General features: G+C 39.8%; 1 protein-coding gene across 2 annotated transcripts; it reads left to right on the plus strand.

Annotated features, from left to right (window-relative positions):
• Positions 1–13,149: 13,149 nt before the first annotated feature.
• PBDC1 (polysaccharide biosynthesis domain containing 1) lies at positions 13,150–17,674 on the plus strand. 2 transcript variants are annotated; one of them, XM_032620983.1, is made up of 6 exons: positions 13,150–13,291; positions 13,385–13,450; positions 15,049–15,108; positions 15,610–15,750; positions 16,704–16,815; positions 17,139–17,674. In XM_032620983.1, the coding sequence occupies exons 1-6, from the start codon at positions 13,265–13,267 to the stop codon at positions 17,390–17,392; spliced, it is 660 nt and encodes a 219-aa protein (XP_032476874.1). In that variant the 5' UTR covers positions 13,150–13,264; the 3' UTR covers positions 17,393–17,674. The 2 variants fall into 2 exon arrangements, with proteins under 2 accessions (XP_032476874.1, XP_032476873.1); XM_032620982.1 differs by having other exon boundaries at positions 13,186–13,294.
• Positions 17,675–72,089: the final 54,415 nt, after the last annotated feature.

The raw sequence follows: 72,089 nt of genomic DNA on the forward strand, positions 1-72,089 counted from the left end.
AAATGCAAGTCCTCAGGCCCTACCCTTCACCTACTGAATCAGAAACTCTGGGGTCAGGGCCCAGTCACCTGTGGTTTAAAACACTTTCCAGGTGACTCTGATGTACACTCAAGTTGGAGAACCACTGCGCTAGTCGGTGCCCCAGCTCTTAACCAATCACTAGAGCTGAACTTTACAAACTTCAGTGCGCTCACAAATCACATGCAGAGTTTGATTCATGGGCTGGTCCGTGGACCATACTTTGAGTACCAAGGCTCCATGCTATACTGCACTTTCATGTGCCTTAGGTGAGCAGAGCTATTGGTTAGATGAAGTTTTAGCTCCTTTAAAGTCCCGATTTCTGAGAGCTGACAGGCTATAGAATTCTAAATTGCCCTGACTCTGCTTATCTTTTTCAAATGCTTGCCTGAACATAATGGTGATGAAGAGAGAAATCAAGTGTCAGGCTCCATCCCCTCCTCCTGAATACCTTTCCAGAAATGCTGAGTCTTGACAGATTTAACTTGGAAGCTCTCTTTCTTGAGTGAAAGGAGAGCCAAGGGACAATTTCACAGTATTCTTTGCCTGAATGAGATGTAGTAAATGACCAAGGGCAGCAGCATATGATCACCTTTAATAACTTAAAACAATTTTCTGAAATATTGGACGAGATTGCTTTGTTCTGAATGACTTACCTGGGTGATCGTATTACCCAACTACGAATTAATGTCAATGTGTTTCTCCAAATGTGGTGTGTGGGTGGGTGGGGGGGTGGCCTAAAAATTTGTATTTGTAAAATACCATATGTGCTGAATGGCTAAACTACTATTAAAGAGCACACATTGCTGGTTTCTTTGACATATAGGACTCTTTGCCAGGAAGCTATCTGTTCACTATATAAGATGTTTGGAGTGTGTTCCTTATATTTATGGCAAATGAGGATAAGGAGAAAACAGATTGTATCTGACCGTTGACTGGGGTAGGGGTAGGGGGCTTTGTTGAATGGAGAGGGTGCCCAGGCACCTCCATGGCCCTTTTAATCTTGCTGAACTTCATGGAGAAGGCAACGAGTTAACATGTACACCTAGAGGAGGTATTATGTCTGCAGCACATCCTTATTTGGGGCCTGACGGTCCAGAAGTGTGATATGCTGCTCTTTAAATCCCCAGCCCTCCTGGCCAAAGTGTTTCTAAAATTTTCATTTTGTAGGTTTCAGCACTGTAAGGCCTCTGTGGAATATGTGGGGCAACCAGTACCCCAAAAGATAACTCCTGATGCACCCCCACCAGGATGCATCCCACTAATTATCGGGTATTCAGATTGTCCTTGTTGAGCTTCAGCGGCTGCATGGAGCTTCTTCGGGGAGTGCTGATGGGAATGGTGATTAGGAAGCATGGTGCTGTATGGAGCTCAAGGAAGAGGGAAACTACAGGAAACTCAGGTTGGCCACCGCTGTAGCTCACAGCAGTGCAGACAAACTGAAGCATCTGTGTAATTCTCTGTATGACGCCAGGAGCTCTCAGGGGAGGCTCAGAACTGTTGTAGAATGTCCAGCCTTCCTGGCAAATGGAACTCAGGTAAAAGGGAGGCAGAGTATCTCCATCTGGGGGTAAAATGAAGGAAGACATTGCCTGGTGTACATTGGTGTACATTGGTGTACATTGAGGTGTACATTGAGGTGTACATTGAGGCAGAGGGTAGACTGAACAGTAGTAATGTGATCCTAGATATAACCTCCTACCCACTGGGGAGCTGGTAGGTAAGCTGCCCCTCCACCAGTGGACTCAGGTACCTGGATCATAGAGAAAGAACAATGTCAGATCTCAGAACACCCAGTGTCTCTATTTAAACTAAGACATCTTTCCACCAGATTTTTAGTCCAAATCCTCAAACTACTCATTTCTCTCATGCCCTGCTCCCTGCCCACCCTTCTATTTCACAACCTATTTTCTCTCTTCAAACCTCCAACACTGCCTCTTCCATTCTCAACTCTTAGCTGATGACCTATTCTCAATTTTTCACGGAGAACATTGCATAGGAGTCAACCCAAATTAACAAGTCCAAAATTGAACTCCCTCATCTTCCCCTGTAAACTTTCTCCACCTTCAGTATTTCCCATCCCAAGGTAATGGTAGCTCTGCCCTCCCACTTTTTTGTGCCATAGACTCTGCTCTTTCATGCACCCTTCATTTTCAACCTGTCAGGCAGTCTCATCTTTTGTAAAAAGATGAGCTCTTTTTACAAAATATATCCAGAATCTGACCACTTCTCACAACCTCCACTGCCACCATCCTGTTCCAGGCCACCATCAGTTTTTCCCCTAGGTTATTGGAATTGTTTCCTGACTTCTTTCCCTGCTTCACCCTCCACCCTCCCCACCAAACCTCCCCACTGATAATCAATCCAGCAGCCAGAATAATGCTATTAAAACATATGATCAGATCATATAATGCCTCTGCTCAAAACCAACAGCTTTCATTTCATTCAGGGTAAATTAAGAGCCCTTACAGTTGCTTACAGTGTGGCCACTAGTTACCTGTCTTACCTTATCTCCTAGTACTCTCCTCACTCTCCTCCTCTCTCATTCCCCTTTGGTTACAGTGACATCCTCACTGCTCCTAAAGTAAGGGCTTTGGCACCATCTGTTTTTGCAGCCTGGAACATTCTTTCCCCACATTCTTTCCTGCATGGCTACCTCCCTCATCTCTTTTGTGTCTTTGATTAAATGTCACCTTTCAATGTGGCTTACCCCTAAACATCTTACTTCAAACACACACACACACAATTTCTATTTACCCTCTTATTTTATTCTTTCTCGAATGCATTTTGTTCTTTCAACACATTATGTGATTTATTTCCTTATTACGATTGTTTGCTTGTCTCTGCCCACTAGAAGGCAAGCTCTTCAAACCCTCTGTTTTGGTTGTTGTTGTTTTTAGTATGTGTGTCCAATTGTTCACTAATTTATCCCAGTAGTGACTGGCTAGTAGTAGGTGCTCAATGAATGTTTGTTGAATGAATAAATATACATTACCAACATCCTCCATCTTTACTTGAATTTTTTTGGATCCAGTGAAGAACGAGAGGGAGATGTTAATGTCCCCCACAAAATTGTGTGTTTCCTCAATTTCCCCCATATGGTTGTACCATCATTGACAAAATCCCAAGACAAAGAAAAATATCTCTAACACACATAACAGGCAAAGGGTAAAAACCCTAAGGAACAAAAGCAGGCAATAAATAGCACACCAAACAGCAAAACAAACAAAACACCGGAAGACACCCATAAATAAATGAACATTGTTCAAAAACAATTTGGTGGTGGGGGTGGGGGTGGTGAAGTTTAAGGAAACAAACTACTTTTGCCTAACTGTGCTCACTCTGAGGGTGTTGTAAAAAATAGCTCCATGAATGTACCTGTTGTGTCTGGTGTTAGGACAATGTTGAAGACGAAGTTCACTCGATATACAGTAACCTCCCTAGGATGACTCATGGGAGAAACTCATCTCAGGGAAAAGCATTGTTGTTCCTCCCGCACAGATAGTTCAGGTTTGAGCTCAGGGTTACTGTGGCTCCTGCTGACGATCACCTTTCCCTCTTTCCATCTGGGCAGCTAGAAAACTTAGATCCACATCTGTGGCCAAGTGGCAGTAAATGTACAGAGCCTTATGGCATGCAGTTTGCGTTCAAATCAGTCATCTGATTAGACCTCCCTCCTCATTTTAATTTGGCCTTGATTTCCTCATCCAATGTATTTTTTTTTAACTTTGATTTTCTTTTGTGTTGATGTATTTCATAAGCTGTGTAATTCCTCAGCTCAAAGCCCTCCAACGGCTTCTGATCTCACCCAGAGTAAAAGCCCAGTCCTTAGCCTGTAAAGGACTATCTATCGGATTTAATTCCTGGTTAACTCTCTGCCTTCCTCTCCCACAGTCTCCTCGCTCTCGCTGCACTTCACTCTCTCTGCCCCTAGTCGAACAGGAATCAGATTATACTTTTAATACAGGCTTCTGCTTCTGGTGGTGATCGAGCCACATGTTACATGACCATGGCCACAGATTTTTTTTTTTCCTTAACCCAGCTTTTGATGGCAAGAGATGATGTCTCTCTAAGTCAGCTTACCCCTTGTACATGCCAACATTTGAATAAAGCATATCTGTCAGTCATATCCACAAATACTCTGTATATTGTTACACTTTCTACCAACAGCATGGCAGGTGTATCTGTCTGGTCAATGCTAAATTCTTGTTCTACAGCCCACCCACTGAGAAGAAATACAATCACCAGCCACCACTGAGACTATTAGACTTGTGATGACAACTACTTCTATCCTAGCACATCCATATTGCCCGCCAGAAAAAGAAGCTGTGAGCCAACTTACTGGGGCCTTTCTAGATAACAACAATCATCACCCTTGTATCCATGCATCTATGATTTTCTCTGTCCAGGTGAATCCATGGCACTTCCAAGGTTCCCTCCTCCAGCCTATTCAGTATGACTGTCCCCTCCCTACTTGGATTAGCTCCCCCAGCCTGCACTGCTAACCCAGGATGGGGAAGTGGAGTATGAAATACAGGAGAGGCTATACCTTCAGTGGCACTGTGGCATCTCCGAGCCTTCTCCACCTAAGAGGATGCTGCCTAGAGGACCAATCCCCAGAACCACCTGGAAAATGCCTTGGTCAGGTCGAAACATTCTAACAAGTGAATCCTTGGAAATCCGGGCCCCTGGTATCTGTGGCATGGGATTTCATCAATTTGGAGGTGCACAGGGAAGCCAATGGGGGCACAAATAGTTTGAGGGTCGTGAATTATTACCTGACGGTTCAGGGTCAAGGCCCAAAAGGTTTCTCTCTCTAACTTCTTTTTTACCTCAGGGAATGGCCTCAGGCAATGCTTCCTGAGCCAGTTCACTCAGTCTTCTCTGACCTGCACTGCCAGCCCTTCATTCCAGATCTTGTTTTTGCATTTAACCCACCATATGGACTTGACATCCTCACCGAAGAAAACATTGAAAGTAGGGGAAGGTTACCAGAATGAATAAAAAATCACCCATAATTCCATGACCAATGTATAATCACACTTAGTACTTAATTTGCTTCCCAGTATTCTCTTTTCTAGGGAGGTAAGATAATGTAGCAGGTATCCTACTACCATGAGATTAAATTGTGTCCCTTGCTGCATTCCAGGCATTGCTGAGCGTGTGTGGTGACTGGTAGAAATGGCCTCCTTGCCCCCCTCCCACACACCCCACCCTTCATGGAAAAAGATGCTTAGCCTCAAAGTGAGTCAGGCAATAAAAAATTTGGGTCACAGTGAGATACCGTTTCTTTCCGTTCAGAGGACTATTTGATTTAGGGACTGTAAAGGATACTAGGCAATGACATCCTAAGGAAGAAAGAGCCAGGAAGCCCAGCTTGGCCCACTAAGAGCAAGTGGTGATTCTGAAGAGAGGACTCTATCCCTTACTCAGGTTTGCCTCCTGGCCCAGCCCCCGCAGGACCAAATAGGAATCCAATGAGGGGCTGAGAGTAAACACTGAAAGAGCTGTTTCCATAGGAGTGATGAAGCAGTGCAAGTCGCTCATCACATCCCAAATGGTTCCCTCTCATGGCAGTGATTAGGGCAGCTGGTGGGCCTGTGGTCAGAACAAAGGGTGCCCCGTGTCACCAAGCACCACAGGAGCCACTCTCAGAGAAATCTACTGGTGATACTTGTGTCCAGAACCCTGAAATCTCCTGTAGATGTGGCTGAGTCAGAACAGGGTCAGCACCAGGTCAGCAGGACAGGATCATCACCAGTCTCATCCCTGCCTCTTCTCTGGCTGCTCCAGAACTCCTAGTGAGTTCTGCATCAACATACTCAGCAGCCCCAACCAGGGTGTGACGAAAGAGTAAATAAAGACAAAGGAAGGAAACAATGGAAAGAGAGAACAGTGACTATACAGAGAGACCAGCCATGGGCTCAGTTCATTTTTCTTCTTGACACCCATGGCTGCTGCCTCTAAAGCCCAAAGTCTTGGCTATAACACCCTGGTACTGTGCTTGCTTAATGGAGCTTTCAGAGCTTCCCTGGAGGAAAAGTTGTGACACACTGCAGCAAGACAGGCATGACTTGGGGTCTATACCCAGCCACAGCCCTAGCTCACCACAGCACCAGGAAGTTGCAGCTGGACCCACAAGTATCAGGGCTAACTTATGCCTACTTCTCCCCTTCACTCATCCCAGGCCTCCTTCTCCCTCAGCAGATGTGGAACAAAGGAACCGCTGCAGAAAATAATCTCAGAGCCTCAGTCTGAGCTATGTCTGCAAAGTCCATGGCTATCTGAATAATCTAGAATTTACTGAGCGTTCACTAGCTTCCAGGTCCTGTGCTAAGAGCTCGTATGTTCACTGATTACATAATTCCTAATGATAGAAACAACTAAGTGAGACAAGTGTGACTATAGCCTCCACTTTTGAAGTAAGGAAACCAAGGCTCAGTGAGCTTCAGAAACCTGCCTAAGGTCACCCAGATAGTAAAACTCAGGTGCCTCTGAAATAAAAGATGACATAGTTTAACCATAAACCATCACGGCCCCGAGGCTGAGCAGAAGAGTAGGGTTGATAATTTCCAAGGAGGAGGTGATTTAAAATCTGGCCCGATTTCAGATCACTTGAACTGCCCCTGGTGTGTCTGGGGAGGCATTCTCTCTTGAACATGTACTCACAGGCAGGCACGCATGCACCACCCCCACCCCCACCCCCACACAGCCCAACTGGTATGGGACAGATTAAGTCCCATATGATCCAGACTCAGCAGTTAACAGAATGATTATTTCCCTACCCTTACCCGTGAACAATATTAAATCAAAATTCCCAGGATTTTCCTGGGAACTCAATGCATCAGAAGCTTCCAACCTTCGTCCAAGGTGTGTTCACTTCAGGAGTTGTGCAGATCCCACCATGCCCCAAGGACAGCTTAGAACCGTTCTCTGTCTTCCCGTAATACCCTGGATATATTGTCATCGATCCATTCATCCAACAAGTAATCATGGAACTCCTCTAATAGACGTCAGCCACAGAGATTCCTTGGAACCCCTGTCATTCCAGTTACTACTGTCTTTTGTTAAAAATGATTAGTTTTAACGTAACAATATCTCCCACTAGGATGAGTGCCTTGTGAGAAGGTTACCGTGCATTATTCATTATCATATACCTAGGGCTTATCATATACCTATGGGCACACCTCTGAGCAGGCTACCAAAAATATTGGAGACTGAATGAAAAATTTCATGAGGTATATACTGCATCTAAGAAATGAGAAACACCAAGAGGAGATAAAATATACATTTAGTGGAATGTAAATCCCACTAAGGGTAAAGAGATGGTGCTGCGTTGAAGGTGGGATACCAAAAAGGGAAGCTCTTGTAACACCTCAAAACATCCTTTGCAAAGTAAGCTAGGGTCTCTGCACTCAGGTAAGGATACATCTTAGGCAGGATGGCAAAATAACATCCAGCCCTGTAATGGGAGCGCTCTCTTCTCAGTCTCAGGTCTGCTTTAGGGGGCCCAGTCTGCCTATCATACTGTATGCAACACAATAATGGCACACCAGGGACAGCACACCAGGGACAGCAGAAGTGAAAAGTGAAAGAGCATGAATATGAAAGCCCTTTCTTTTAGGAATAGATACCTTCTTCTCTGACTCACTGGACTGCATTGCTTGTTTCTCAAAATACTAGAATTTCTGAGTCCCCAAAGGCTACACAGGAGAAGGGTTGCTACTTCCATACCTCTACATGCTTCTTAACTATGCATAAGGTTGAAGGGCCAAACTTGCCTGCCAGTTCCCCTAGAGATAGCAGATTTTATCTGTGAATTCTGTTGATAGGGTCCATCCCATATTTTGCAGATTCCATTCTTTATAAGACATTGCTGCTTTCAATTTTTCACTTTTTTTTTTTTTTTTTTTCCTGGACAAGGAACCTGAATCGTCTCATGGTCCCTGGCACGGTATTCAGAAATCATGCAAGGCTTCTGACTTTCAGTTGTGCTGCAGGGGGCAGCAGGGAGCAGCCCATCATTTCTTTATACAGCTGCTTAATAATGATATAAAACAATACAAAAAACATAGGTTCCATAAATTGAACAGGTCTCCTAAGTTAGGTTAGGTTCCACACTACATCATTAATCTCAGAATAACTCTACAACTTAGGTAGTTTTCTTCCCATTTAATACTAAAAAAAGAAAGAAAGGAAAGAATAAGACCCTGGGCAAAAACACTAAATAGAGGTATTAAAATTCAAGGTCTAAGTTTATCAGTAGCTGGTGTTATGGATACTGAATGGTGTTTCTTGAGTTTTCCTTCCTGAAAAGCAAATCTGTCTATCGGGTACGAAAGAGCAGTAGCTGGAGTCCGTGGCCAGCCTGGCAGCTGGCCAGGACTTATGTCAGCACCCCTGGGAACACTAAAGCTACTTTTGATGGTAAAGGGGTAGGAAGGAGGTGGGATTGTGGACATGACACAAAGCTTAGAGGGCCTTATGGAGACTAGGGAATGGCTGTACCTTTCCATAAGGGAGAGGTATTGGTGGTGTCGGTGTCATGATATGAACCCCTGCTGGCCAATGCACCCCAAGACAGAGCAAGATTCAGGGATCTGTGAGCCCCCCGCCCCCATCATGTCAAAAGGGACACAGTGCATTGTGTCACCTCCTGTAACAACTGTGTCAGGTTGGCCAGGATGGTATCCTAGGGGCCCATTGTACTTTCTCTTGGCCACAAAACAGTCCTAGAATATGATCACCACTCTCATAGGCAACAACTTCAGCAAGATGGCACCAGCCATCTCTTTTACCTGTCCCCTGTTACGTTTGGTAAATCAGGTTTTCTGCTTTCACAGAATACTCTCTCACATGATTTCTGACCACAGTCCCATTTCTTTTCCTCCAAGAGTTTGGTCACAAGTTTCAAGGCCAACCGAGTTTGGTTTCCTGTCTGTAGTCCAATAGACAAAGAACCCATAAGAACCATGCCCCTGAAGATGATCTGACTATGTTGCTAGTCAATTCATGTTTAATATCTCGCTGAACTCATTGTCCTAGGACACCCTACTTCCTATCGATTGTGGCTTCTAGACTGTCTGCATGAGCTGGACTCTGTTTTTTTTTTTGAGATGTACCTTGTCTGATATTACATTTATTATACATGTTGCAGATATGCTTGACCGTAATGTGTATTATATAATTATTGGTTTCAGGGTTCAGGATTTATCCATTAAATCAAGTTTGTTCACACGTTGCTCAAAACTTCTAAATTCTTATTAAGCTGTTGGCTGTTTGAGCTGTCAGTTGCTGAGAGACATGTTAAAATGTACCACTCTTTTAACGGATGTGTCTATTTCTGCTTGTAATTCTTTCAATTTTTGCTTTATGTATTTTGAAGCTATGTCACTCCAAGGTTTCTGGGACAAGCTCGAATCTGGGAAGGCATCCTAAGGTCACTGTTGCACTCCCTCCTAACCATAGAACACACCCTGTGGGTATGATCACTTGAGAGGTCATCTCTAATATCCTGTTTTCACATGAAACAGCCTCATAAGATGACAGGGGTCAACTCCTGTAGGTATCATGAACCACACCTGTCACAGCAAACACTTTTATTATCCAGATTTTATATATTCATAGTAGACGAACTTACATGGTTTCTGACCATAGCCCTATTTTCGCTCCCAGGTTTTAATGGCCAGTTTCAAGGCCCTTCAAGTTTGCTTTCCCCGTATAGTCTGACAGCCACCAAGACCATGTGATCCATATTTTTAGGGAGTGTCTACATGGCTTCACCACCTGCAAATAGCAGCACTCACCCAACTGCCTTGCCACTGACAAACTTATATTCAATAACGTGAGATGCCTTCCTCTACCCCATGACACCCTAGCTCCAGCAATTATAGCTTTCATCTTCTCCACACCCCTGTTATCCCTGGCATTACAGACACCTCAGCACCTTAGTCAGGATTGGTGATGCCTTTGGCTCCACACATGGCATGTCTACATCACCTGCCTTAGAAGGAAGCTGAAGGTCAACTCAGTGGTGCCCTTCCAGAAAAGAGAGGGAATCATCCCAGTGGACTTCCATCTCCAGTTTTCTTACCCCACACCAAAAGGTCTGTCTTTCTTCGATATAGTTCTTGAAGTCCACCACCTCTCCCCTTTTATGTACCACCTTTTGTTCCTGGCACATTCCTCTTTCTCTTATTTTAACATCCAGCTACTTTGAGTCCATCTGAAACAATAGGTATGGGCACAAAGGCCAGTGCTTTTTCTTATACCTCTGCCTGGGCTGGTTCCTTTGCCTGGCAGTGGGAAAGGCTCTGGGTGACAGTTTTATCTCCTGCTCTTTGGGGGTACAGAAGCAGTTGGCTTTTCCAGTCTTGTGAGGACCCAATTCTTGGTCTCTGCAAGTATCTAAGGCTGTGAGTACTTGACTGGTGAGAAGTTCCCTTATTTAAAAAAAAAAAAAGTCCTAACAAACAAACCATGCACATACTATACATCTTAATAGATTTCTTTTTAATTTAGAGGCAATGATTCTGCCCAAAATATTAGATAAAGAAAATTACCTAAGTGCTTCCTCAGGTAAAAGGTTACTTGTGTTTTTTGGTATTCTATCCATATGCACTTGTTATGCATTGATTTGGCCATCATTTGGGGCTACCCCTCCGTTTTCCTGTTGTCTATTGACCTCCTGGTCAGGCCTCCACATTCACTAACGTTTAGCATCCATCTGGATGACCCATCTTACATTCAGACCGCTGGGTTACATACAGAGTGCTATCCCTGAAGAATCATGTCCTCTAGTTTGACCTGGTCCCTGAAAACTTCCATTCATCTCCTTGTCAGACTGCTTCTCCCTCTCCTCCGAGCTGCTATGCAGGACTTCTCAAGTCATTCTTCTCAAGACAAGACTTCAACACATTCCCTCTTGCTCTCAGCTGCCCTCTCGTGCTTCATAGAGAAAACAGAAAGCATCTGGTGGGAACACCTCAATTTCCTGCTTATGCTGCCTCTCTTCATTCCATTTCTCTGGAGATACACCTAGCTCACCCTGCAGGACCGTCTTTTGTATAAGGCCAAGTCCCCAGTACACTTAAGCCTCTCTAAACCTAACATCATAATTTTAAAAGTCCCTGAGGTTCCTCAAAAAATTAAGGATATAATTACCACATAATCCAGCAATCCCACTTCTGGGTATAACTCCAAAAGTATTGAAAGCATGGTCTTGAAGTGATATTTGCACAGCCATATCCATAGCGACATTATTCACAAGAGCCATAAGGTGGAGGCAACCCACGTGTTCGTTGACGGATGAATGGATAAATCAAATGTGTTGTATACATACAATGGAATATTATTCAGCCTTAAAAAGGAGGGAAATACTGTCACATGGCAACACCATGGATGAGCCTTGAGGACATTATACTAAGTGAAATAAGCCAGTCACAAAAAGACAAATAGTATATGATTCCACTTATATGAGGTACCCAAAGTAGTCAAAGCCATAAAAACAGAAAGTAGTACGGTGGTGGCCAGGGGCTAGGGGATGGGGAAAATGGGGAGTTGTTGTTTAATGGGTGTAGAGTCTCAGTTTTGCAAGACGAAAAAGTGCTGGAGATCCGTTGCCCAGCAACGTGGATATACTTAACACTATTGAACTGTACACTTAAAAATGGTTAAGATGGTACATTTTCATGTTCTGTGTTTTTTAACCAGAATTTTAGGAAGTCCCTGGACCTCGTGTCTCTTTCTAGCTGCAACTCTTTGGAAGAATGCTGTATGGTCATTGTCATCTCTTCTTTAACTCCCACTCCCTTCTCAACCCACTGCCCTCTGACTTCTGCCTTCACCACTCCACTGAAACTGCTCTTGCTAAGGTTTTCAAGGACCTCTCCAAGTTTCTGGGCTGAGGGTACTCAACCCAGGGTATTGGACATGGTTCACCATTTCTTTCTGGAAGTTCTCTTATCGTTGGCTTCTGTGAGACTCTCCCTTGGTCCTTTGCTGATGTCTCAATGATAACTCCTTTTTTTTTTTTAAGTCTTCTTTTCTTTCTTGCTATCCTCTCTTCTTCCTAAATAGTTCTGTCCTTGGCCTGCTGCTCTTTGTGTCTTTATAGTTCTTCATGGTTTCACTGGGACAGCTCAATTAAACCTGGAGTATCCACTATCAGATTTATATCTCTGATTGGATCTCCCTCTGACTAGTCAACTCCATCTGAATGTCCCATAGGCTCTTCAAACTCAACTCCTGAATTAAACTCATCATCCCTCCTCCTGTGTTCTCTAGCTCAATGGCATTTATCCCCCAAACCTATTCTGAAACCTGGGAGTCATATTGGAATCCTAATTCTTCTTTATCCTCCATATCCAATTAGTCAAAAAGCCCTATTGATTCTATTTCCCTTATTAATTCTTAACGTCCATCTCAACTGTCAGTGCCTCAGCTGAGGTTTTTAATTACCCAGTGCCTCCAAGTTAGTCTCTCTGCCTCCAATTTTGCCTTCCTCAAATTTTTCTTCCAGAGGGTGCTTCAGTGACCTTCTTAAAACTTGAGTTTGATCATGAGGCTGGTCTACTTAAAGGCCTTCAGTAGCTTCCCATTGCTTTTAGGGTAAAGTCCCAACTCTCTAATATTCAGCATACAAAGCCCGTCTGCTCCCCCAAAATTATGATTGATGACAGGCCCATGATCCAAGGTGACTAATTCTTGGGGAAGTTAGACGCCAGTGGAAGAAGACGAAATCTTCACGGTAAACATATCACCTTAACAGAATAATTCTTCCTTGACCTACTAACCACTCCATTGCCTAGCTGCATGCCTGCTTGTAACTTAATCCGTGCCTGGGGTTTTGGGAACTGTGAGTTGTGTCCCCGTCTGAATGCGCGTCCAAGCACAAGTGGAGAATGTAAATTCGAATCTCTGCAGGGCACTCCGCGCAGTGGGGATAGGAAAGTTGCATTATTTTAACTCAGTCTTTTCCCATGTTCATCGCAGATATTACTGACTGTTTAACCACCTCCTGGCCGTCAAGCAGCCCAGAGTATACAACAAAGCCACACCTTTGCGCAAGGCGTAAGAGGAGGGGCAAGGAAGTACTGCCTCCAGGCGAGGGAGACGGCACGCAGGCGCAGCCGCAGTCGGATGAAAGCCACTCTTTCCGGCCGTCCCTTTTCAATGAACTGGGAACTGCGGAAGGAGCACGCAAAACGTCATTTCCGAACTGGAGCCACGCCTTGTAGGCTGCAACATGGAGGCGACCAGTGGAATTGATGAGGTGGTGAGACGCAGCTCTGGGGTCGGGTGAATGGGGAAGCCGGGCTGGGTCGAAACTCGAACTCTCCTTCCCCGTTTCTGTTTCCTTTCCCAGGTTTCCGGGGAACTGACGTCCGTGGCGCACGCTGTTTCTCTCCCAGCAGAGTCTTATGGCAACGATGTGAGTATGACTCACCCACGGTTTTACACGCACGCAGCTATCCTGGGATGTCTGCAGGGCCTGCCACGAAATTGTAACCCTCCTACCCAGATGGCTTCCGTAGACTCTCTCCACGTCTGCCAGAAAATGCGGCTTTCAATTAATTCTAATCCTTTTGGTTCGCAAACGCAGGACTAACGTTAATGGGAGTAGTTCCCAAACTGTGCTGTACTTTAGAGTTACCTGGGAAGCTTTTAAATATCTCGAAGTTCGGGTCGCAATCCATCCCAGCTAAATCACCGTATCTGGGTGGTTAGAGTCAGGAATCAGTATTTTTAAAGGTCCCCGGGTGACTCCATTGTGCAGTAAGTTGCACTGGCTTATGGTGTATCTGGTTTAGATCCTTAAGGAGAAAGCACATGATGTATTTTGAGTTATAAGACACACGGACATGAAAATAGTAATAACACTCAAATAATAATGTGATGTATGGTAGATTAGTGAATCAGGGCATAAGATCCAAAGGAGGTTAGCCAAAGAAGAAACCCCTAAGGACCCAGACAGTAAAGGAAGACTTTGCTGAGGAAGTGGATGTGGAACTGGATCCTCAAAGTGTAAGTGGACAAAAGATATGGATTGGCAGTCAGGAAAAGGGCATGGAGGTAAAAATGCAAATTTTTTTCTGGGGTCAGTGAAATAGATCCATCCAGTTGGAGTGGGAGATTCCAGTGGAACAGGTACTTGGTAAGGCTTATTATAACCTAGCCTGCTTCACGATATTGATTCATTTCTAAGTGTTGTAGGATAGGGAATTGGCTATCTGATGAACACACATGATGATTATGACATTGTACACTCTTAAAAGTGAAGAGTAATATTACTTCTGTTAATCTTACTCTGTCCTCTCAACAACTCAGTGGTGTATGTGGGTATTTCAGTTTTACAGTAATTTAACTCAGTCCTGAGAAGGTGATTTATCTACTGCTTTATGTAGTCTTCTACACTTTCACTAGCTGCTGGGAAAAGACAGCCAGTGGCTCATTTTGTTTATTAGACTGTGTAGGTAGCTTCTTTTGGTTGTCATAAAGACAAAAGAATTATTATATTGTCCAAACTTATTAGTCCAGTTTTTTTTAACATCCAGAATCTTTTATTGGTCACTTGTATGCCAGGTACCAGCATCAACAAGAAAAAAAAAGGTGTTTCCACCTAAAAGAGCCCCTTATCTCTTCTTTTTCTTCTTCCTGTAGTGTTTCTCTCCCAACTCTGTAGATCTACAATCACAGATGAAGACAGCTACAACAAACACTCGATCAGTAGGCAAGAAAGCTATGGATAAATCCTTCCCAAGTACAGAAATATTAGTCAGCAATCACTATACCAATTGCCCAGAGCTTCACATACAGCCTCCCTTTAAGCCTAAGATTATCCCATTTTACAGGGGAGGAGGCAACAAGTTCCAAGAGAATTCAACCTTAGTCCAGTTTTTAACCTTTGACAGTAACACCAAGCTTGGTAGCCCTCTTGAGCATTAACTAGACATCCACAGACTTCCTTAATTTGTTCTCTAGTAGCAAGATTGGGTGATTTCTGACCTGGCATTCTTCACTCCTTTGCAGCCTGATATTGAGATGGCTTGGGCCATGAGAGCAATGCAGCATGCTGAAGTCTACTACAAAGTGAGTTGACTGTCTTCATTGTTAAGCAGAATTAAACATGTAATTTCAGCATATTGTGCTCTGCTAATCACCATTCTCAGCAAGTTAAACAGTTGTGTTTTGGAGATAATTTTTATTACTCTAAGGAGAACTGGGGCATGGAAGTCAGTTTTGCTTTGACAGTGAGGAGTTGTGCTTCTCTGCGCAGTGTTGTGTTGCTAACCCACAAAAGGATGCCTGGCCCATAGTAGGCACTAAATAAATGTTTGTTGACTGAATGAATAATCCACAGAGGGTAACAGCCAGACATAAATAGGGCCAAAGGGGTTTGAATTGGTGGAAGGGACTGTAGTATATTATGGCCCTTTAAAATTATGTCATGATTTCATCTGGGACCTAGGCTGTCTATATTTTCTAATAAACTCTTCTGCCCTGAGAACCATGAGGATCTTCTGGGGAAGAGGGGACAGAAATATAGTAAATTAGAGACTAGCATCTTTACCTTGTCTTATTGTCTGGCAGCTGATTTCATCAGTTGACCCACAGTTCCTGAAACTCACCAAAGTGGATGACCAAATCTATTCTGAGTTTCGGGAGAATTTTAAGAAACTCAGGATAGATGTATTGGACCCAGAAGAGCTCAAATCAGAAGGAGCTAAAGAGGTAAGAATTCTCTCTTTTAAATATTGCCTAGCATCTGACCAACAATTATTGACTGTGAATACATTTTTATACATTTAAACTTTTGGGGGGTTTGTTTTAAGGCAAATACCTAAAGCACCAGGGCTTTTATGCAGTTGTAATTAATGTGTTACTAAATGAATGTTTTTCTGGTTTATGGATTTTTCATTTTCATTGAATCTATTTCTTTTTCCCCTTTGATTTGGACCTTTCATCCTCACCCACCTAGCTCTTTCAAGGGAGAAGGAATAAATTTATTTATGTGAGTACTTTAGCCAGAAGGCTTAGATAGAGGGTTGGCAAATAGAGTACTGAGAGGTGTTTGGATTCTCTGGATTTAAGATCATATTATCACAGGCCGTGGATAATTGGAAAACTTGTGTTTTGCATTGCTTGCTTGATTATGTTATACTTTTACAGAGCACTAAAACTCTTATAGTTAGGAAATTTTTTTCCTTGAGGGTAGACTCTTGGCTTATGAGGAATGTAAACTTTTAACTCTAAGCAGGCTGTTACTGATCTTTGGAAAATTGCCTCTATTGGATGGACTTCTTTCTTAAAATTTAACTTTGTGACTTTGGGCCAAATTCCTGCCTTCTTTGTCTCATTTGCTTCAGTGGGGATGAATAACCATTTTGGACTGAACTAGCCAATAACTTAAAACAGAGAATATACTTAAGAAATTAAAATTTAATTCTCTAGTCAAGGATCTAAGTATTTTATCAGATTAAACTATTGTTCATGTTGGGAAATACCAGCCTAAAGATACCAAAGATAACACAGAAACTCATTGCTAGTGAAACTGGTAATCAGCTCAATTCTAGTCTCTTTCACTGTGGTTACTTTCCTTACCGGGGAAATGGAAGCCCCTCTCCTGGCCTGACTTCACCAGCCTCCTGCATTTTTTAGCTAAGATACCTTTTTTGCCTTTACAGAAGTGGAGACCATTCTGTTTGAAGTTTGATGGGATTGTAGAAGACTTCAACTATGGTACTTTGCTGCGACTGAACTGTTCTCAGGGCTACACTGAGGAAAACACCATCTTTGGTGAGTTTCTTGCCTCTGGGATTGTTTCTGTATAAGGAGAGTGAGGGATCTGGTTTTACTGATGAATCAATGACATGAATAGTTAGTTTGGGAATCATTTTATTTGTTATATCTGTAAAGATCATGTTACTGTATCTTGAGTAACTGTGAGGTAAGATAAGTATTTTCAGCATCATTTAGTATAGGATTAGAATTTACATCTCTGAATCTTATGACTATATTTGAATGCTTTGCATGTTAGTACAGCTTTGTCAATAGATTTCCAGTAGGTTTAGAGAAGTAACTGTGACTAGGACAAATAATCAATTCTATTCACCTTTCAGCACACAGGATACAATTTTTTGCCATTGAAATTGCTCGGAACCGGGAAGGTTATAACAAAGCAGTTTACACTAGTGTTCAGGACAAAGAAGAAGAGAAAGGAGCCAACAATGGAGGAGACGAAGGAGCCAACAGTGGAGGAGAAGAAGAGAAAGGAGCCAACAGAGAAGGAGAAAAGGAGAAAATCAACAAAGGAGGAGAAAAAGAGAAAGACACCTACAAAGAAATCAACAAAAGTGGTGAAATAGCTATGTAAGGTAGACAGGGAACAGCACTCTAGAAGCTGTGATTCAGCTGAGCCTACAAGTACCATGATGCTACTTGCACAGGCCCCTATGGTGAAATGTATCTCCTTGTTCACTGGAAGGACATGCAGAAGGACATCTTTCTGGCCTAATCATCAGGAGCTGCAATGGTTGTTCTCTTGTATGAACTGGCTTGAACACTATTAGTGGGGTCTTAGTTGATGGTTTCTTGCTTCTCATCACCAGTCAAGTAAGAAATTTTGTAAATAAATTTCTTTTGGTTCTTATGACTATATGTCTGTGATTGACTTTTAAAATGTATTGAAAATTATTTGACACTTGATTTTTTTTTTAGGTACATAATCTCTTTGTCATGTCTTATATAAAATGATTTATGCCTATTTCTTTTTTGTTGTTGTTGTTTTTTTTTGTTTTTTTTTTGTTTTTTTGCGGTATGCGGGCCTCTCACTGTTATGGCCTCTCCCACTGCGGAGCACAGGCTCCAGAAGCGCAGGCTCAGCGGCCACGGCTCACGGGCCCAGCCACTCCGTGGCATGTGGGATCCTCCTGGAGCAGGGCACGAACCCACGTCACCTGCATCGGCAGGTGGACTCTCAACCACTGCGCCACCAGGGAAGCCCTATGCCTATTTCTTAATGCTTCTCACTATTTCCTGTAGTGAAGTTCTCTCAAACCTGTAAAGTTGTATACGGTTTTGGATTAGAAGTCCTTACATAAGAATTGACTCTTGCCATTTGAGTGACTCTAGCTTTCTGATTTTATTTGATATATCTCTCAAAAGATTTGATAAATACTCTATGGGGATAACAGCAGCAGCCTGAACCTGTCACACTAGTGAACACAGCCCAGTTCACATTAAAGGAGCAGGAGACTGAACCTGCTCTCTCTTGTAACCTGCTTCTCTCTTGTAACCTGCTTCTCTCTTGTAACCAAGTTGTTACCTAAAATACAGCAGAAATTAATAAATATAAAGCCTGGTAGAGTGGCTTTCCTTTTATAATGCTGTGGACAATAGCACATATTTATACATTAATACAAAATGAACATATTTCTAAATGGGATTTTGTCAGACTCCAAAAATAGACCAGTTGATTTTATATGGATGGGGGGTTCCTTCTCATCTAATGACTTTTAAGAGTGCATGTTTTCAGTTATCTTTACAAATGTATAGATTTGTGCGTGTCCTCATAGACATACTGACTTTGTTTGCTAAAACTAGCTAGAGAAAGCTGCAATGTTCATAGTGCATACAGTAAATAGTCTAACCACAGCATGATCATGCAAGGAAAGATTTACCAGAGGAGAGGAGGGTGAATGAGACTTGTTTTTCTCAGTGGACACAGGAGGAGACAAAAATTAAACTTAATTGATCAGTTGTCCCCTAGGCAAGAGCTGCACTAGAGATGCACAGTCAGCAGCAACAATTGGGCACAAAGCGAATAGGTTTCTCCATGAATTCTCTTTGGCGAGTTCTTAGAAATATTTAAAACATCTGTTAAAGTTTTCATTTTATAAAAATATGTTTTTTAAAAGGTAAGAGAGTGTTAAATATATCATATTAGGCAGACTTTTTGAGATGAAGAACATGCTTTACTGTATTAACTTTCTCTTTGATTTTACAGAGAATATGAAACATACTGTTGATAGACTGCTTTAGAATAAGAGGCATCTGTCTAAGAACTAGGTTATAAAAACTGGGAAAAAGAGGGGGAATAAGAACACGGAACACTTCACACTAACCATTTGATTTGGAGTTGATCAAAAGGGACAATATCCTGGGTGGATCTGGCCTAATCAAGCGAGTACTTAAAGGAGACAAGCAGTAGCAGATGTTCTGTTGGCCTTGAAGAAGCAAACAGATGTATGAGAGAAGGGGGCCATGTGGCAAAGAGGTGAGGGTGGCAGTTGGGAGCTGATGGTGATCCCAGTTGCTGAGAGCCAGCAAGAAAATGGGGATTCTACTACAGTTGAAAGGAATTGAATTTTGCCAACAATTGGTGAGCTTGGGAGAGGAACTCAAGCCTCAGGTGAGATTGTAGTCCTGGTTGATACCATGATTTCAGCCCTGTGAGACTCTGAACAGAGGACCCAGTTAAGTCATACTTGGACTCCTAACCCACAGGACTGTGAGATAACAGGTATTGTCTTAAGCCACTAATTATGTGTTTATTTATAACAGAGTAGTAGTAACTACATAGACTTTGGTAATGAAAGTGGACTGCTGCTGTAACAAGTACCTAAAGTGTGGGAATGGCTTTGGAATCAGGCAGTGGGGGGAGGCCGGAGAATATTGAGGAGCATGAGAGAAAACCTAAATAGCCTTGTACAGACTGTCAGTGGAAATATGGACTTTAAGGATGCTGCTGGTGAGGGATCAGAAGGACATATTATTGTTATTGAAAACTGGAAGAAGGGGGATCCTATTAATAAGTGGTAACATTATAGCTAGAGGCCAGGAAGTTTGAGATTTGAGTCCTAGCTCTGAATTATTTGGAAGATGATATGAAGCCAGGCTTGACATAGTGTGTAAACATCTGTGATTTATTCAGAATGTGGTACCTATCCACTTATTTATCTCCATGACATCTTTTGGAGGCAGGGAAAGAGCACAGACTAATTTTTGCATTTACAGAAGGGAAAACTGCAGCCATTTAAAAATTTTAAGCCATTAAGTTTGTGGTGATTTGTTACAGCAGCAATATGAAACTAATAAAGAAAGCATACTGAACCCTGCTCCAAAAGTGGAGACATTCACTGCACTGTCATTATTTATTTTGAAACTATAGTTTAAACAAGGATATGTTGTACCGATGATTGGAGACATGAACTGCACCCAAAGTGAGCTTCAATAATTCTAAACCCTTTTGAACTTAGGAACTCCTGTAGCTGAGTCTGTGTGTCGTGTGTCAGGTGCCATTAGTATAACTGGAAGTTCTCTAACTTTGCTTCTATGTACAATACAATGCTTATTAATGCATATGTGCTCATTTGGAATATATGTATATATATATATATATATATATATATATATATACACACACACATACATAAAACTCAACAGTAACTTCATCAATTGTTTAGACCTTGGACCAAGAAAATGTGTTTCTGGGGAGGTGTGTTTTATCAATGACATTGTTTAAGATTGCCAGAGCATGGTGATAATTAAAGCTGACCAGGTTTTTGTTGGTTTTATTACTGTTTTTAAATTTTCTACAGGTAATACAGCTTTTTTTGCTTGCACCCAGTGTAGATGATTCTCACTACCTCACATTTGTACTCCACAGTTGCTTTCATATGTTGTTTATTCAGATAAGTTAATATCTTAACTGATTATTCAGAATTAAGGCCTGTATGTATGTTATGTTAATGCTCTTTTTCTTTGCCTACATTCTATCTCTAAAAATATGGAAACGTTATGAATGTCAACACGTTGTTGGTCTCCTGAATTGCACAGCTGTCACATGATAACCTTATATATGACTGGCTAGCTTTAAGTTTTCCCTGCTGTACTCAGGGTTTCTCTGAATTCCTTAGTATAAATTTTACTTTCTTGAAGTCAGTATTTATGTTTTCATTTTATAAATTGAAAAAGATTGAATCATAATTTGCTATCTGTCACATAAGTGGTGGTGTTGGGACTCAGATCTACATCTTTTGATTATGAATCTCATTGTTTCCCAAATTCCCATTCTAGAATAAGCTTCTTGCTAGAATAGACAGATAATTTGGATGAGGAATTGAAGTATTCGATAATCATAAGCATTCTGTTGTGGAGTGATGCACTAAACTAGTTTAAACTCCTCAAGACATTTTCAATATCTCTGTCTTTTTCCTTCTAAGAGATTCCTTTTTACATATACAACCAAGACATTTAAAAAGCATTATAGTATAATTACTATATCACTGTAATCTTTCTTCAGTTTCAAAATTATATTTTAATTTCTTAACCTTTCTTATGAACTGAATTTGGCTGACACATTTTCCTCAAGTGCTTTGTAGTTTTTTATTATTTTTTTCTTTTTGAGGCTTTATCTTCATGAAATCTTCCTGAAATAAGTTTTTTCAGGCTAAATCGTTGGAAGCTATAACATGTATTACTGGTTGGTTTTTACTTTGTAAAGGAAATTAAAAATGTCAACTTAGAGGATAAGCCTTTGCAACTGGAATATATCTCAGAAACCTAATTCAAAAATTTCATTTTTCTGTGAAAAAATAAAAAGACACAAAAGGATGTGCTTTACCCAGTTGGAAATCCTCTATGTATGTAAAGATTGTTTATTAACTTACTTATTGTCCTTCCTGTTACACCAAGTACACTGCACAAGACATCATTCCATAAGGTTTCCATTGTCTTAGATACATCCCTGCACAAGACACTTTCCTCTAGAAAACAGTTTTAAAATAGTCTCCATGATTTAGGATTTTTATGATGTCCTTTTTGTTTACACTAAACTATATCTGGCCAATCTTACACAATTCTGAGAATTTGGATTATATTTAAAATCAAAATCACAATAATTTGAAATTTACATGTTCTTGACTTTTTTTTTTTTGGCTGCGCTTGGTCTTCATTGCTGCGTGTGGGCTTTCTTTAGTTGCAGCGAGCGGGGGCTACTCTTCGTTGCGGTGCGCGGGCTTCTCACTGTGGTGGCTTCTTTTGTTGCGGAGCACGGGCTCTAGGAGTGTGGGCTTCAGTAGTTGTGGCATGCAGGCTCAGTAGTTGTGGCTCGCGGGCTCTAGAGCGCAGGCTCAGTAGTTGTGGCACACAGGCTTAGTCGCTCTGTGGCATGTGGGATCTTCCCTGACCAGGGCTCGAACCTATGTCCCCTGCATTGGCAGGCGGATTCTTAACCACTGCGCCACCAGGGAAGTCCCAGTTCTTGCCTTTTTATTAAAGAAAACAAGGCTTTTAAAATTTTTGTCACTCTTAAGGTCATTTTTCTCCCCCAAAATCACAACAGCTTACATGCTGTCCTTTGGTTTAGGGAAGATAAACGAAGGAATTCTCCCTTCTGCTCCCTGCAACCCCCTGCCATTGAATTAAGTTGATTGCCTCTTAATCCTGGATGAGATCATGAACTCTGACACTTGCTTATCTGGTAAGCTCAAATTCACCTATGGGACATTTATTTTAAATTATTTTTTTGTTATGAAAATTTTAAACATATACAATAGTAGAAATAATAGTATAATGAACCCCTATATATCTGTCATCCAGATTATATAGTTACCAAGATTTTGCCACATTTGCTTCATTTATCTTCCTTTTTGCTTTATTGAAGCGTGGAAAACAAGTCTCAGATATTATATCATTTTACCCCTATATATTTCAGTGTGCCTTTTTTTTAAAATTTTTAATTAATTAATTTATTTTTGGCTGTGTTAGGTCTTCGTTTCTGTGCGAGGGCTTTCTGCAGTTGTGGCGAGCGGGGGCGACTCTTCATCGCGATGTGTGGGCCTCTCACTGCCGTGGCCTCTCCTGTTGCGGAGCACAGGCTCCAGACGCGCAAGCTCAGTAGCTGTGGCTCACGGGCTTAGTTGCTCCGTGGCATGTGGGATCCTCCCAGACCAGGGCTCAAACCCATGTCCCCCGCATTGGCAGGCAGACTCCCAACCACTGCGCCACCAGGGAAGCCCTCAGTGTGCCTTTCTAAAAATGGATATTTTCTTATATAATCGCAGTGATAATCATAAAATTTTCAAATGATATTCAATTATAGCAAAAATTTGTGAATGCATATTCAAATGATGGAGATCCAGGAAACAATCCTTTAGTGTATATTTAAGGAACAGTGATTAGTGTAAGTTGACTAAAGTATAGGACATATGTATGTACAAAGGATTTAGTAGAAAAGGTTGAAAATGTGTATTTGATTCACACTGTGGGCACTAATAATAAGCCCTAGATACTGAGCTAGATGCCTTACATATATCTTATTCCTATCATATAGGCATTATCAACCCTATTTTACACATTAAGAAATTAATTCTTGGCTAGTGATATGATGAAAACTGCTTAAGGAAGATTAAACGATGTACTATATTGAGTAAATTAAATATTAAGCACTTATTCTGGATTGATTGTTTTGACCTGATTCATGCATTCATTCATTTACTTAAATATTTATGGAGTGGGTCTTACACACCATGGACGTTAACAATCTAATGGGGAAGACAGAACTTAAATATACATAAGATATAGATATGGTTTGCTAAGGAAATATATGGTAGAACTCTTAGTGTCTTTTTGTGATTAAAAAACAAACTTATGGTCTTTTTGTTAAATATGGAAATCAAAATCCACAAAGAAGGAAATTTTAATTACTCATTACTTACTGCCAATGACATTGCCAGGGAAGGGGAAAGTCCATGAAGGACTGTTTATTGACTTGCATTGGCCTGTCCTAGAACTGATACACATCTTCTACTCATATTCTGTTAAATAGAACTCAGTCTTCTGTCAATGACTTGAGGGTGGGAAATTTAGTTTAGATCTGTGCCTAGGAAGATGAGAAAGAAAAGGTTTTATTGACCACCTAGGCAGTCTCCCTCACATATTTATTAATTTCAGTTTATTCATTTTTCAAACTCTGGAAGGAGATTCCCAAACTATGACTCTGGTGCTCAGTCACTTAATTGTACAGTTAACTTCTTGAATCAATGTTCCTGGACACTGTGTCAATATGGTCTGAAATAACAAGCTTCTCCTTTGGACTCATTTCTTCTTTTTTTTTTTTTGTGGTACGTGGGCCTCTCACTGTTGTGGCCTCTCCCATTGCGGAGCACAGGCTCCGGACGCGCAGGCTCAGCGGCCATGGCTCACGGGCCTAGCTGCTCCGTGGCATGTGGGATCTTCCTGGACCGGGGCACGAACCCGTGTCCTCTGCATCGGCAGGTGGACTCTCAACCACTGCGCCACCAGGGAAGCCCTCATTTCTTCTTTCAAGTGATTAAAATGCACTGTGTTGGGATAAGTCACTCACTTTTGCGTTTTTCATCTAGACAATATAATCCATGCATTGTTTATTTTTGGTTAAAAAGAAATCCATCTGTTCTGGACACAGAGAGACTGTTCATTTCCTCATAATCTGCAATAGGTTTAGGACATTAAACCTGATAGGCTAGATGAGCAAATCATAGAAGTGGCAGGTTGGTTCAGCCTTTAGTTAAGGAAGTGTTACATGATACACAATAAACATTACAAATTCACACAGAATAGAGCTGGACCTCAGCTCTGAAACTTAGTACCCTTAAATTTAACTTATTCTAAATTAGTGCAGCACAGTGTAAGAGAGAATGGATTAACATGTGGAATCATTTTAGAATTATTTGTAGAAGTATTTGAATTATGTATATGATAAAAGGAAATGTATTCCTTTCTTCAAGGAAATGTTCTAGCAATGTCATTACCAACAAAGTTATAATTTATTCAAACAAGCTTGAAATATTTCATCTGATCCTGGAGTTCATTTTATCATTTATTCATTCATTTCTTCATTACATCATAATGAACACGTTTCCATATTGTCTTTACCCATTATTTAAAGGGTAATCATCTTCTTCAAGATCCCTGTCACCGGGCTTCCCTGGTGGCGCAGTGGTTGAGAGTCCGCCTGCCGATGCAGGGGACATGGGTTTGTGCCCCGATGCGAGAGGATCCCACATGCCGCGGAGCGACTGGGCCCGTGAGCCATGGCAGCTGAGCCTGTGTGTCCAGAGCCTGTGCTCTGCAACGGGAGAGGCCACAACAGTGAGAGGCCCGCATACCAAAAAATAAAATAAAAAAAATAAAACAAATACAAGATCCCTGTCACCTTCATCAGTGACTCATACTCTCCTGCTCTCACCTTCAGCCTCAGGTCCTTTACACGTGATATTCTGTCTGCCTGGAAAGCTATTCCCACAGATATCCATAGGATATTCATTCATTTCTCAAAGATCTCTACTCAAATATCACCATAATAGAGAGGTCTTTCCTGACCTCTTTATTTAACATAACAACTCTCTTGGTGCTCTCTATCCCCCTTACCTAGCTGTATTTTTAATTATAATTATAACTTATCACTCTCCTCTTTACCCCCACCCCAGAGGATGGAACATTGTTTTGCTTGTTTTTGTATGCTTAGCACCTAGAACAATGTCTGGCTGGCATATAGTAGGATCTTAATATAAGTATTGAGTAGGATCTTAATAATATATATATATACATATATAGTGTATAATATATATATACACTACATATACATAAATATATGTAGTGTATATCAGGCATAATTCCAATACACTAGGATCACAGCTGAGACACTGAACAATCAGAATGAAGGAAGATCTAAAATGTTTCCAATGTTGTTCTATCCATCCAGACAGTGATATATTAGAAAAGAAAAATAATGATCCAAATAACTGTACTTTTTTTTTTTTTGGTGGTACGCGGGCCTCTCGCTGTTGTGGCCTCTCCCGTTGTGGAGCACAGGCTCCGGACGTGCAGGCTCAGCGGCCATGGCTCACGGGGCCAGCCACTCCGCGGCATGTGAGATCTTCCCGGACCAGGGCATGAACCCGTGTCCCCTGCATCGGCAGGCGGACTCTCAAACACTGCGCCACCAGGGAAGCCCTAACTTTACATTTTGAAGGGTCTTTCCACGCATGAGAGCGTGGCATGGACATATATACACTACCAAATGTAAAATAGATAGCTAGTGGGAAGCAGCCACATAGCACAGCGAGATCAGCTCGGTGGTTTGTGACCACCTAGAGGGGTGGGATAGGGAGGGTGGGAGGGAGGGAGATGCAAGAGGGAGGGGATATGGGAATATATGTATACATATGGCTGATTCACTTTGTTATAAAGCAGAAACTAGCACAGCATTGTAAAGCAATTATACTCCAATAAAGATGTTAAAAAAAAGAAAGCATAGAGAATTCAGAAAAATATATCTACAGATGTAAAAGCCAAAATTTTGCATGGATTCTATTATGCTCTGTCTACAATCCTCACTTTTGTAGTATACAGTTAAGTGCAAGATAATTACAGAATAAAATACATAGCCACCTTTCATAATTAAAACTCAAAAAATTGACCCTATTTACCATAAAAGATTTCTCTCATTCAAGTAAAGATCATCCGAATTAAACATTTTTAATTCCCTAAAAAAAAAATTAAAAGAAGCTGAGATGGAGCCAAAATGGTAGAGTAGGAAGACCTTGAACTCACCTCCTCCCATAAGCACACCAAGATTACAACTATTTACAGAGCAATTATTGGTGAGAAAAAACTGGAAGACTAGCAGAACAGATCTTCTACAACTAAAGATATAAAGAAGGAATTACAAAGAGACAGGTAGGAGAGGCAGAGATGTGGTATAGTCATGACCCATAACCCTAGGTGGGCACCCCACAAACGGGAGGATAATTACATTGCAGAGGTTCTACTAAAGGAGCAAGCGATCTGAGCCCCACATAGGCTCCCCAGCCTGGGGGTCCTGCACTGAGAAGACAAGCTTCCAGAACATTTGGCTTGGAAGGCCAGTGGCGCTTACTTTCGTGAGACCAGAGGGCTGTGGAAAATAGAGACTCCACTCTTAAAGGGTGAACACAAAATCTCGCATGCACTGGGACCCAGGGAAGAAGCAGCAATTTGAAAGGAGCCGGGCTCAGACCCACCTGATGATCTCGGAGAGCCTCCTGGAGAAGCAGGGGACAACTGGAGCTCACCCCGGGGACAGAGATGTTGGTGGCAGCCATTTGGGGGAGCTCATTCTATCACGAGGACACTAGTGCTGGCAAGTGCCATTTTGGAATGCTCCCTCAAGCTTATTAGTGCTGGGACCAGGCCCCTCCCATTAGCCTGTGGGCACCAATACTGGAACATCTCAGACCAAGCACCTAGCCAGGCAGGGACACAGCCCCGCCCACTAGCAGGGCTGCTGCCTTAAGAACCCCTGAGCCCACAGGTGCCCCAGGGCTTGGACTTGTCCACCAGAGGGCCCAGGACCTGGCCCCACACACCAGTGTGCCAGCATTAGCCCTGGGACACCCCAGGACCCTGCATCTAGAGACCCAGGGACCTGACTCCGCACACCAGTGGGTCAGCACTAGCACTGGGAACCCACCAGCTGGCCAAAACACCAACTTCAGAGCACCCAGAGTTCTGCAACCAGAGACCCTGAGACTCAGCTCTGCCCACCAGTGAGCTGGCACTAGCCCCAGGATCCCCTGGGCCTCAGTCCTGCCAACCAGCAGGCCAACACCAGCTTAAGAACCACTGGACCCTGCAGCCAGAGACCCCAGGCCCTAGCTCCACCCACCAGTGGGCAGAAAACAGCTTTGCGATCCCCTGGGTCCCAGCCCCACCAACCAGTGGGGGACACCAGCCCCAGGACCACCAGAGCCCTTCCACCTCTAGTACCAAGACCCAGCCCATCCACCAGCAGGCCAGGACCAGCCCTGGGACCCCCAGGGACCTACAGCCAGAGTCCTGGGATCCAGCACAACTCACCAGCAGGTCAACACCTGCTTTGGGACACCACAGACCCCACAGTCAGCTGTGTCAGGAACTGGCCCCATCCACTAGCAGGCCAAAACTAGGTCCAGGACCCCCAGGTCCCACAACCACCCACTCCAGAACCTGGCTCCACCCACCAGTGGGCAAGCACTAGCCCCAGGATCCCCTGGGGCATTGAAGCCAGCAGCCTTGTTACCCAGCTCCACCAACCAGTGACTGGCAGGCTCTGCACAAGGCAGTGCCTGGCAACCAACTGGACCTAGGGCCAGTCATGCCTACCAGACTACCCACAGTAGCTAGCCCGCCATAACAGAAGGACCCATGCAGTCCACATAGAGGGGCACCCTCTAGAACATATAGCTCTGGTGACCAGGTGGTGTGCACTGCTGGGATGCATAGGATATCTCCTACAAAAGGCCACTTTTCCGAGATTGGGAAACAAACAACCTACAAGATACATAGAAAAAAGCCCAGCAAATTAGGCAAAATGAGTCAACAGAGGAATATGGTTCATACAAAAGAACAAGATAAAAACCCAAAAGAGGAACTAAGTGAAGAAGAGATAGGTAATCTTCCCAAAAGAGTGTTCAAGGTAATGATCATGATGATGCCTAATGAACTCTGGAGAAGATTGGATGAAAAGAGTGAGAAATTAGAAGTTTTAAACAAAGGGAAAATATAAAGAAGAACCAAGCAGAACTGAAGAATACAATAACTGAAATGAAAAACATATTAGAAGGAATCAACAGTAGATTTAATGATACAGAGGAGGGATCAGCAAGCTGGAAGACAGAGTAGTGGAAATCACTGAAGCTGAACAGAAAAAAGGATTGAATAAAAAGAAATGAGCACAGTTTGAAAGACCTCTGGGACAACATCAAGTGTACTAACATACAAATTATAGGGGTCCCAGAAGGAGAAGAGAGTGAAAGGGGCAGAGAACATATTTGAAGACATAATAGCTGAACACTTCCCTACCCTAGGAAAAGAAATGGACATCCAGGTCCAGGAAGCACAAAGAGTCCCAAAGAGAAAGAGGACCACACCAAGACACATTGTAATTAAAATGGCAAAAATTAAAGATAAAGAGAGAGTATTAAAAGCAGCAAGGGAAAAGCAACAAGTTACATACACGGGAACTCCCATAAGGCTATCAGCTGACTTTTCAGCAGAAATTCTTCAGTCGAGAAGGGAGTGGCAGGATATATTTAAATTGATGAAAGGGGAAAACCTACAACCAAGAATACTTTACCCAGCACATCTCTCATTCAGATTTGATGGAGAGATCAAAAGTTTTACAGACAGGCAAAATCTAAAAGAGTTCAACACCACCAAACCAGCTTTACAAGAAAAGTTAAAGGGACTTCTCTAAGCAAAAAAGTAAAAGCCACAGCTAGAAACATGAAAATTGTAAAAGGAAAAATCTCATTGGTAAAGGCAAATACACAGTAAATGTAGTAAATCAGCCATGTATAAAGCTAAAAAAAAGGCTAAAAGACAAAAATAGTAAAATCATCTTTATCTGCTATAAGTAGTTAAGGGATACACAAAACAAAAAGACTTAAAATATGATGTCAAAAACAGTAAATGTGGTGGGGGTACTAAAAATGCAGGATTGCTAAAATGTGTTTGGGGGAGACCTTCAAGACGGCAGAAGAGTAAGACGTGGAGATCACCTTCCTCCCCACAAATACATCAGAAATACATCTACTCCCAACAGAACAACTCCCACAGAACACCTACTGAATGCTGGCAGAAGACCTCAGACTTCCCAAAAGGCAAGAAACTCCCCACGTGCCTGGGTAGGGTAAAAGAAAAAAGAAAAAACAGAGACAAAAGACTAGGGATGGGACCTGCACCATTGGGAGGGAGCTGTGAAGGAGGAAAGGTTTCCACACACTAGGAAGCCCCTTCACTGGTGGAGACTGTGGGTGGATGGGGGGAAGCTTTGGAGCCACAGAGGAGAGTGCAGCAACAGGGGTGCAGAGGGCAAAGTGGAGAGGTTCCCTCAAAGAGGATCAGTGCTGACCAGCACTCACCAGCTTGAGAGGCTTGTCTGCTCACCCACCAGGATGGGTGGGGGCTGGGAGCTGAGGCTTCAGCTTCAGAGGTCAGATCCCAGGGAGAAGACTGGGGCTGGCTGCGTGAACACAGCCTGAAGGGGGCTAGTGTGCCACACTCGTCTGGAACTGCCTAAGAGACAATAGGCCATTGTTTCGGGGTGCTCGAGGAGAGGGGATTAAGAGCACCACCTAAATGAGCTCCAGAGATGGGCTCAAGCTGCGGCTATCAGAGTGAACACCGGGGATGGGCATGAAATGCTATGGCTGCTGCTGCAGGCACCAAGAAGCCTGTGTGCAAGCACAGGTCACTATCCACACCTCCCCTCCCAGGAGCCTGTGCAGCCCACCACTTCCAGGGTCCTGTGATCCAGGGACAACTTCCCCGGGAAGTTGCACCTCAGGCTGGTGCAACCTCATGCCAGTCTCTGCCACCACAGGCTCACTCTGCATTCCGTACGCCCCCCTACTGCCAGCCTGAGTGAGCCAGAGCCCCTAATCAGCTGCTACTTTAACCCCGTCCTGTCTGAGGGAAGAACAGATGCCCTCAGGCGACCTACACGCAGAGGCAAGGCCAAATCCAAAGCTGAACACCATGAGCTGTGTGAACAAAGAAGACGAAGGGAAGTTTCTCCCAGCAGCCTCAGAAGCAGTGGATTAAATCTCCACAATCAACTTGATGTACCCTGCATCTGTGGAATACCTGAATAGACAACAAATCATCCCAAAATTGAGGTGGTAGACTTTGTGAGCAAAGATATATATTTTTTCTTCATTTTTCTCTTTTGGTGAGTGTGTATGTGTATGCTTCTTTGTGTGATTTTGTCTGTATAGCTTTGCTTTTACCAGTTCTCCTAGGGTTCTGTCCATCTGTTTTTTTGTGTTTTTGTTTTTTAACATAGTTTTTAGTGCTTGTTATCATTGGTGTATTTGTTTTTAGGTTTGATGGCTCTCTTCTTTCTTTTTTTCCTTTTTTTATACTTTTTAATTTTTAATAATTATTTTTTACTTTAATAACTTTTATTTTATTTTTTCTTTCTTTCTTACTTTTTTTTCTCCCTGTTCTTCTGAGCTGTGTCTTGGTGCTCCGGCTGGGTGTCAAGCCTGTGCCACTGAGGTGGGAGAGCAAAGTTCAAGACACTGGTTCACCAGAGACCTCTCAAATCCACATAATATCAAATGGTGAAAGCTCTCCAAGAGATCTCCATCTCAACGCTAAGACCCAGCTCTATTCATTGACCAGCAAGCTACAGTGCTAGACACCCTATGCCAAACAACTAGCAAGAGAGGAACACAGCCCCATCCATTAGCACAGAGGCTACCTAAAATCATAAGGTCACAGACACCCCAAAACACACCACCAGACACGGTCCTGCCCACTAGAAAGATAAGATCTAGCCTCATCCACCAGGACAAAGGCACTAGTCCCCTCCACCAGGAAGCCTACACAACCCACTGAACAAACTTTAAACACTGGGGGTAGACATCAAAAACAACAGGGACTACGAACCCGCAGCCTGTGAAAAGGAGACACCAAACACAGTAAGTTAGGCAAAATGTGAAGACAGAGAATCACACGGCAGATGAAGGGGCAAGGTAAAAACCCATAAGACCAAACAAATGAAGAAGAAATAGGCAGTCTACTTGAAAAAGAATTCAGAGTAATGACAGTAAACATGATCCAAAATCTAGGAAACTGAATGGAGAAAATACAAGAAACGTTTAACCAGGACCTAGAAGAACTAAATAGCAAACAAACAATGATAAGCAACACAATAAATGAAATTTAAAATTCTCGAGAAGGAATCAATAGCAGAATAACTGAAGCAGAAGAATGGATAAGTGACCTGGAAGATCAAATAGTGGAAATAACTACTGCAGAGCAGAATAAAGAAAAAAGAATGAAAAGAACTGAGGACAGTCTCAGAGACCTCTGAGACAACATTAAATGCACCAACATTCGAATTATAGGGGTCCCAGAAAAAGAAGAGAAAAAGAAAGGGACTGAGAAAATATTTGAAGAGATTATAGTAGAAAACTTCCCTAATATGTGAAAGGAAATAGTTAATCAAGTCCAGGAAGCGCAGAGAGTCCTATACAGGATAAATCCAAAGAGAAATATGCCAAGACACATATTAATCAAACTGTCAAAAATTAAATACAAAGAAAAAATATTAAAACCAACAGGGGAAAAACGACAAATAACATACAAGGGAATCCCCATAAGGTTAACAGCTGATCTTTCAGAAGAAAATCTGCACACCGGAAGGGAGTGGCAGGACATATTTAACGTGATGGAAGGGAAAAACCTACAACCAAGATGCCTCTATGCAGCAAGGATCTCATTCAGATTAGACGGAGAAATTAAAACCTTTACAGACAGGCAAAAGCTAAGAGAATTCAGCACCACAAAACCAGCATTACAACAAATGCTAAAGGAACTTCTCTAGGCAGGAAACACAAGAGAGGGAAAAGACCTACAATAACAAACCAAAAACAATTAAGAAAATGGGAATAGGAACATACATATCGATAATTACCTTAAATGTAAATGGACTGAATGCTCCCACAAAAAGACATAGACCAGCTGAATGGATACAAATACAAGACGTGTATATAGGCTGTCTACAAGAGACCCACTTCAGACCTAGGGACAAATACAGACTGAAAGTGAGGGGATGGAAAAAGATCTTCCATGCAAATGAAAATCAAAGAAAGCTGGAGTAGCAATTCTCATAGGAGACAAAAGAGACTTTGAAATGAAGACTATTACAAGAGACAAGGAAGGACAGTACATAATTATCAAGAGATCAATCCAAGAAGAAGATATAACAATTGTAAATATCTGTGCACACAATATAGGAGCACCTCATTACATAAAGCAAATGCTAACAGCCATAAAAAGGAAAATCAATAGTAATACAGTAATAGTAGGTGACTTCAACACCCCACTTACGCCAATGGAGATGTCATCCAAAAAGAAAATAAATAAGGAAACACAGCTTTAATTGATATATTAAAAAAGATGGACTTTATTGATATTTATAGGACATTCCATCCAACAACGACAGAATACACTTTCTTCTCAAGTGCTCATGGAACATTCTCCAGGATAGATCATATCTTGGGTCACAAATCAAGCCTTGGTAAATTGAAGAAAATTGAAATCATATCAAGTATCTTTTCCGACCACAATGCTATGAGATTAGATATCAATTAAAGTAAAAAAATATGTAAAAAATACAAATACATGGAGGCTAAACAATACACTACTTAACAACCAAGAGATCACTGAAGAAATCAAAGAGGAAATCAAAAAATACCTAGAAACAAATGACAATGAAAACACGATGACCCAAAACCTATGGGATGCAGCAGAAGCAGTTCTAAGAGGGAAGTTTATAGCAATACAATCCTACCTCAAGAAACAAGAAACATCTCAAATAAACAACCTAACCTTACACCTAAAGCAATTAGAGAAAGAAGAACAAAAAAATCCAAAGTTAGCAGGAGGAAAGAAATCATAAAGATCAGATAGAAATAAATGAAAAAGAAATGAAGGAAACAATTGCAAAGATCAATAAAATGAAAGTCTGGTTCTTTGAGAAGATAAACAAAATTGAAAGACCATTAGCCAGACTCAACAAGAAAAAAAGGGAGAAGTCTCAAATCAGTAGAATTAGAAATGAAAAAGGAGAAGGAACTACTGACACTGCAGAAATAGAAAGGATCATGAGAGATTACTACAAGCAACACTATGGCAAAAAAATGGACAACCTGGAAAAAATGCACAATTCTTAGAAAAGCACAACCTTCCAAGACTGAATGAGGAAGAAATAGAAAATATAAACAGACCAATCACAAACACTGAAATTGAGACTGTGATTAAAAATCTTCCAACAAAAAATAACCCAGGACCAGATGGCTTCACAGGCGAATTCCATCAAACATTTAGAGAAGAGCTAACACCTGTCCTCAAACTCCTCAAAAATATAGCAGAGGGAGGAACACACCCAAACTCATTCTATGAGTCCACCATCACCTGGATACCAAAATCAGATAAAGATGTCACAAAGAAAGAAAACTACAGGCCAATATTACTGGTGAACATAGATGCAAAGATCCTCAACAAAATACTAGCAAACAGAATCCAACAGCACATTAAAAGGATCATGCACCATGACCAAGTGGGGTTTATCCCAGGAATGCAAGGATTCTTCAATATACACAAATCAATCAATGTGATACACCATATTAACAAACTGAAGGATAAAAGCCATATAATCATCTCAATAGATGCCGAAAAAGCTTTTGACAAAATTCAACACTGATTTATGATAAAAACCCTTCAGAAAGTAGGAATAGAGGGAACTTCCCTCAACATAATAAAGGCCATATGTGACAAACCCACAGCCAAGATCGTCCTCAGTGGTAAAAAACTAAAACCATTTCCACTAAGATCAGGAACAAGACAAGGTTGCCCACTCTCACCACTCTTATTCAAGATAGTTTTGGAAGTTTTAGCCACAGCAGTCATAGAAGAAAAAGAAATAAAAGGAATCTAAACCAGAAAAGAAGAAGTAAAGCTGTCACTGTTTACAGATGACATGATACTATACATAGAGAATCCTAAAGACGTTACCAGAAAACTACTAGAACTAATCAATGAATTTGGTAAAGTAGCAGGATACAAAATTAATGCACAGAAATCTCTGGCATTCCTATACACTATGATGAAATATCTGAAAGAGAAATTAAGGAAACACTACCATTTACCATTGCAACAAAAAGAATAAAATCCCTAGGAATAAACCTACCTAAGGAGACAAAAGACCTGTATGCAGGAAACTACAAGACACTGATGAAAGGAATCAAGGACGATACAAACAGATGGAGAGATATACCATGTTATTGGATTGGAAAAATCAACATTGTGAAAATGACTCTACTACCCAAAGGAATGTACAGATTCAATGCAATCCCTATCAAACTAACAATGGCATTTTTCACAGAACTGGAACAAAAAATTTCACAAATTGTATGGTCGCAGAAAAGACTCCAAATAGCCAAAGCACTCTTGAGAAAGAAAAACGGAGCAGGAGGCATCAGGATCCTGGGCTTCAGGCTATACTACAAAGCTATAGTAATCAAGACAGTATGGTACTGACACAAAAACAGAAATATAGATCAATGGAACAGGATAGAAAACCCAGAGATAAACCCATGCACATATGGTCACCTTATTTTTGATAAAGGAGACAAGAATATACAATGGAGAAAAGACAGCCTCTTCAATAACTGGTGCTGGGAAAACTGGGCAGCTACATGTAAAAGAATGAAATTAGAACACTCCCTGACACTGTACACGAAAATAAACTCAAAATGGATTAAAGACCTAAATGTAAGGCCAGACACTCTACAACTCTTACAGGAAATCATAGGGAGAACACTGTGACATAAATCACAGCAAGATCCTTTTTGACCCACCTCCTAGAGAAATGGAAATAAAAATAAACAAATGGGACCTAATGAAACTTAAAAGATTTTGCACAGCAAAGGAAACCATAAACAAGATGGAAAGACAAACCTCAGAATGGGAGAAAATATTTGTAAATGAAGCAACTGACAAAGGATTAACCTCCAAAATATACAAGAAGCTCATGCAGCTCAATATCAAAAAAACAAACACCCAATCCAAAAATGGGCAGAATACCTAAATAGACATTTCTCCAAAGAAGATATACAGACTGCCAACCAACTCATGAAAGAATGCTCAACATCATTAATCATTAGAGAAATGCAAATCAAAACTACAATGAGATATCATCTCACATCAGTCAGAATGGCCATCATCAAACAATCTACAAACAGTAAATGCTGGAGAGGGAGTGGAGAAAAGGGAACACTCTTGCACTGCTTGTGGGAATGTGAATTGGTACAGCCACTATGGAGAACAGTATGGAGGTTCCTTAAAAAACTAAAAATAGAACTATCATACGACCCAGCAATCTCACTACTGGGCATATGCCCTGAGAAAACCATAATTCAAAAAGAGTCATGTACCAAAATGTTCATTGCAGCTCTATTTACAATAGCCAGGACATGGAAGCAACCTAAGTGTCCATCAACAGATGAATGGATAAAGATGTGGCACATATATACAATGGAATATTACTCAGCCATAAAAAGAAACGAAATTGAGTCATTTGTAGTGAGGTGGATGGACCTAGAGTCTGTCATACAGAGTGAAGTATGTCAGAATGCGTAAAACAAAAAATCTATGCTAACACATATATATGGAATCTAAAAAAAACCCCATGGTTCTGAAGAACCTAGGGGTAGGACAGGAATTAAGACTCAGACGTAGAGAATGGAGTTGAGGACATGGGGAGGCCAAAGGGTAAGCTGGGACGAAGTGAGAGAGTGGCATGGACTTATATATACTACCAAATGTAAAATAGAGAGCTAGTGGAGAGCAGCCACATAGCAAAGGGAGATCAGTTCAGTGCTTTGTGACCACCTATAGTGGTAGGATAGGGAGGTTGCGGGGGAGACACAAGAGGGAGGATATATGGGGATATATGTATATGTATAGCTGATTCACTTTGTTATAAAGCAGAAACTAACACACCACTGTAAAGCAATTATACTACAGTAAAGATGTTAAAAAAAGTGCTTTTGAACTTAAGAGATCAGCAACTTAAAATAATCACATATATATATATTTCTATGTACAATGTGGAAAATATAGTAAATAAGTATGCAATATCTTTGTATGGTGACATATTATAACTAAACTTAACGCGGTGATCGTTTTGAAATGTATAGAAATACCAAATCAGTGTGTTTTGTAGCAAGAACTAACATAGTGTTGTAGGTCAGTTATACTTCAAAAACAAACAAACAGACAAGCAAACTCATAGAAAAAGATATTGGATATGTTGTTGCCGGAGGTAGGGGATGAAGGGAGGGAGAATTAGATGAAGGCAATCAAAAGGTACAAAGTTTCAGTTATAGGATGAGTAAGTAGTAGGGATATAATGTACAGCAGGATAAATATAATTAACACTGTTGTATGTTATATATAAAAGTTGTTAAGAGTACATCTTAAGTGTTCTCATCACAAGGAAAAATTTTTTCTCTGTTTCTTTAATTTTGTATCTGTACAAGGTAATGGATGTTCACTATACTTACTGTGGAAATTATTTCATGATGTATGTAAGTCAAATTATTATGCTGTATGCCTTAAACTTATACAGTGCTGTATGTCTATTACATGTCAATAAAACTGGATGAAGAAAAGAAAGAATTAACAATGTTGTTTGTTGCTCAGAGGTCCTGGACAAATGTCCATCCTTGGTCCTTAGGTTTTCTTATTGGTTAAAATGGGAGTGTTATAGGACTAGTACAAGGGTTCAAGAGGCCTTGAACCTTGTAATCTTGTATTTTGGGCTTTGTTCCTTGGAGGACTTCTTTATTTGTAGGGCTGGTTAATTCTGAGATGAAGTTTTAGGGGTCTATTTGAATTTTGATGGGAGGAGCACTGTGAATTTTGTCAATATCAGTTGGAGATTTTGCCCATAAGGAAAGTTGCAGCTGATTCAATACAGACACATGATCAGTGTTTCCAGAATCTGCTCTAGTACCATCACAGACAGAAAAAATGAAATATGCCAGAGGGTCAGTCAATTCACCTGATCGGTTAGTTTGATGACTACCATCAAAATTTAGAATTATTTACCCTTTTTGGGAGAAAGAAATTCTGACATGATATTTCTCTAAGAAGTCTTGGCCTAATAAATGGGTACGGGTGGAGTAACTAAGGAGAAACGAGTGTATATCTGTCAGAGGGCCTAAACAAAAGGAAATAGGTTCAGAGACAGGAATCTCTCAAGGTTCATTAGAGATACCCACTTATTTGAACTGTTTCAGTACGCCAAGGCAGGGACCTTTATAATAGTGGGGTTGAGCACCGAGAGTGTGGCTCTGGTGTCAGTTAGGACTGGAAGAAATTCGTTCCCTATCTGGAGAAAGGCTTCTCCAACCTGATTAAGAAGGAGGATTGGGAAGAGTCCCTGTAGTTTCTCAGAGCCCCATGATTGAGAATTAGGAGGACATTGGAAAGGCTGGTTATAGAGCTGAAAGCACCTAAACTGCTTAAATTTGTAACCATCTCTTTTCTCATTTCCTGGCTCCTTGCAATAATAGCAGAAACTAGGATGGTTTTGGTTTTCTTTCGGAGCCTTTATTTGCTGGAGTTGAACATTAAGAGTTTTAGCAGTTTTCCTTTGAGGTGTCTCATCTAGAGTGTGAGAGAGCTGGTTTTCAGACTAAACAATCTGAAGTGGACATAGTTTTCCCACTCCATCCTGGTCTTTTTTACTAGATGGGAAAAGTTCCTGTTCAGCCCAGTAATAAACATAGAGTTAAAAGGTAGCCAGGTGGAATCAATAGCTGAAGGAAGACCAGAATTTTCTTTGAAAAGCAATCTGATGTCAATTGTAATAATTACAAACAGGGTCATCACATGTTTGTGTGCAATCTTGAATTTTGTTCCAATCAATGGGCTTTGGAAAAGAACTAGGAACTTTGCAATGAAGTTGCCTAGTAAGTGCTCAATCCCAATTATATAGTAAGTTAGTGGGTGGTCTCCCAGTTGTGATTCTAGACACCTTTCAGTATTTTCCAAATTAGCAGTTTTTATTCAATGCTGGGCTTAGCCTTTACTGACAAGTATATCATATAGCTAATATAAGCAAGAGAAACCAGGTTGATAAGTTTGAATGACTATATAAAATTTCTCTGAACATCTGTGAGGAACTTCAATTACTTTGGGGAAATCTTTGACTATGGCTCACAGTTCAGCTTTAGTTCAAGTAGTATAACAAATTAAGGGTTTGGCTTCTGTATCCTCAGAAGGCTTAATTTTAAAGGAACAGGTTCTCACAAGTTCAGAGCAAGGGGGAATAGGGAGAGTTTCTTGAGAAAATGGGACGTTTAGTGAGACTAGTATGGGGAATCTGGGGATATAAAGGAGGCATAGGCAGAATAGAAAGGAAGGAAGAAAATGATGTCAGAGGCAGATTTTGACCGTGAGGAGCCAAAGGAGAGAGACAATATGGTGCTGAACGTGGAGCCTGAGACAAAGAAGCCAAGGAATAAGAGCCTGAGATTTTGAGAGCCATTTTATCTTTCTTTAGTTGTTTGTTTGCCTCAGTTGATCTTAAAATCTTATTTTGCAGAGAGGCAATCCATGATTATGCTACATCTTTCCATTTATGATATTTTTATGATATTGCATTCAGTTTTATCGATTAATCAGCTTTATTTTTTAGACCAGTTATAAGTTCACAGCAAAATTGTATGAAAGTACAGAGTTCCTCTATAGTCCTTTTCCTCACATATGTATAGCCTCCCCCATTTTCGACATCCTGCACCATGGTGGTACATTTTTTATAATCAATAAACCGACATGAACACATTATTATTACCCAAAGTCCATAGTTTACATTAGGTTTTATTTCTGGTGTTGTATATTCTATGGGATTTTGGGGGGGGCAAATTTATAATGACATGTGTCCATTACTACCCTAAAAATTCTCTGTGCTCTTCCTATTCATCCCTCCCTTGCCCCTGACTCCTAACAACCACTGATCTTTTATTTTTTCAAACATCTTTATTGGAGTATAATTGCTTTACAATGGTGTGTTAGTTTCTGCTTTATAACAAAGTGAATCAGTTATACATATACATATGTCCCCATATCTGTTCCCTCTTGCATCTCCCTCCCTCCCACCCTCCCTATCCCACCCCTCTAGGTTGTCACAAAGCACCGGGCTGATCTCCCTGTGCTATGCGGCTACTTCCATAATAGCTATCTATTTTGTGTTTGGTAGTGTATATATGTCCATGCCAGTCTCTCACTTTGTCCCAGCTTACCCTTCCCCCTTCCCATATCCTCAAGTCCATTCTCTAGTAGGTCTGTGTCTTTATTCCCATCTTGCCCCTAGGATCTTCATGACCATTTTTTTTTTTTAGATTCCATATATATGTGTTAGCATATGGTCTTTGTTTTTCTCTTTCTGACTTACTTCACTCTGTATGACAGACTCTAGGTCCACCCATCTCACTACAAATAACTCAATTTCTTTTCTTTTTATGGCTGAGTAATATTCCATTGTATATATGTGTCACATCTTCTTTATCCATTCATCTGTTGATGGACACTTAGGTTGCTTCCATGTCCTGGCTACTGTAAATAGAGATGCAACAAACATTTTGGTACATGACTCTTTTTGAATTATGGTTTTCTCAGGGTATATGCCTGATCTTTTTACTGTCTTCATAGCTTTGCCTTTCTTTCCCAGAATGTTATGTAGTTGGAATCATTTGCACTGGAGCCTTTTCTGACTGGCTTCTTTCACTTAGTAATATGCATTTAAGTTTCCTCCATGACTTTTCATGTCTTCTTAGCTCATTTCTGTTTAGTGCTAAATAATATTTCATTGTCTGGATGTACTACAGTTTATTTATCTATTCTTCTATGAAAGACAACTTTGTTGCTTCCAAATTTTGGCAATTATGAATAAAAGTGCTTATAAACACCCATGTGCAGGTTTATGTGTGGACAGACGTATATGATTCATTTGTATAAGCACCAAGGAGCATGATGGTTTGATAAAATGGTAAGAGTATGTTTAGTTTTGTAAGAAACTGCCAAACTATTTTCCAAAAGGTCGGTGCCATTTTGCATTTTACCATCAATAAATGAGAGTTCTTGTTGCTCCACAACCTTGCCAGCATTTGATTTTGTGTTTTGAATTTGAGCTATTGTAATAGGTGTGTAGTGGTATCTTATTGCTGATTTAATTTTTAATTCCCTAATGAGATATGTTGTGCATCTTTTCATATGCTTACTTGTCTTCTGTATATCTTCTTTGGTGAGGTATGTATTCAAATGTTTGCCTATTTTTTGTCAAATTATTTGTTTTCTTATTGATAAGTTTTAAGAGTTCTTTGTATATTTTGGATAATAGTCCTTTATCAGATGTGTCTTTTGCAAATATTTTCTCCCAGTCTGTGGCTTGTCTTCTCAATCTCTTGACAAGGTTTTCTGGAGAAGTTTTAAATTTAATGAAGTCCAGCTTATCAATTATATTTTTTATGAAGCATAACTTTGGTGTTGTATTTTAAAAGTTATTGCCCTACCCAAAGTCCTCTATGTGTTCTTCTATATTACCTTCTAGAAGTTCTATCAGTTTTTTCCTCATATATTTTGATGCTCTGTTGTTAGGTGCACACACATTAAGGATTGCTATGTCTTGAAGAACTGGCAACTTTATCATAATGTAATGTATCTCTTTATCCTTGATAACTAGTCTTGTTCTGAAATCGACTGTCTGAATTTAATATAGATGCTTCCATTTTCTTTTGATTAGTATTAGGATAACATACCTTTGTCTATCCTTTAATTTTAATCCATATGTGTCTTCTACATAAGTTTCTACAGAGAAATCAGCTGATAGCATTATGGGAGTTCCCTTGTAACTGACTGTATTTCTGTTGCTGCCTTTAGAATTCTCTCTTTAACTTTTTCCATTTTAATTAAGATATATCTTGGTGTGAGTCTGTTTAGTTTCCTCTTGTTTGGGTCCCTCTGTGTTACTGTATCCAGATATCTGTTTCCCTCTTTAGATTTGAAAGGTTTTCATCCATAATTTCTTCTAATACATTTTTTATCTCCTTCTTTCTCTGTCTTTTCCTTCTGGAACCCCTAATATGCATAGGTTGGCACGTTTTATATTGTCCTATATATCTCACATGTTGCTTTCATTTTTAAAAATATGACCTTCTGTCTGTTGTTCTGATTGAGTGATTTCTGTTATCTTATTTTCCAGATTACTTATTTATTCTTCTGTGTCATTTAGTCAGATATTCATTGGTTCTAGATTGCTTTTTATCTTGGAAATTGAATTATCTATTTTTGATTGGCTTATCTTTATAGTTTCTAGTTCCTTGTTACAGTGATCTGTGTTTCTATTAATAATCTTTGTTCACTTAGCATTTTTATTATCACCTTTTTGAACTAGGAGTCTGGTAAACTGGTGAGCTCTGTTTCACTATTTGTTCTTTCAGGAGATTCCTCTTGCTGTTTTAATTGAGAGTAGTTCCTCTACCTTTTAATTTTACTTAACTTTATCTCTATGAATTTAGGAGAAACAGTTATCTATTGTGGTCTTGAAGGGATGTTTTATTTGAGAGCATCCCTGTGTAGACTGTGTGTCCAGTGTCTTTGGTGCAAGGGCTGATTTTGATATGGATGCCAGTCACATCTTTCCTCAGGGTGTGCTGGCCACTATCACCTTTACAAGTGGTGTGGTTGGTGTTATAGTATCTGGAGCCTGTGCTAGACATGAAGCAGAGTTTCTCTCTGCTCCATGGCTGTCACTGTCCTGTCATGGATGGAGTCTGTTCCCCAGTTGTTGGAGTAGAAGCCCTGAGGGTTGGGTTCAATCAGGCTCCATTGCCCTTGAATGTGTGCCCTGCCCCAAAGGAGGTGATTGCTGAAGCAAGTGAGGCCTATGCAGTCACAGAGAACTTATGTGTTGCCTGTGTAAGCTTCCAGGGTTCCACTCAGAAGCAGGACAAGGTTGCGTTCCTTGTCTTGTTTATTCCAGATCTAGTGCAAGGTTGTGGTGTGGAGTAGGCTGGGGCTGGGGGTTGGGGCATCTTGGTTGCAGAAATTGAGGTAGATGTGCTGCCCTGAGAGATCTGGGCTGCTTCTGTGGCAGTCTTCTCCCAGGACCTGCCTGCCCCAGATCTAGAGCTAAGCTGTGGTGTGGAGTGGGAGGAGCCTGTGGCACTCTTACTGGGAGACAAACAGCTGTGTACTCCTGCATGAACTGACAGCTCCTGTCTCCCCCTCCTGCCCACCCAGATTACACCTTAGGCTCCCTGGGCTGTCTCTGCATAGCTAGATTGAGTCCTCTCCCAAAGCCTGTATGCCCAAGATCTAGCGTTAAGCTGCAGTAGCTCCTGTGGTGCTACCCGGTGTGTGCACTGGTAATGGTCACCACTGCTGCCCTATACAGACCACACCCCAGGACCCCCACCTGTCTCTGTAGTAGACTGAGTCCTCTTCCAGAGCCTTTCTGCCCAATATCCAATGCTATGCTGTGGCACACACCTGTGACTCTGCCTTGTACATGTCCTGACAGTGGCCTTCACCACCCCACCTGGATCACACACCAAGCCTCCCAGTCTGTCTCTCTGTAGCTAGACCTTGTCTTTTCCCAGCACCCAGTTTGCCCAGATCTAGCATCAAGCTGTGTTGTGGAGTTAACGGGGCCAGGGTATTTGCCCCATTTGGATTGGGGAGTACAGTGAGATGGCAGCTGCCAGTGCAAGGCTCTCTCCACCCTGATTGCTGGCAACAGCATGCACACACTCCTTATGAGTAACATCTAGGCTTCTCTAGCCTTTCAGTCTGTCCTAGTGATACTCCCAGCACCCAAGGGGCTTGTCTTTTCTGTGCAGGACCCTAAGTCTGGGATGCCCAAATAGTGCTCTACCTGCTTGTTAACCCATGTGAGGGTCCACCTGTGTGGACCTTCTCTTCCTTTCAGATCCCCCCAGAGGTGCAGGTGCTGATCTGATGTGTTTTCTCCTTCCTAACTGGTTATGTAGAGATCTTTCTTGGAGCTTTGTTTGTGTAGGACTTCTGTCAGTTTTCAGTAAGTTTTCTGTGAGAATTGTTCCACATGTAGATGTATTTTTGATGTGCTTGTGGGGGGAAGTGAACTCCATGCTCTCCTACTCCACCATCTTGATCCCCTCCCTTGCAACTTTAATTCAGCATATACTGAAAGTCCTAGCCAGAGCAATCAGAAAGTCAATCAATCAATCAATCTATCTATCTGTCAATCAAGCTTGGAAAGGAAGAAAATTTGTCACTTTTTGCAAATGGTATGACACTGTATATAGAAAATCCTAAGGACTCCACAAAAAACTATTACAACTAATAAATGATTAAGTAATTTTTCACAATACAAAATTAATATACAGAAATCTGTTGTGCTTCTCTACACCAATAATGAACAACCAAAAAGGGAAATTAAGAAAATAATCCCTATACGTATACACATATCCCGATATTCCCTCCTTCTTGCATTTCCCTTCCACCCTCCTTATCCCACCCCTCTAGGTAGTCACAAAGCACGGAGCTGCTTCCCATCAGCTATCTATTTTACATTTGGTAGTGTATATATGTCGATGCCACTCTCTCACTTCCTCCTAGCTTATCCTTCCCCCTCCCCATGTCCTCAAGTCCATTCTCTACACCTGCGTCTTTATTTCTGTCCTGCCCTTACAGCAGAAACTAACACAACATCGTAAAGCAATTATACTCCAATAAAGAGGTTAAAAAAAAGGAGAATGAACTACCAACATATATAATGATGAGTGAAAGAATCCAGAAGCAAAAAAGTACATACTGTAGGATTCCACTGATATTAAGAACAGTTCAAGAACAGGCAAACAAATCTATGATTACACTGTGCAAGGGAATAATAGCAAACAAAGTAAAGTTCCAAACAAAAAAATAAAATAAACTGTTTGAGGAAAAAAAATCCTAGTTACAATTGCCTTAAAAGGAATAAAATACCTAGGAATGAATCTAGCCAAGGAGGTAAAAGACTTGTATTTGAAAATCTGTAAGATATTAGTGAAGGAAATTAAGACAATAAAATCAGATGGAAAGATATACCAGGCTGATGGATTTGAAGAATTGATATTGTTAAAGTGACCATATTATCCAGGCAAGCTACAGATTCAATTCAACCCTTCTCAAAATACCAATGACATTTTTCACAGAACTAGAACAAATATTTCTAAAATGTGTATGAAAACACAAAAGACCCTGAATAGCCAAAGCAATCCTGGAAAATAAGAACAAAGCTGGAGGTATCACACTTCCTGATTTTAAACTGTATTACAAAGCTATAATAATCAAAACTGCACAGTATTGGCAGAAAAACAGACTCCTAGATCAATGGAAGAGAATAGAGAGCCCAGAAATAAACCCACACTTATATGGACAGTTAGGCTATGAGAAAGGTGGAAAGAATATACAATGGGGAAACGACAGTCTCTTCAACAGGTGGTGCTGGGAAAACTGGACAGCTACATGTAAAGGAATAAAACTGGACTACTTTCTCATACCATATACAAAAATAAGCTCAAAATGGATTAAAGACTTAAATGTAAGACCTGAAACCATAAAGCTCATAGAAGATAACGTAGACCACATAATTTTTGACATTGGTTAGCAATATTTTTTTCGATCAATCTCCCCAAGCCAGGGAAACAAGAGCAAAAATATCCAGTGGGACTACATCAAACTAAAAAGATTTTGCAAAGTGAAGAAAACAGAAAGGCAGCCCACTGAATGGGAGAAAATATTTTCAAACCATTTGTTTGATAAGTGCTTAATATCCAAAATATATAAGGAAATCATACAACTTAATAGCAAAATGCCCCCCACAAATAATCCTATTAAAAATGGGCAGTAGATGTAAATAGATATTTTTCCAAAGAAGACATACAGATGACAAACAGGTACATGAAAAGTTTCTTGTATCACTAACCATTAGGGAAACACAAATAAAAACCACAAGGAGGTAACACCACATGTCTGTCAAAATGACTATCATCAGAAAGATAGCAAATAACAAGCTTTGGTGAAGCTGTGGAGAAAAGGGAACACTTGTGCATTGTTGGTGGAATGTAAATTGGTACAGCCAGTATAGAAAACAGTATGAAGCTTCCTTAAAAATTAAATATATAGGCTTCCCTGGTGGCACAGTGGTTAAGAATCTGCCTGTCAATGCAGGGGACACGGGTTTGAGCCCTGGTGTGGGAAGATCCCACATGCCGTGGAGCAACTAAGCCAGTGTGCCACAACTACTGAGCCCACGTGCTACAACTACTGAAGCCCACTCACCTAGAGCCCGGCTCCACAACAAGAGAAGCCACAGCAATGGGAAGCCTGCTCACCACAACGAAGCGTAGCCCCTGCTTGCCGCAACTAGAGAAAGCCTTTGCACAGCAACAAAGACCCAACGCAGCCAAAAATAAATGAATAAAATAAATGAATTAAAATTAAATAAATATAGAACTACCTTATGATCCAGCAATCCCACTTCTGCTTATATATCCAAAAGAACTGCAGCCACACTCTTAAAGAAATCTCTACACTCTTATGTTTATTGTAACATTATTCATAATAGCCAATATATGGAAATATATAGCTTAAGAGCATTATTCTGAGTGAAATGATTCAGACAGGGAAAGACAAATACTATATGTTCTCACTTACATATGGAAGCTAAAACAGCCAAATTCAAAGAAATATAGAGTAGAATGGTGATTTCCAGGGGCTGTGGTGTGGGGGAAATGGGTTATGATGCTCAAAGTTTACAAACGTCTAGCTATAACATGTAAGTCCTGGAGGTCTAATGTACAGCATGATGGCTATAATTAACAGTACTGTATTATATACTTGAAAGTTCTTTAGAGAGTAAATCTATAAGTTTTCTCCACAAAAATAAATTGAAAATATGTGAGAGGCTGAAAGTGCTAACTAACTTTATTGTGGTAATCACTTCACAATATATATGTGTATTACATCATGTTGTACATCTTAAACTTACATGTATGTCAATAATATCTTAATAAAACTAAAACAATAATATCTCAAAAATATTGTCTAAGATAAATAGTTCAATACAGTGAAGCCAAATTCTTGAGTATGAGGCAGCATAATACAGAGTTTAAGGGCAACATGTCTGCCGTGCTCCAGAGGTTAGAATCTTTGCTGTTATTTAATAGCCATGTTAAACTGGTCTTGTTATGTAGGTCTCTATCTTTACATTTGCTTTTAGTGGGTATAATAACTAACAAATGCACAGGACTTTTACAAATATTAAATAATATTATAAAGTACTCATAATTGGTTTTTGCATACAATAACTGCTGTATGTGTTTGCTAAATAAATAAAAATATTTTAATGAAAACACTTGCTCATAATTTCCGTAAATCACTAAATTCTCATTATTGTTACAATATATATTTGAATTGTTTAATTTCATTCATGCTTATTTTTTGTTTGATTTCTTACAGCATAACATGATCTTTATACTATCATTCCAATTCAATACCATACTGCCATAGACACAGCAATCCTCAACAAAATACTAGCAATCTGAATCCAACAATACATTAAAAGGATCATACATCATGATCAAGTGGGATTTATCCCAGGGATGCAAGGATTTTTCAATATCTGCAAATCAATCAGTGTGATACACCACATCAACAAATTGAAGAATTAAAACCATATATCATCTCAATAGATGCAGAAAAAGCTTTTGACAAAATTCAACAGCAATTTGTGATAAAAACTTTCCAGAAAGTGGGCATAGAGAGAACGTGCATCAACATAATAAAGGTCATATATGGAAAACCTACAGATAACGTCATACCCAATGGTGAAGAGCTGAAAGCATTTCCTCTAAGGTCAGGAACAAGACAAGGATGTTCACTCTCATCACTTTTATTCAACATAGCTTTGATAATCCTAGCCATGGCAACCAGAGAAGAAAAAGAAATAAAAGGCATCCAAACTGGAAAAGAAGAAGTAAAACTGTCACTGTTTGCAGATGACATGATACTATACATAGAAAATCCTAAATATGCCACCAGAAAACTACTAGAGCTCATCAATTAATTTGGCAAAGTTGTAGGATACAAAATTAATACACAGAAATCTGTTGCATTTCTATACATTAACAATGAAAGATCAGCAAGAGAAATTAAAGAAACAATCACATTTATCATCACATCAAAAGAATAAAATACCTAGAAATAAACCTACCTAAGGAGATGAAAGACCTCTACTCTGAAAACTCTAAGATGTGTATGAAAGAAATCGAAGAAGACATAAACAGATGGAAAAATTTACCATGTTCTTGGATTGGAAGAATCAATATTGTCAAAATGACTACACTACCCATGGCAATCTACAGATTCAATGTAATCCCTAATAATTACCAATGGCATTCTTCACAGAACTAGAACAAAAAATCTTAAAATTTGTATGGAGGCACAAAAGACCCAGAATAGCCAAAGAAACCTTGAGAAAGGAAAACGAAGCTGGAGGAATCAGTCCCCTTGATTTCAGACTATACTACAAGGCTACAGTCATCAAAACTGCATGGTACTGGCACAAATTCAACAATATAAATCAATAGAACAGAATAGAAAGCCCATAAATAAAACCACGCACCTATGGTCAATTGATCTATGACAAATGAGGCAAGAGAATACACTGGAGGAAAGAGAGTCTGTTCAAAAAATGGTGCTGGGAAAGCTGGACAGCTACATGTAAAAACTAAATGAGAACATTCTTTAATACCATACACAAAAATAAACAAAAATAAACTCAAAATGGAGTAAAGACCTAAATGTAAGACCAGATACTATAAAACTTATAGAAGAAAACATAGGCAGAACACACTTTAACATAAAGCACAGCAATATCTTTTTTGATCCATCTCCCAGAGTAATGGAAATAAAAACAAAAATAAACAAATGGGACCTAACTAAACTCAAAAGCTTCTGCCCAGCAACGGAAACCATAGACAAAACGAAAAGACAACCCAGAGAATGGGAGAAAATATTTGCAAATGATGCATCTGACAAGGGATTAGTCTCCAAAATTTACAAACATCTCATGTAGCTCAATATCAAAAAAAAAATGACCCAATCAGAAAATGAGCAAAAGACCTAAATAGACATTTCTCCAAAGAAGACATACAGCTGGCCAAAAGACACATGAAAAGATGCTCAACAATGTTAATTATTAGAGAAATGCAAATCAAAACTACAGTGAGATATCACCTCACACCAGTCAGAATGGCCATCATCAAAATATCTACAAGCAATAAATGCTGGAGAGGGTGTGGAGAAAAGGGGACCCTCCTACACTGTTGGTGAGAATGTAAATTAGTACAACTACTATGGAGAACAGTATGGAGGTTCCTTAAAAAAGCTAAAAATAGAGCTATCATATAATCCAGCAATCCCACTCCTGGGCATATATCTGGAGAAAACCATAATTTGAAAGGGTACATGCACCCCAATGTTCATTGCAGCACTATTTACAATAGCCAAGATATGCAAGCAACATAAATGCCCATCAATAGAAGAATGGATAAAGAAGATGTAGTGCATATATACAATGGAATATTACTCAGCCATAAGAAAGAACAAAATACTGCCATTTGCAGCAAAATGGATGGACCTAGAGGTTGTCATGTTGAGTGAAGTAAGTCAGACGTAGACAAATATCATATGATATCACTTATATGTGATAAATATTTACAATTGTTATATCTTCTTGGATTGATCCTTTGATCATTATGTAGTGTACTTCCTTGTCTCTTGTAACAGTCTTTATTTTAAAATCTGTTTTGTCTGATATGAGTATTGCTACTCTAGCTTTCTTTTGATTTCCATTTGCATGGAATACCTTTTTCCATTTCCTCACTTTCAGTCTGTATGTGTCCCTAGGTCTGAAGTGGGTCTCTTGTAGACCACATATACATGGGTCTTATTATTGTATCCATTCAGCTAGTCTGTGTCTTTTGGTTGGTGCATTTAATCCATTTGTAATCCATTTACACTTAAGGTAATTATAGATATGTATGTTCCTATTACCATTTTCTTAATTGTTTTGGGCTTCATCTTGTAGGTCTTTTTCTTCTCTTGTGTTTCTTGCCTAGAGAATTTCCTTTAGCATTTGTTGCAAAGCTGGTCTGGTGGTGCTAAATTGTCTTAGCTTTTCCTTGTCTGTAAAGATTTTGATTTCTCCATCAAATCTGAATGAGGTCTTTGCTGGGTAGACCTTGGTAGTACTCTTGGTTGTAGGTTTTCCCCTTTCATCACTTTAAATATATCATGCCAGTCCCTTACGGCCTGCAGAGTTTCTGCTGAGAAATCGGCTGATAACTTTATGGGTGTTCCCTTGTATTTATTTATTTATTTATTTATTTTGGCCGCTCTGCACGTCCTGTGGGCTCTTCGTTTCCCCAACCAGGGATTGAACCCATGCCCTCGGCAGTGAAAGCACAGAGTCCTAACCACTGGACTGCCAGGGAATTCTCGGAAGTTCCCTTGTATGTTCCCTTGTATTTGTCATTTTCCCCTTGTTGCTTTTAATATTTTTTCTTTGTCTTTAATTTTTGTCAATTTGATTACTATGTGTCTTGGCACGTTCCTCCTTGGATTTATCCTGCCTTGGACTCTTTGTGCTACCTGGACTTGGGTGACTATTTCCTTTCCCATGTTAGGGAAGTTTTCAACTATTATCACTTCAAATATTTTCTCCAGTCCTTTCTCTCTCTCTTCTCCTTCTAGGACCTCTATAATGCAAATATTGGTGTGTTTAATGTTGTCCCAGAAGTCTCTTAGTCTGTCTTCATTTATTTTCATTCTTTTTTTCTTTATTCTGTTCCACAGCAGTGATTTCCACCATTCTGTCTTCCAGGTCACTTATCCATTCTTCTGCCTCACTTATTCTGTTATTGATTCCTTCTAGTGTATTTTTCATTTCAGTTATTGTATTGTTCTTCTCTCTTTGTTTGTTCTTTAGTTCTTCTAGGTCTTTGTTAAAGATTTCTTGCATCTCCTCAATCCTTGCCTCCATTCTTTTTCCAAGATCTTGGATCATCTTTGCTGTCATTATTATGAATTCCTTTTCTTGTAGGTTGGCTATCTCCACTTCACTTAGTTGTTCTTCTGGGGTTTCATCTTGTTTCTTAATCTGAGACAAATTCCTCAGCTGTCTCATTTTGACTATTTTTGTGATTGTGGTTTCCATTCTTCAGGCTGCAGGATTATAGTTCTCCTTCTGCCATGTGTCCTCTTCCATTTCTACTTATAGAACTGGATTTCTAGCTGATATTTTTCTTCAGCATTTAGAACTTCTTTCAGCACTTTTTGTAAAGAACTCTGCCAAGGATGAATTTTTTAAACCTATTTTCTGGCCAAAGATATCTTTATTTACCTTCATTTTTGAAGGATATTTTTACCAAGTATGGAATTTTAAACTGACGTGGTGTTTCTTTTTAAAATATTATTCCTGTCCTCCAAATTTTAATTTAAATATAGTTGATGTACAATATTATGTCAACCTCAGGTATACTACATAATGATTGCACAATTGCATACATTATGAAATGATCAGCACAATAAGTTTAGTGAGCATCTGTGCCCATATAAAGTTATTACAGTATATATGACCATATTACTTATGCTGTATATTACATTCCCATGACTTATTATATAATTGGAGATTTGTACCTCTTAATACTGTAACCTATTTCTTACACCTCCTTCCCTCCCTTCTGGAAACCACCTATTTGTTCTCTGTATCTATATGTCTGTTTTTGCCTTCTTTTGTTTTAAAAGAGATCATGAGGTATCGGTCTTTCTCTGACTGACATTGCATTTAGCATAATACTATCTAGATCCATTCATGTTGTAACAAATAGGAAGATTTCATTTTTTATGGCAGATTAATATTCCATGTGTGTATGTGTGTGTGTGTGTGTGTGTATATATATATATATATATATATATATATATATATATATATACCACATCTTCTTTATCCATTCATTTATCATTGGACTCTTAGTTTGCTTCCATATCTTGGCTATTATAAATAATGTTGCAATGAACTTTGGTGTGTGTATATCTTTTCAAATTAATGTTTTTGCTTTCCTGGGTTAAATACCAAGAAGTGAAATTGCTGGATCATATGACAGTTCTATTTTTAATTTTTCAAGGAACCTCCCTAATATTTTCAATAGTGGATGTACCAGTTTAAAATTTATTTGGGGGTTCTTGATTCTGTTCCACTGCTTTATGTGTCTATTTTATGCTTGTACAATGTTACATATATTATTATAGCTTTTAAATAAAGTTATAAACCAGGAATTGTGATACCTCCAGCTTTGTTCTTGTTTTGAGTATTTGGAATCTTTCATGATTCCACACAAAATTTGATTTTTTTTCTACTTCTGTGAAAAACGCCACTGGAATTTTGATAGAAATTGCATGAAATCTATAGATGGCCTTGGAAGTATGGAGATTTTAACAATATTAATTCTTTTGCTCCATGAATATGGATATCTTTCCATTTGTTTGTGCCTCTTCAATATCTGTAATCAAAATATTACAATTTCAATGTACAGATATTTCATCTCCTTTGCTAAATTTTTCCTCAGTAATTTATTAATTTTGATGCTATTGTGAATGTAATTCTTTATTTCTTTTTTTAGATAGTTTATTGTTAGTGTATGGAAACACAACTTATCTTTTGTATGTTGATTTTGTATCCTGTAGCTTTACTGAATTTGTTTATTAGTTCCAGTAAATTTTTAGATTTTAAAAATTTTAATCCAGTAAATTTTGGAATCTTTAGGGCTTTCTATATATAAGATTATATTATCTCAAAAATATAATATTTACTTCTTCATTTCCTATTTGGATGCCATTTATTTCTTTTTCTTGCCTAATTGCTTTGGCTTGGACTTCCAGTACTATGTTGAATAAGAGTGGTGAAAGTGTGCATCCTTATCTTGTTCTTGATGTTAGAGGGAAAGCTTTCAACATTTTATCATTGAGTATGTCAGTTATGGGTTTGCTGTATATGGCCTTTATTGTGTTAAGGGATGGTTCTCCCATACCCAATTTGTCAAGGTTTACTATCATGAAAGGATGTTACTTGGCAAATTTTTTTTTGCATCTATTGAGATGATCATATGACTTTTATTTTTCTTTCTATTAAAATGATATATCACATTTATTTATTTGCATATATTAAGCATCCTTGCATCCCAGGAATAAATCCAATTTGATTTCAGTGCATGATTGTTTTAATGTTATGTTGAATTCAGTTCACAAATGTTTTGTTGAGAATTTTTCCATGTATATTTATCAGGGATATTGACCTCCAATTTTCTTTTCTTGTCATGTTCTTATCTGACTTTGGTATCAGGCTAATGGTAGTCTTATAAAATCAATTTGGGAGTGTTCCCTTCTCTTCAATATTTCTTGGAAGAGTTTAAGAAGGATTGGTGTTAATTCTTTAAGTGTTTGGTAGACTTCACCCAGAAAACTATGATTCTTAGCTTTCTTTTGTTGAGAAGTTTTTGAATACTGTTTCTGTCTCCTTACTTAGTATTCGTCTGTTCAAATTTTATGTTGATTCATGATTCAGTCTTGGTAGGTAGTATGTTTCTAGGAATCTTCATTTCTTCTAGGTTGTCCAATTTGTTGGCATATAATAGATCATGGTAGTCTCTTATGATCCTATGTATTTCTTTGGAATCATTTGTAATGTCTCCTCTTTAATTTCTAATTTTATTTATTTGAGTCTTCTCTTCTTTTCAGTCTATTAAAGAATTGTCAATTTTGCATGTTGTTTTTATAAACTGGCTCTTAGATTTTTGAGTTTTTTTTGACTTGAAATTTATTTGTCTGACATGAATATAGCTACACCTGCTTTCTTTTGGCTGCCATTTGCTTGGAGTATTATCTTCTATTCTTTTATTTTGAGTCTATGTCCTTATAGCTGAAGTTATCTCCTGGAGGAAGCATATAGTTGGGTCTTGTTTTTTAATCCATCCAGCCACTCTGTGTCTTTTGATTGGTGAGTTCAATCTATTTGTATTTAGGATGATTACTGATAAATGAGAGCTGCCATTTTATCTTCTGTTTTTTGATTGTTTTATATCTTCATTGTTACTTTTGTGTGCTTCACTCTGCCGTTTTACTTTGGTGTTTTCTATGATGTTTTTCTGTTTCCTCTTTTTTTGTTGTTTTGTGTCTTGGCTCTAGATTTATGGTTTTTGTTTACCATGAGGCTTGTATAAAATGTCTCATAGATAAAATTGTCCTTTTCTAAGGATAGCATCTTACCTTCATTTGCCTATTGAGGTTGCAACCTTTTTGTCTTCCCCTTTTATGGTTTTATTGTCTCAAATTATCCATTTTTATGTTGTGAGCTTGTTATGAAATTGAAGTATCTATTATTATTTTTACTGATTTTTCCCTTTAACCTTTATGCTACAATTAAGTGTTTAAAAACCTATTTTGTTAAAAAGTTGCAATTTTCTGATTCTGTCAACTTACTCAAAGTTTTGTGTACTTTTGCTTCTTTATTTCTGGTAGACGAAATGTTTTGTTTCAACATTTATTGTACAGCAATTCCAGTGGTGAAAATCTCTCTCATCTTTTACTTGTCTAAGAAAACCTTTATTTCTCCTTCACATTTGAAGGACAACTTTGCTAGACAGAGTATTCTAGGGTGAAAGTTTTTATCTTTCAGTATTTTGACAATATCCTTCAACACCCTCTTGGCCTGTAGGGTTTCTGCTGAGAAATCTGCTGAGAGCTTAGTTGGGTTTTTTTTTTGTTGTTGTAGGTTTCCTTCTTTTTTTCCCTGACTGTCTTTAAAATTATTTATTTGTCATTGATTTTGGACAATTTTAGCATAACGTTTCTTGGAGAAAGTCTTCTTGTATTGAGATAAGCAGGCATTCTCTTTAGCTTTATTGACTTGTATATTCAGTTTGTTCCCCAGGTTTCAGAAGTTCTCAGCTGTTATTTTTAAAAATAAACTCTCCAAGAATTTGTCCATTTCTTCGTGGTTGGCCATTTTATTGGCATATAGTTGTTTGTAGTAGTCTCTTATAATCCTTTGTATTTCTGTGGTGTCAGTTGTGATTTCTCCTTTTTCATTCTAATTTTATTGATTTACATCCTCTCCCTTTTTTCTTGATGAGTCTGGCTAAGGGTTTATCAATTTTGTTTACCTTCTCAAAGGACCACCTTTTAGTTTTATTGATCTTTGCTATTGTTTCTTCATTTCTATTTCATTTATTTCTGCTCTGATCTTTATGATTTATTTCCTTCTACTGACTTGGGTTTTCTTTGTTATTCTTTCTCTAGTCGCTTTAGGTGTAGGGTTAGTTTGTTTATTTGAGATTTTTCTTGTTTCTTGAAGTGAGATGAATTGCTAAAAACTTCCCTCTTAGAACTGCTTTTGCTGCATCCCATAGGTTTTGGGTCGTTGTGTTTTCATTGTCATTTGCTTTTATGTAGTTTTAAAATTTTTCCTCTGATTTCTTCAGCGATCTCTTGGTTATTTAGTAGTGCACTGTTTAGCATGCATGTATTTGTGGTTTTTACAGTTTTTTTCCTGTAATTGATTTCCAATCTCATAGTGCTGTGGTCAGAAAAGATGCTTGATATGATTTCAATTTTCTTAAATTTTCCAAGGCTTGATTTGTGACCCAAGATGTGATCTATCCTGGAGAATGTTCCGTGTGCACTTGAGAAGAAAGTATATTCGACAACTTTTGGGTGGAATGTTCTATAAATATCAATTTAATCTTCCTGCTCTAATGTGTCATTTAAAGCTTGTGTTTCCTTATTTATTTTCTGTTTGGATGATCTGTCCATTTGTGTAAGTGGGGTATTAAAGTCGTCTACTATTACTGTGTTACTGTAGATTTCCCCTTTCATGGTTGTTGGCATTTGCCTTATGTAGTGAGGTGCTCCTATGTTGGGTGCACAAACATTTATAATTATTATATCTTCTTCTTGGATTGATCCCTTGATCATTATGTAGTGTCCTTCCTTATCTCTTGTAACAGTCTTTATTTTAAAGTCTATTTTATCTGATATCATTTTTGCTACTCCAGCTTTTTCTTGGTTTCTATTTGCATGGAATGTCTTTTTCCATTCCTTCATTTTCAGTCTGTATGTGTCCCTAGGTATGAAATGAGTCTCTTGTAGACAGCATATATATGGGTCTTGTTTTTGTATCCATTCAGCCAGTCTGTGTCTTTTGGTTGGGATATTTAATCCATTTACATTCAAGGTTATTATCGATATGTATGTTACCATTTTCTTATTCTGAGGGGTTTGTTTTTCTGGGTCATTTTCTTTTCTTGTGTTTCCCACCTAAAGTTTCTTTAGCATTTGTTTTAAAGCTGATTTGGTGGTGCTGAATTCTCTTAGCTTTTGCTTGTCCATAAAGCTTTTTCTCCATTGAATCTGAATGAGATCCTTGCTGGGTAGACTAATCTTGGTTGTAGGTTTTCCTCTTTCATCACTTTAAGTATATCGTGCCAGTCCCTTTTGGCCTGCAGAGTTTCTGCTGAAAAATCAGCTGATAACCTTATGGGGATTCCTTTGTATGTTAATTTTTGTTTTTCCCTTGCTGTTTTTAATATTTTTTCTTTGAATTTAATTTTTTTTAGTTTGATTAATATGTGTCTTGGTGTGTTTCCCCTAGGGTTTATCCTGTATGGGACTCTCTGCACTTACTGGACTTGGATGAGTATTTCCTTTCCCATGTTAGGGCAGTTTTCCACTATAATCTCTTCCAATATTTTCTCAGAACACTTCTTTTTCTCTTCTTCTTCTGGGACCCCTATAATTAGAATGTTGGTGTGTTTAGTGTTGTCCCAGATATCTCTGATATTGTCTTCAATTCTCTTTATTTTTTTTCTTTATTCTGTTCCTTGGTAGTTATTTCTACCATTTTGTCTTCCAGCTCATGTATTCATTCTTCTGCCTCAGTTATTCTGTTATTGATTCCTTCTAGAGTATTTTTCATTTCAATTATTGTGTTGTTCATCTCTGTTTGTTCTTTAGTTATTCTATATCTTTGTTATACATTTCTTGTGTTTTCTCAATCCATGTCACCATTCTATTTTTGAGATTCTGGATCATCTTTACTATCATTACTCTGAATTCTTTTAGGTAGATTGCCTATTTCCTCTTCATTAATTTGGTTTTGTAGGTTTTTACCTTGCTCCTTCACCTGTGACACATTTTTTGCCGTCTCATTTTTTTCCTTTTTTCATGAGGGGGATTATGTTCCTGTCTTACTGGTTGTTTGGCCTGAGGCTTCCAACACTGGAGTTTGTAGACTGTTGGGTAGAGCTGGGTCTTGGTACTGAGATGAGGACCTCTGGGAGACCTCACTCCAATGAATATTCCCTGAGGTTTGAGGTTCTCTGTTAGTCCAGTGGTTCAGACTTGGAGCTCCCACTTCAGGAGCTTTGGCCAGTTCTCCAGCTCCTGAACCAAGATCCTGCATGTGCTGGCCAAAAAAAAAAAAAAAAAAAAGAAAGAAAGAAAGAAAGGAGAGCAATAACAAATTAAAAAAATATAATTAGGCTAGGAAACTAACAGATATGTTGGTAAAAATATAAAAATTAAAATGTAGATGAAACAATAACTGGAAGGTAAAACAGAACCACAATAATAAAAAAGAGGAGGAGAAAAAAACCCCAAAATGGTGGAAAAGGCCTTGGCTGTGGAAGGCAGACCCTAAACAGAGGTGAGGATTGGGTGGTGGTGGGTCCTATGCTTGGGACCCACAGGTCTGGAGAAGGCCTTGGGGGTGTGTGTGCAGGGGTGTGGGGGTGTGGGGCTTAGGCTCAGCTGAACAGAAGGGGCCCAGGTGTGCCTCCCACCTCTGGTCTCAGAGTGTGGGGTACCCCACCTGGGAATCCAGCAGGCTCCCCAGGACCCAGTGGGTGGAGCAAATGCCCATAGCTCCTCTCTTGTGCTCCTTGGTCAGGAGGGCCCCTTCCGCATGCCTCTCCTGATCTTCCCGGCCTCCCTCCTATGTCCCCAGGACCCACGTGGCCTGGAGGCGTTACTGGGAGCTTAGCAGGCTCCCGGGGCCTGAGTGGGTGGGGCAAAAGTCCTCCACTGTTCTCCCCCTCCTCCAGTCCTAGAGGGCCCCTCACATCTGCCTCTCCTGGTCTCTCCTGGCCTCCCTCCTAAACTGCCAGGACTAACCTGACCCAGAGGGGATCTCTGAAAGTGTAGGACCCAGCCCAAGAGCTGGGAAGACTTCCATGGCTGATTGAGCAGGGGAAAATCTGGGCACACGCCCCCATGATCCGAGTCCCCGAGGGTCTCTCCAGGCATGGGAACCTCTCCCTCTCTCAGTCACCCCTCAGGGGCTCTGGTCCTGTCCATCCTACGCTTCTCTTTCCCCCTCAGTCCCCCCACATCCTACTCATTTGCGTGGGGGCTATTCATTGAAGAAATCAAAGAAGAAATAAAAAATACATAGAAACAAATGACAATGAAAACATGACAAACCAAAACCTATTGGATACAGCAAAAGCAGTTCTTAGAGGGAAGTTTATAGCAATTCAATCCCACCTCATGAAACAAGAAAAATCTCAAATAAACAATCTAACCCTACACCTAAAGCAACAAGAGATAGGAGAACAAATAAAACCCAAAGTCAGTAGAAGGGAAGAAATCATAAAGATCAGAGCAGAAATAAGTGAAAAAGAAATGAAGAAAACAATAGCAAAGACCAATGAAATAAAAGCTGATTCTTTAAGAAAATAAACAAAATTGATAAAGAAAAACCTTAGCCAGACTCATCAAGAAAAAAAAGGAGAGGATGTAAATCAATAAAATGAGAAATGAAGAAGGAGAAATCACAACTAACACTGCAGAAATACAAAGGATTATAAGAGACTACTACAAACAACTATATGCAATAAAATGGACAACCACGAAGAAATGGACAAATTCTTGGAAAAGTACAATTTTCCAAGACTGAACCAGGAAGAATTAGGCAATATAAACAGGCCTATCATAAGTAATGAAATTGAAACTGTAATTAAAAATCTTCCAACAAACTCTAGGACCAGATGGCTTCACAGGCGAATTCTAACAAACATTTAGAGAAGAGCTAACACCTATCATTCTCAAACTCTTCCAAAAAATTGCAGAGGGAGGAAGACTCCCAAATTCATTCCCTGAAGCCACCATCAACCTGATACCAAAACCAGAAAATGTTATCACAAAAACAGAAAATTTTAGACCAATATTACTGATGAACATAGATGCAAAATCCTGAACAAAATACTAGCAGACAGAATCCAACAACATATTAAAAGGATCAAACATAAATGATCGAGTGGGATTTATCCCAGGGATGCAAGGATTCTTCAATATACACAAATCAATCAATGTGATACACCATATTAACAAATTAAGGAATAAAAACCATATGATCATCTCAATAGATGGAGAGGAAGCTTTTGACAAAATTCAACACCCATTTATGGAAAAAAACTGTCCAGAAAATGGGCATAGAGGGAACCTACCTCAAAATAATAAAGGCCATATATGACAAATGCACAGCAAACATCATACTCAATGGTGAAAAAGTGAAAGCATTTCCACTAAGATCAGGAAGAAGACAAGGATGTCCACTCTCACCACTCTTATTCAACATAGTATCGGAAGTTCTAGCCACAACAATCGAGAAGAAAAAGAAATAGAAGGAATCTAAATTGAAAAAGAAGAAGTAAAATTGTTACCCTTTGCAGATGACATGATACTATACATAGAAAAACCTAAAGATCCCACCGGAAAAGTACTAAAACAAATCAATGAATTTGGTAAGGTTGCAGGGTACAAAATTAATGCACAGAAATCTCTGGCATTCCTATACACTAACAACGAAAAATCAGAAAGAGAAATTAAGGAAACAATCCCATTTACCATTGCAACAACAAAAAAATAAAATACCTAGGAATAAACCTATCTAATGAGGCAAAAGACTTGTACTCAGAAAACTATAAAACACTGATGAAAGAAATCAAAGATGACATAAACAGAGTGAGAAACATATCATGTGCTTGGATTAGAAGAATCAGTATTGTGAAAATGACTATACTATGCAAAGCAATCTACAGATTCAATGCAATCCCTATCAAACTACCAATGGCATTTTTCACAGAACTAGAACAAAAAATTTCACAATTTACATGGAAACACAAAAGACCCCGAATAGTGAAAGCAATCGTGAGAAAGAAAAACGGAGCTGGAGGAATCAGGTTCCCTGACTTCAGACTACATTACAAAGCTACAGTAATCAAGACAGTATGATACTGGCACAAAAACAGAAATATAGATCAATGGTACAGGATAGAAAGCCCAGAGATAAACACACACATGAATGGTCAACTAATTTATGACAAAGAAGGCAAGAACATACAATGGAGAAAAGACAGCCTCTTCAATAAGTGGTGCTGGGAAACCTGGATAGCTACATGTAAAACATGAAATTAGAACACTTTATAACACCACACACAAAAATATACTCCAAATGGATTAAAGGCCTAAATGTAAGACCAGACACTGTAAAACCGTTGGAGGAAAACATAGGAAAAATACTCTTTGACATAAACCACAGCAAGATCTTTTTTGACCTACCTCCTAGAGTAATGGAAATAAAAACAAAAATAAACAAATGGGACCTAATGAAATTTAAATGCTTTTGCATAGCAAAGGAAACCATAAACAAGATGAAAAGACAACCCTCAGAATGGGAGAAAATATTTGCAAATGAAACAACGGACAACGGTTTAATCTACAAAATATACGAACAGTTCATGGAACTCAATACCAAAAAAACAAATAATTCAATTTAAAAATGGGTGGAAGACCTAAATAGACATTTCACCAAAGCAGACATACATATGGCCAAGAGGGACATGAAAAAGGCTCAACAGCACTAATTCTTAGAGAAATGCAAATCAAAACTACAATGAGGTATCACCTCACACCTGTCAGAATGGCCATTCTCAAAAATGTAGAAACAATAAATGCTGAAGAGGGTGTGGAGGAAAGGTAACCCTCCTGCACTGTTGGTGAGAATGTAAATTGGTACAACCACTATGGAGAACAATATGGAGATTCTTTAAAAAACTAAAAATAGAACTACCATATATCCCAACAATCCCACTCCTAGACATACACCCTGAGAAAGCCATAATTCAAAAAGAGACATGCACCACAGTGTTCATTGCAGCACTGTTTACAATAGCCAGGACATGGAAGCAACCTAAGTGTCCATTGACAGATAAATGGATAAAGAAGGTGTGGCAGGGGGGACCTTGAAGATGGCGGAAGAGTAAGACGCGGAGATCACCTTCCTCCCCACGGATACACCAAAAATACATCCACACGTGGAACAACTCCTACAGAACTCCTACTGAAGGCTGGCAGAAGACCTCAGACCTCCCAAAAGGCAAGAAACTCCCCACGTACCTGGGTAGGGCAAAAGAAAAAAAGAAAAAACAGAGACAAAAGAATAAGGACTGCACCTGCACCAGTGGGAGGGAGCTGTGAAGGAGGAAAAGTTTCCACACACTAGGAAGCCCCTCCGCGGGCGGAGACTGCAGGAGGTGGCGGGGGGAGTTTCGGGACCGCGGAGTAGTGCACAGCGATGGGTGCGGAGGGCAAAGCGGGGAGATTCCTGCACAGACGATCGGTGCCGACCAGCACTCACCAACCCGAGAGGCTTGTCTGCTCACCCGCCGGGGCGGGCGGGGCTGCAAGCTGAGGCTCGGGTTTTGGTTTTGGACGGAGCTCAGGGAGAGGACTGGGGTTGGCGGCTTGAACATAGCCTGAAAGGGTTAGTGCACCACGACTAGCCGGGAGGGAGTTCGGGGAAAAGCCTGCACCTGCCGAAGAGGCAAGAGACTTTTTCTTCCCTCTTTGTTTCCTGGTGCGCGAGGAGAGGGGTTTAAGAGCGCTGCTTAAAGGATCTCCAGAGACGGGCGTGAGCCAGGTTAAAAGCGCGAACCCCAGAGACGGGCGTGAGCCGCGGCTAAAAGCACGAACGCCAGAGACGGGTGCGAGCCGCGGCTGAAAGCGCAAACCCCATAGACGGGCGCGAGCCGCGGCTAAAACCGCGGACCCCAGAGACGGGCGGGAGACGCTAAGGCTGCTGCTGCCACCACCAAGGGGCCTGTGTGCGAGCACAGGTCACTCTCCACACCCCTCTTCCGCGGAGCCTGTGCAGCCCGCCACTGCCAGGGTCCCGGGATCCAGGGACAACTTCCCCGGGACAACGCACGGCGGGCCTCAGGCTGGTGCAACGTCACGCCGGCCTCTGCCGCAACGTCACGCCGCCTCTGCCGCCGCAGGCCCACCCCGCACGCAGTGCCCCTCCTTCCCCCATCCCCCAACCCCCGGCCTGAGTGAGCCGGAGCCCCCGAATCAGCGGCTCCTTTATCCCCGTCCTGTCTGAGCGAAAAAACAGACGCCCTCCAGCGACCTACACGCAGAGGCAGGGCCAAATCCAAAGCTGAGCTCCTGTGAGCTGTGAGAACAAAGAAGAGAAAGGGAAATCTCTCCCAGCAGCCACAGAAGCAGCGGATTAAAGCTCCACAATCAACTTGATATACCCTGCATCTGTGGAATACCTGAATAGACAAGGAATGATCCCAAATTGAAGAGGTGGAATTTAGGAGCGAGATCTATGATCTTTTTTCCCTTTTCCTCTTTTTGTGAATGTGTACGTGTATGCTTCTGTGTGAGATCTTGTCTGTATACTCTTGCTTCCACCATTTGTCCTAGGGCTCTATCCGTCCATGATTTTTTTTAGAAATTCTTTTTCTTAATAATTAAGTTTAATTGTAATAACTTTATTATACTTTACCTTCGTTCTTTCTTTCTTTCCTTCCTTCCTTCCCTCCTTTAGACAACGAATCACCCCAAATTGAGGAGGTGGTCTCTGAGAGCAAGATTTATGATTTTTCCCCCTTTACCTCTTTTTGTGAAGGTGTATGTGTATGCTTCTGTGTAAGATTTTCTCTGTATAGCTTTGCTTCCAACATTTGTCCTAAGGTTCTATCCGTCCCTTTTTTTTTTTCTAAATATTTTTTAATTCAATAACTATATTATACTTTATTTTATTTTTACTGTATCCTCTTTCTTTCTGTCTTTTTTCCTTCTTTCCTTCCTTCCTTCCTTCCTCCCTCCCTCCCTCCCTCCTTTCTTTCCTTCTTTGCTTATTTCTTCCTTCCTTCCTTTCCTCCTTTCCCTCTTTCTTTCCTCATATTTCTACTAATTCTCTCTACTTTTTCTCCCTTTTATTCTGAGCCATGTGGATGAAAGGCTCTTGGTGCTCCAGCCCAGGAGTCAGGGCTCTGCCTCTGAGGTAGGAGAGCCAACTTCAGGACACTGGTCCACAACAGACCTCCCAGCTCCACATAATATTAAACGGTGGAAATCTCCCAGAGACCTCCATCTTAACAACAGCACCCAGCTTCACTCAACGACCAGCAAGCCACAGTGCTGGACAACCTATGCCAAACAACTAGGAAAAAAGAACACAACACCACCCATTAGCAGAGAGGCTGCCTAAAATCATAATAAGGCCACAGACACCCCAAAACACACCACCAGACATGAACCTGCCCACTAGAGAGACAAGATCCAGCCTCATCCAGCACAACACAGGCACTAGTCCCCTCCACCAGGAAGCCTACACAACCCACTGAAACAAACTTAGCCACTGGAGACAGACATCAAAAACAACGGGAACTACAAAAGTGCAGCCTGCAAAAAGGAGACCACAAACACAGTAAGATAAGCAAAATGAGAAGACAGAAAAACACACAGCAGATGAAGGAGCAAGATAAAAACCCACCAGACCTAACAAATGAAGAGGAAATAGGCAATCTACCTGAAAAAGAATTCAGAATAATGATAGTAAGGATGATCCGAAATCTTGGAAGTAGAATGGACAAAATGCAAGAAACAGTTAACAAGGACCTACAAGAACTAAAGATGAAACAGGCAACGATGAACGACGCAATAAATGAAATTAAAAGCACTCTAGATAGGATCAATAGCAGAATAACTGAGGCAGAAGAACGGATAAGTGACCTGGAAGATAAAGTAGTGGAAATAACTACTGCAGAGCAGAAAAAAGAAAAAAGAATGAAAAGAACTGAGGACAGTCTCAGAGACCTCTGGGACAACATGAAACGCACCAACATTCGAATTATAGGGGTTCCAGAAGAAGAAGAAAGAAAGAAAGGGACTGAGAAAATATTTGAAGAGATTATAGTTGAAAACTTCCCTAATATGGGAAAGGAAATAGTTAATCAAGTCCAGGAAGCACAGAGAGTCCCATACAGGATAAATACAAGGAGAAACACACCAAGACACATATTAATCAAACTGTCAAAAATTAAATACGAAGAAAGCATACTAAACGCAGCAAGGGAAAAACAACCAATAACACACAGGGGAATCCCCATAAGGTTAACAGCTGATCTCTCAGCAGAAACCCTACAAGCCAGAAGGGAGTGGCAGGACATACTGAAAGTGATGAAGGAGAAAAGCCTGCAACCAAGACTACTCTACCCAGCAAGGATCTCATTCACATTTGATGGAGAAATTAAAACCTTTACAGACAAGCAAAAGCTGAGAGAGTTCAGCACCACCAAACCAGCTTTACAACAAATGCTAAAGGAACTTCTCTAGACACGAAACACAAGAAAAGGAAACGACCTATAGTAGCGAACCCAAAACAATATAGAAAATGGGAATAGGAACATACATATCGATAATTACCTTAAATGTAAATGGATTAAATGCTCCCACCAAAAGACACAGATTGGCTGAATGGATACAAAAACAAGACCCTTACATATGCTGTCTACAAGAGACCCACTTCAGACATAGAGACACATACAGACTGAAAATAAGGGGATGGAAAAAGATATTCCATGCAAATGGAAACCAAAAGAAAGCTGGAGTAGCAATTCTCATATCAGACAAAATAGACTTTAAAATAAGGACTATTAAAAGGGACAAAGAAGGACACTACATAATGATCAAGGGATCGATCCAAGAAGAAGATATAACAATTGTAAATATTTATGCACCCAACATAGGAGCACCTCAATACATAAGGCAAATACTAACAGCCATAAAAGGGGAGATCGACAGTAACACATTCATAGTAGGGGACTTTAACACCCCACTTTCACCCATGGACAGATCATCCAAAATGAAAATAAATAAGGAAACACAAGCTTTAAATGATACATTAAACAAGATGGACTTAATTGATATTTATAGGACACTCCATCCAAAAACAACAGAATACACATTTTTCTCAAGTGCTCATGGAACATTCTCCAGGATAGATCATATCTTGGGTCACAAATCAAGCCTTGGTAAATTTAAGAAAACTGAAATTGTATCAAGTATCTTTTCTGACCACAACGCCATGAGACTAGATATCAATTACAGGAAAAGATCTGTAAAAAATACAAACACATGGAGGCTAAACAATACACTACTTAATAATGAAGTGATCACTGAAGAAATCAAAGAGGAAATTAAAAAATACCTAGAAACAAATGACAATGGAGACACAACGACCCAAAACCTATGGGATGCAGCAAAAGCAGTTCTAAGGGGGAAGTTTATAGCAATACAAGCCCACCTTAAGAAGCAGGAAACATCTCGAATAAACAACCTAACCTTGCACCTCAAGCAATTAGACAAAGAAGAACAAAAAAACCCCAAAGCTAGCAGAAGGAAAGAAATCATAAAAATCAGATCAGAAATAAATGAAAAAGAAATGAAGGAGACGATAGCAAAGATCAATAAAGCTAAAAGCTGGTTCTTTGAGAAGATAAACAAAATAGATAAACCGCTAGCCAGACTCATCAAGAAAATAAAGGGAGAAGACTCAAATCAATAGAATTAGAAATGAGAAAGGAGAAATAACAACTGACACTGCAGAAATAAAAAAAATCATGAGAGATTACTACAAGCAACTCTATGCCAATAAAATGGACAATCTGGAAGAAATGGACACATTCTTAGAAATGCACAACCTGCCAAGACTGAATCAGGAAGAAATAGAAAATACGAACAGACCAATCACAAGCACTGAAATTGAAACTGCGATTAAAAACCTTCCAACAAACAAAAGCCCAGGACCAGATGGCTTCACAGGTGAATTCTATCAAACGTTTAGAGAAGAGCTAACACCTATCCTTCTTGAACTCTTCGAAAATATAGCAGAGGGAGGAACACTCCCAAATTCCTTCTACGAGGCCACCATCACCTTGATACCAAATCCAGACAAGGATGTCACAAAGAAAGAAAACTACAGGCCAATATCACTGATGGACATAGATGCAAAAATCCTCAACAAAATACTAGCAAACAGAATCCAACAGCACATTAAAAGGATCATACACCATGATCAAGTGGGGTTTATTCCAGGAATGCAAGGATTCTTCAATATACGCAAATCTATCAATGTGATAAACCATATTAACAAATTGAAGGAGAAAAACCATATGATCATCTCAATAGATGCAGAGAAAGCTTTCGACAAAATTCAACACCCATTTATGATAAAAACCCTCCAGAAAGTAGGCATAGAGGGAACTTTCCTCAACATAATAAAGGCCATATATGACAAGCCCACAGCAAACATCATCCTCAGTGGTGAAAAACTGAAAGCATTTCCACTAAGATCAGGAACAAGACAAGGTTGCCCACTCTCACCACTCTTATTCAACATAGTTTTGGAAGTTTTAGCCACAGCAATCAGAGAAGAAAAGGAAATAAAAGGAATCCAAATCGGACAAGAAGAAGTAAAGCTGTCACTGTTTGCAGATGACATGATACTATACATAGAGAATCCTAAAGATGCTACCAGAAAACTACTAGAGCTAATCAATGAATTTGGTAAAGTAGCAGGATACAAAATTAATGCACAGAAATCTCTGGCATTCCTATATACTAATGATGAAAAATCTGAAAGTGAAATCAAGAAAACACTCCCATTTACCATTGCAACAAAAAGAATAAAATATCTAGGAATAAACCTACCTAAGGAGACAAAAGACCTGTATGCAGAAAATTATAAGACACTGATGAAAGAAATTAAAGATGATACAAATAGATGGAGAGATATACCATGTTCTTGGATGGGAAGAATCAACATTGTGAAAATGACTCTACTACCCAAAGCAATCTACAGATTCAATGCAATCCCTATCAAACTACCACTGGCATTTTTCACAGAACTAGAACAAAAAATTTCGCAGTTTGTATGGAAACACAAAACACCCCGAATAGCCAAAGCAATCTTGAGAACGAAAGAAGGAGCTGGAGGAATCAGGCTCCCTGACTTCAGACTATATTACAAAGCAACAGTAATCAAGACAGTATGGTACTGGCACAAAAACAGAAAGATAGATCAGTGGAACAGGATAGAAAGCCTAGAGATAAACCCAGGCACATATGGACACCTTATCTTTGATAAAGGAGGCAGGAATGTACAGTGGAGAAAGGACAGCCTCTTCAATAAATGGTGCTGGGAAAACTGGACAGGTACATGTAAAAGTATGAGATTAGATCACTCCCTAACACCATACACAAAAATAAGCTCAAAATGGATTAAAGACCTAAATGTAAGGCCAGAAACTATCAAACTCTTAGAAGAAAACATAGGAAGAACACTCTATGACATAAATCACAGCAAGATCCTTTCTGACCCACCTCCTAGAGTAATGGAAATAAAAACAAAAATAAACAAATGGGACCTAATGAAACTTCAAAGCTTTTGCACAGCAAAGGAAACCATAAGCAAGACCAAAAGACAACCCTCAGAATGGGAGAAAACATTTGCAAATGAAGCAACTGACAAAGGATTAATCTCCAAAATTTACAAGCAGCTCATGCAGCTCAATAACAAAAAAACAAACAACCCCATCCAAAAATGGGCAGAAGATCTAAATAGACATTTCTCCAAAGAAGATATACAGAATGCCAACAAACACATGAAAGAATGCTCAACATCATTAATCATTAGAGAAATGCAAATCAAAACTACAATGAGATATCATCTCACACCAGTCAGAATGGCCATCATCAAAAAATCTAGAAACAATAAATGCTGGAGAGGGTGTGGAGAAAAGGGGACACTCTTGCACTGCTGGTGGGAATGTGAATTGGTTCAGCCACTATGGAGAACAGTATGGAGGTTCCTTAAAAAACTACAAATAGAATTACCATATGACCCAGCAATCCCACTACTGGGCATATACCCTGAGAAAACCAAAATTCAAAAAGAGTCATGTACCAAAATGTTCATTGCAGCTCTATTTACAATAGCCCGGAGATGGAAACAACCTAAGCGCCCATCATCGGATGAATGGATAAAGAAGATGTGGCACATATACACAATGGAATATTACTCAGCCTTAAAAAGAAATGAAATTGAGCTATTTGTAATGAGATGGATAGACCTAGAGTCTGTCATACAGAGTGAAGTAAGTCAGAAAGAAAAAGACAAATACCGTATGCTAACACATATATATGGAATTTAAGGAAAAAAAAATGTCATGAAGAACCTAGGGGTAAGACAGGAATAAAAACGCAGACCTACTGGAGAACGGAGTTTTGACAGGGCGAGAGAGAGTCATGGACGTATACACACTAACAAACGTAGTAAGGTAGATAGCTGGGGGGAAGCAGCCGCAAGGCACAGGGATATTAGCTCGGTGCTTTGGGACAGCCTGGAGGGGTGGGATGGGGAGAGTGGGAGGGAGGGAGACGCAAGAGGGAAGACATATGGGAACATATGTATATGTATAGCTGATTCACTTTGTTATAAAGCAGAAACTAACACACCACTGTAAAGCAATTATACCCCAATAAAGATGTTTAAAAATAAATAAATAAAAAAAGAAGGTGTGGCACGTATATACAATGGAATATTACTCAGCCATAAAAAGGAACGAAATTGAGTTGTTTGTAGTGAGGTGGAGGGGCATAGAATCTGTCATACAGTGTGAAGTCAGAAAGAGAAAAACAAATACTGTATGTTAACACATATATTTGGAATCTAAGAAGAAAAAAATGGTACGGATGAATCTAGTGCCTGGGCATGAATAAAGATGTAGACATAGAGAATGGACTTGAGGACACGGGAGGGAGGGGGCAGCTGGGGCAAAGTGAGAGTAGCGTCGATATATATACACTACCTAATGTAAAATAGCTAGTGGTAAGCAGCCAAATAGCACAGGGAGATCAGCTCGGTGCTTTGTGACCACCTAGAGGAGTGGGATAGGGAGGGTGGGAGGGAGGCTCAAGAGGAAGGGATATGGGGATATATGTATCCATATGGCTGATTCACTTTGTTATACAAGAAACTAACAGAGTATTGTGAAGCAACTGTACTCTAATAAAGATGTATTTTTTTAAAAAAGCTAGTCAAGTAGCCTTAACTGGAAAGAAAAAATAAATATGTAAACTCTCTCCTCTCTTCCTACTTTCTTCTCCTGGGAAGCTCATTATTCTTATGATACCCCTCCTAATGCTGTGAGATAATTCTCATGGAACTTATTGTGTTTAGATCGATCTTAGTTCTCTCTTCTTTTCTACCTGTATCATTTTAGATTTCTATCTTCAAGCTCGCAATTCTCTCTTCTTTAAGATCTTCTCTATTTCCAATGTTTTCTAATGCTCTCTTTGTCTCATTTATTGAGTCCTTCAGCTCCAGTATTTCTCTTTGGTTCTTTTTTGGAGTTCCAATCTCTTTGGTAAAGTATTCCTTCTGCTGATTAATTTTATTTCTGAGCTCCTTGAACTGTCTTTTGGAGTTTGTTTGTAGCTCGTTGTGTTTCTTCAAGACACCTATTTTGAATTCTCTATCAGTTAAACTGCAGTATTCTGTGACTTTAAGTTTGGTTTCTGAAGAATTGTCATTTTCTCTTTGTGATACCATGTTACTGTGGTTTTTCATGGTGCTCGATGAGTTGTTGCTCTGTTGATATCTTTAAAGCCACAAACACCTCTCTTCTTTAGGTAAAAAGTTTTACTTGATTCTAACAATTCAAGATTAGTAATTACAGGCTTTTCTTTTTATTTTTCAGTAGGTGGCAGTATAGCACAAGTTTTTGGTTTCTCTTACCTGAGCTGCCTCTGGCTATTTTTGAGTATTGGCACTTTTCACCTTCTACTGCTTCTGCCAGAGGTGCTGTTTGGTGCCCTTGTTGTCACTGTTTTTGCCTTCCGGGTCACTCGTGCCTTGCTGCTACCAATGCTGCTGCTGTCACTGCCTAGGGCACCAGGATGGTGTGTACTTTCAGCACATCTGGTGTCACCTGGGTCACGGACTCCACTGCTGTGGGGGGAGAGGGAAAGGTAGTGGGGAGCCAGCGTCACGGATGCCTCTGCTGAGTCCAGGGTCGTCAGGTTCATGTGTGCCATAACTGTTGGAAGGGTGGCCAGGGTCACAGGTATCTCTGCAGCTGGAGGGATCAGGTCACAGGCCTTGCTGCTGTGGCTGCCTGGTTCCCTGTGGCTGTGGGTGCAGCAATGGCTAGGAGGCTGGAGTTGTCTGGGGGACCTCTCCTGCTGCTACTAGGTTCTTTGGGGCTGTAGGCTCAGTCACCACAGCAGGAGAACTAGGGTCGTAGGCATCACCTCTGTTGTTCCCCTTGTTCTGCCTCCTCTATGTGTTCCAGTCCACCCACCTTTAGATGTACAGATGTGTGGAATTCTCTGACACCCTGGTGTGTTGGACTGAGAAACCTTCATTGAGTTATGGAAGTTTTATTGGTTTTATCAATAGATTGGAAGTGAGATACAAAGAGCATTTCATGCTGCTATGATGCTGATGTAACTGTTCATTTTTAATTTAAATTTTATATTTTATTTAACTAAATATATCCAAAATGTTATCTTTTCAACATAAAATTAATGTAAAATTTATTAAGATGATTCCGTTTTATAAAGATACATTTCACATGCTGTAAACTTACCATTCTAATATATACATTTTAGTAGTTTTTAATATATTCACAGAGTTGTGTAATCACTAACCCTATCTAATTCTAGAACATTTTCATCTTTCTAAAAAGAAACTCCGTACCCATTAGCAATTATTCCCCACTTTTCTTTTTCCACCAGAAATTTCCTTCCAGAAATTACTAATCTAATTTCTGTGTACATAGATTTCCTATTCTAGACATTTCAAATAAATAGAATCATATATTATGTGATATTTTGCATCTGGCTTCTTCCACTTAGCATAGTATATTCAAGATTCACCCATATTGCAGCATACGTCAGTACTTCATTCCTTTTTGTGGCTGAATAATTTATATTGTATGGATATACCATATTTTGCTTATCCATTTATCAGTTGATGAACATTTAGTTTGTTTCCAATTTGGCAATTATGAATAATGCTGCTATGAACATTTGTGTGCAAGTTTTTTACCTGGAAATATGTTTTAAATTATCTGGGATATACCTAAGAGTGGAATTACTGGGTATGTTAAGCAGAATAATGGCCCTCTAAAGTTGTTAGGATACATGGCTAAGGAAATTAAAATTGTAGATGGACTTAAGGTTGCCAATTAGGTGACCTTAAAATAGGGAGCTTATCCTGAATTATCTAAGTGGGCCCACAGGTAATTACAAGGATATATAAATGTGGAAGAAAGAGGCAGAATAGAAGGTCCAGAGAAAAATATGTGATACCAAAAGAAGGATTAAAATAATGCTACGCTGCTGGTTTTCATGATGTAGGAAGGAAGGCACAAGCTAAGAAATGCTGGATGCCTCTAGAAGCTGGAAAAGGAAAGAAAGTATCTCCTATGGCCTCCAGAAAGGAAAACAGCTCTGCCAGCACATTGATTTCAGTCCAGTGAGATGTGTATCTGATTTGTGAAATAGGGAAAAATGAGATAATGTTTTCTTATTGTGCTAAAATATATATAAATTATACCAATTTTAAACATTTTAAAGTATAGAATTCAGTGGTATTAAATACATTCACAGTGTTGTACAGCCATCACCAATATCTAGTTACAGAATTTTTTGTTATGGCAAAAAGAAACTCTATATTCATTAACAGTCACTCCCAATTTACCTTTTCACCCAGTCCCTGGAAACCACTAATCTGCTTTTTGTCTTTATGAATTGCTAATTCTAGATATTTTACGTAACTACAAACATATGTGGCTTTTGTGTCTAGTTTCTTTCACTTAGCATAGTAGTTTCAAAGTTCATACAAGTTGTACCATGTATCAATACATTATTCCTTTTAATGGCTGAATAGTATTCCATTGTACAGATATCCCACATTGTGTCTCTCT

The sequence above is a fragment of the Phocoena sinus genome, chromosome X (assembly GCF_008692025.1).
Source record: "Phocoena sinus isolate mPhoSin1 chromosome X, mPhoSin1.pri, whole genome shotgun sequence".
NCBI lineage: Eukaryota > Metazoa > Chordata > Mammalia > Artiodactyla > Phocoenidae > Phocoena > Phocoena sinus.

Bases quoted from the DNA above. Each gene is read 5' to 3' on its own strand.
- PBDC1 (XM_032620982.1), top strand. From the start codon at position 13,265: ATGGAGGCGACCAGTGGAATTGATGAGGTG. The intron at 13,295-13,384 runs GTGAGACGCAGC...TTCCTTTCCCAG, and splicing joins CCAGTGGAATTGATGAGGTG to GTTTCCGGGGAACTGACGTC. The intron at 15,109-15,609 runs GTGAGTTGACTG...ATTGTCTGGCAG, and splicing joins ATGCTGAAGTCTACTACAAA to CTGATTTCATCAGTTGACCC.